This window comes from Betta splendens, chromosome 16 (genome assembly GCF_900634795.4).
Source record: "Betta splendens chromosome 16, fBetSpl5.4, whole genome shotgun sequence".
Taxonomy (NCBI): domain Eukaryota; kingdom Metazoa; phylum Chordata; class Actinopteri; order Anabantiformes; family Osphronemidae; genus Betta; species Betta splendens.
This window is the reverse complement of record NC_040896.2, coordinates 18,410,492-18,478,217: the sequence shown is the minus strand read 5'-3', so window position 1 is coordinate 18,478,217 and position 67,726 is coordinate 18,410,492. Positions and strand designations below refer to the sequence as shown.

The 67,726-nt window shown below is 42.0% G+C and overlaps 9 protein-coding genes across 14 annotated transcripts; 3 read left to right on the top strand and 6 right to left on the bottom strand.

Moving 5' to 3' along the window:
• Window positions 1-8,510: 8,510 nt before the first annotated feature.
• LOC114842599 (killer cell lectin-like receptor subfamily F member 1) lies at window positions 8,511-10,675 on the bottom strand. The gene is made up of 2 exons (XM_029128258.3): window positions 10,217-10,675; window positions 8,511-9,169 (listed from the first exon to the last, which is right to left on the bottom strand). Exons 1-2 carry the CDS (start codon window positions 10,248-10,250, stop codon window positions 8,829-8,831), a joined length of 375 nt encoding a protein of 124 aa, XP_028984091.1. The 5' UTR covers window positions 10,251-10,675; the 3' UTR covers window positions 8,511-8,828.
• Window positions 10,676-18,594: 7,919 nt separating this feature from the next.
• Window positions 18,595-20,991, bottom strand: LOC114842596 (macrophage mannose receptor 1-like). Its single transcript, XM_055503267.1, has 4 exons — window positions 20,834-20,991; window positions 20,118-20,403; window positions 19,895-20,040; window positions 18,595-19,676 (listed from the first exon to the last, which is right to left on the bottom strand). Exons 1-4 carry the CDS (start codon window positions 20,865-20,867, stop codon window positions 19,336-19,338), a joined length of 807 nt encoding a protein of 268 aa, XP_055359242.1. The 5' UTR covers window positions 20,868-20,991; the 3' UTR covers window positions 18,595-19,335.
• Window positions 20,992-26,014: 5,023 nt separating this feature from the next.
• On the bottom strand, window positions 26,015-38,443 carry LOC114842593 (zinc fingers and homeoboxes protein 1-like). 5 transcript variants are annotated; one of them, XM_055503363.1, is made up of 9 exons: window positions 37,460-38,094; window positions 36,036-36,363; window positions 35,492-35,940; window positions 35,138-35,341; window positions 34,739-34,954; window positions 34,440-34,598; window positions 33,179-34,363; window positions 31,927-32,142; window positions 26,015-26,152 (listed from the first exon to the last, which is right to left on the bottom strand). In XM_055503363.1, the coding sequence occupies exons 2-9, from the start codon at window positions 36,241-36,243 to the stop codon at window positions 26,147-26,149; spliced, it is 2,643 nt and encodes an 880-aa protein (XP_055359338.1). In that variant the 5' UTR covers window positions 36,244-36,363; window positions 37,460-38,094; the 3' UTR covers window positions 26,015-26,146. The 5 variants fall into 5 exon arrangements, with proteins under 5 accessions (XP_055359338.1, XP_040923598.1, XP_040923599.1 ...); XM_041067664.2 differs by lacking the exons at window positions 26,015-26,152; window positions 37,460-38,094 and adding an exon at window positions 38,300-38,443 and having other exon boundaries at window positions 28,673-32,142; XM_041067665.2 differs by lacking the exons at window positions 26,015-26,152; window positions 37,460-38,094 and adding an exon at window positions 38,136-38,223 and having other exon boundaries at window positions 28,673-32,142.
• Window positions 38,444-38,569: 126 nt separating this feature from the next.
• LOC114842592 (ATPase family AAA domain-containing protein 2-like) lies at window positions 38,570-50,179 on the bottom strand. Of its 2 annotated transcripts, XM_029128239.3 has the most exons (30): window positions 49,813-50,179; window positions 49,005-49,156; window positions 48,751-48,803; window positions 48,374-48,557; window positions 48,176-48,263; window positions 47,996-48,062; window positions 47,609-47,773; window positions 47,336-47,456; window positions 47,044-47,058; window positions 46,500-46,601; window positions 45,987-46,095; window positions 45,761-45,876; window positions 45,456-45,630; window positions 45,075-45,163; window positions 44,753-44,912; window positions 44,483-44,573; window positions 44,181-44,358; window positions 43,938-44,074; window positions 43,704-43,836; window positions 43,043-43,229; window positions 42,573-42,758; window positions 42,321-42,456; window positions 42,009-42,205; window positions 41,608-41,767; window positions 41,340-41,462; window positions 40,192-40,371; window positions 39,480-40,115; window positions 39,277-39,386; window positions 38,943-39,071; window positions 38,570-38,755 (listed from the first exon to the last, which is right to left on the bottom strand). In XM_029128239.3, exons 1-30 carry the CDS (start codon window positions 50,008-50,010, stop codon window positions 38,723-38,725), a joined length of 4,410 nt encoding a protein of 1,469 aa, XP_028984072.1. In that variant the 5' UTR covers window positions 50,011-50,179; the 3' UTR covers window positions 38,570-38,722. The 2 variants fall into 2 exon arrangements, with proteins under 2 accessions (XP_028984072.1, XP_028984073.1); XM_029128240.3 differs by lacking the exon at window positions 47,044-47,058.
• A 355-nt stretch (window positions 50,180-50,534) lies between these two features.
• Window positions 50,535-53,672, bottom strand: psma2a (proteasome 20S subunit alpha 2a). The gene is made up of 8 exons (XM_029128756.2): window positions 53,562-53,672; window positions 52,993-53,069; window positions 52,508-52,640; window positions 52,217-52,339; window positions 52,048-52,129; window positions 51,809-51,882; window positions 51,545-51,602; window positions 50,535-51,432 (listed from the first exon to the last, which is right to left on the bottom strand). Exons 1-8 carry the CDS (start codon window positions 53,600-53,602, stop codon window positions 51,316-51,318), a joined length of 705 nt encoding a protein of 234 aa, XP_028984589.1. The 5' UTR covers window positions 53,603-53,672; the 3' UTR covers window positions 50,535-51,315.
• Window positions 53,673-53,915: 243 nt separating this feature from the next.
• mrpl32 (mitochondrial ribosomal protein L32) lies at window positions 53,916-55,192 on the top strand. Its single transcript, XM_029128757.3, has 3 exons — window positions 53,916-54,105; window positions 54,283-54,473; window positions 54,635-55,192. Exons 1-3 carry the CDS (start codon window positions 54,009-54,011, stop codon window positions 54,884-54,886), a joined length of 540 nt encoding a protein of 179 aa, XP_028984590.1. The 5' UTR covers window positions 53,916-54,008; the 3' UTR covers window positions 54,887-55,192.
• Window positions 55,193-56,587: 1,395 nt separating this feature from the next.
• zmp:0000000930 (telethonin) lies at window positions 56,588-57,686 on the top strand. The gene is made up of 2 exons (XM_029128758.2): window positions 56,588-56,889; window positions 57,125-57,686. The coding sequence occupies exons 1-2, from the start codon at window positions 56,756-56,758 to the stop codon at window positions 57,477-57,479; spliced, it is 489 nt and encodes a 162-aa protein (XP_028984591.1). The 5' UTR covers window positions 56,588-56,755; the 3' UTR covers window positions 57,480-57,686.
• Window positions 57,687-57,894: 208 nt separating this feature from the next.
• Window positions 57,895-60,482, bottom strand: LOC114842826 (coiled-coil domain-containing protein 127-like). The gene is made up of 4 exons (XM_029128755.3): window positions 60,337-60,482; window positions 59,691-59,855; window positions 59,195-59,439; window positions 57,895-59,086 (listed from the first exon to the last, which is right to left on the bottom strand). The coding sequence occupies exons 2-4, from the start codon at window positions 59,818-59,820 to the stop codon at window positions 58,640-58,642; spliced, it is 822 nt and encodes a 273-aa protein (XP_028984588.1). The 5' UTR covers window positions 59,821-59,855; window positions 60,337-60,482; the 3' UTR covers window positions 57,895-58,639.
• A 127-nt stretch (window positions 60,483-60,609) lies between these two features.
• On the top strand, window positions 60,610-67,217 carry sdha (succinate dehydrogenase complex, subunit A, flavoprotein (Fp)). Its single transcript, XM_029128754.3, has 15 exons — window positions 60,610-60,747; window positions 61,202-61,285; window positions 61,517-61,678; window positions 61,793-61,936; window positions 62,170-62,334; window positions 62,429-62,577; window positions 62,717-62,841; window positions 64,231-64,399; window positions 64,507-64,702; window positions 64,793-64,964; window positions 65,147-65,265; window positions 65,342-65,453; window positions 65,552-65,682; window positions 65,863-65,976; window positions 66,056-67,217. Exons 1-15 carry the CDS (start codon window positions 60,685-60,687, stop codon window positions 66,140-66,142), a joined length of 1,992 nt encoding a protein of 663 aa, XP_028984587.1. The 5' UTR covers window positions 60,610-60,684; the 3' UTR covers window positions 66,143-67,217.
• The last annotated feature ends 509 nt before the right edge of the window (window positions 67,218-67,726 follow it).

Sequence of the window (67,726 nt, the reverse complement as noted above, 5' to 3'; positions counted from 1 at the left end):
ACCATCAAAATCCAGAACTGCCTGTAAAAACTGAGTAGTGGTAGAGTAGTAGTACTTTAGTAGTACTTTTTTTGGTTTGCAATACATACCTGCTCATAATCATGGCCTAGATCCTTGATTCTGCCACTGTTCCTCTCAAATGGAACCCTGTACAACTGCTTCATCTGAAGTGATGTTTCTGGTGGATGCGACTTATTGCTGAATGTATTTCCATCTGCAATTATGCGTTGTTGCAACTCACAAAGTCGAATTGTGTTATTTTGTCCTCCACTTCAGTAATGGCCAGCTCTTGTAGAGTGAAGAGACGCTACCTTCCACCTTGAGGAGGTCGTGAGTGTGTGTGTGTGTGTGTGTGTGTGTGTGTGTGTGTGTGTGTGTGTGTGTGTGTGTGTGTGTGTGTGTGTGTGTGTGTGTGTGTGTGTGTGTGTGTGTGTGTGTGTGAGTGACTACAGTCGCCAGATGAGCACTGCTTTTTGAACAGAGTGTTTTCTCAGTGATAACAGTTGATTTTGGTTTTGAACAAAGTGTTAAATGACAACATGTGTAGTGTTTTACAATGAGTGTTTTACAGAATTGAGACCAAAGTGCAAGCTTGAAAATGTGTTTAAGCTGTGGTTACACTGTGTTTACAGCATTTATTGGTCGCTTTGACGCCAAATGCCCTGACCCTGTCAAAAGAGTTGAAATACACAACAAAAATTATTTTGCCTTCAAACAATACAACTTGCCAAACCACTGATATCAGTGTGAATCAGTCCTTCACCGATCGTCACTGTAGCCTGTTGTTATTTGTTGTCTGTAGTTTATGTCAAACTTACCTTTTGAATTAGATCCAGATGAAGAAATGCTTTGATTTATTGAATCCTTGACATTCATTTTTCATATATTATTATAATATTCTAAATATTACAGAAAATACTGTACATGTAAACTGAAATAAATTCAAATCTATTGGAGGATGGGACACAGCCACTGTTGATACCCAGTCTCTGCTGTAGACCTCCTCCATCCATGCTGGTAAAGACCAACACAGGCCTGGTTCCATTTTTAAAGTCTAAAATCTGATAGAAAATTTAAGATATTTTTTTTATTTTTGTGGACAAGTGTCAAACAGTTGAGTTCATACTGGTCTTACTGGGAGAAGGGAGAAGAAAATGTGTCAATTGTGATGGAAATTTTATATTATCTGTTAATGCTGATCATTTTCATTATTAATGCCTTAATAAACATCTGATTGTTTCTGATTCATGTTCATATTCTTAATTGTTGATCATACACATACTTAAACATTCTATGCATTGTTCAAGTATATTGCTGCAAGCCTCTGAGCAAGAGGGGTCCTCAGTTATCTTTGAGCAGGAAGCCTAGTTCTGATCTGATCACTCTGTGAGACAGTGTCTGACTGTCTGACTGATGACTCCTCTTTTCTCACCTTCGCTCAAATTGCAAATTGTCCTGAAGTTTGAGCTCATGTGTGGAGGTTCACTGAAGTTTTCAGGGAACCTTGGTGTGCACTTTGTGTGAGCATCAACTTCTCTTCACCCAGGTGCCTTTCTTTTCTTTTACCTATTATTTTCCTTTCCTTTTTAATTTTTCTATATGCATATGCAGAAATACATGAACAAAGACAACTTTTTGAATTCTTCTTTTCAGTCGTCAGAAGCTCTCGTGGTATTTACACATTTGCTAAATGTGTGTGATACTCTGCTGGAATAGAGATGATGGAGCGGAAAATAGTTTTGTAAAACAGGTCAAAACAAGTAATGAGAACTGTAACTTCACCCTGTATTTAGTGCTATAGATTCACAACATATTATCAACTCCATCCATCCATCCATTTTCCAAGCCGCTTATTCCCTAATGCGGGGTCACGGGGGTGCTGGAGCCTAACCCAGCTGGCTATGGGCGAGAGGCAGGGTACACCCTGGACAGGTCGCCAGTCCATCGCACACCTACAGGCAATGGAGAGTGGCCAATCAACCTACGTCTTTGGACTGTTGGAGGAAGCCGGAGAACCCGGAGAGAACCCACGCAAGCACGGGGAGAATTGAGAATATTATATATATATATATATATATATATATATATATATATATATATATATATATACACACACTCTATTCTCACCCTCCGCGGGTGGTCTCATCCACTTTCCAAGCTCGGGTCCTCTACCAGAGGCCAGGGAGCTTGAGGGTTCTGCGCAGTATCCTTGCTGTTCCTAGGACTGCACTTTTCTGGACTGAGATTTCGGATGTTTTTCCAGGGATCTGTCGTAGCCACTCCTCCAGTTTGGGGGTCACAGCCCCTAGTGCTCCGATCACCACAGGCACCACTGTGGCCTTCACCTTCCAAGCCTTCTCCAGTTCTTCTCTGAGCCCTTGGTATTTCTCTAGTTTCTCATGTTCCTTTTTCCTGATGTTGCCATCGCTTGGTATTGCCACATCCACCACTACAGCTTTCCTCTGCTCTTTGTCCACCACCACAATGTCTGGTTGGTTCGCCATTACCATTCTGTCAGTCTGGATCTGGAAGTCCCACAGGATCTTGGCTCGCTCGTTCTCTACCACCTTGGGAGGTGTTTCCCACTTTGACCTTGGGGTTTCCAGTCCATACTCCGCGCAGATGTTCCTGTATACTATGCCAGCCACTTGGTTATGGCGTTCCATGTATGCTTTGCCTGCCACCATCTTACACCCTGCAGTTATGTGCTGGACCGTCTCTGGGGCCTCTTTGCACAGTCTACACCTTGGGTCTTGTCTGGTGTGGTAGATCTGGGCCTCTATGGCTCTGGTGCTCAGGGCCTGCTCCTGTGCAGCCAGGATGAGTGCCTCTGTGCTGTCCTTCAGCCCAGCCCTTTCAAGCCATTTGTAGGATTTGTTGAGATCAGCCACTTCAGTTATGTTCCGGTGGTACATCCCGTGCAAGGGCTTGTCCTCCCATGATGGTCCCTCTTCCAGCATCTCATCCTCTGTTCTCCACTGCCTGAGACATTCACTCAGCACGTCATCTGTCGGGGCCTTATCCTTGATGTACTTATGGATCTTGGATGTTTCATCCCGGATAGTGGCTCTCACGCTCACTAGTCCTCGGCCTCCTTCCTTGCGGCTAGCGTACAGTCTCAGGGTGCCGGATTTGGGGTGGAACCCTCCATGCATGGTGAGGAGCTTTCGTGTCTTAACATCTGTGGTCTGTATCTCTTCCTTTGGCCACCTTATTATTACCGCAGGGTATCTGATCACTGGCAGAGCGTAGCTGTTTATTGCCCGGGATTTGTTCTTGCCATTGAGCTGGCTTCTTAGGACTTGCCTTACTCGTTGGAGGTATTTGGCTGTTGCCGCATTCCTTGTTGCCTGTTCAAGGTTGCCGTTTGCCTGTGGTATTCCAAGGTACTTGTAATTGTCCTCAATGTCTGCTATTGTTCCTTCTGGGAGTGAGACCCCTTCTGTGTGGATTACCTTGCCTCTCTTTGTCACCATCCTCCCACATTTCTCGAGTCCGAATGACATCCCGATGTCCGAGCTGTAGATCCTGGTGGTGTGGATCAGCGAGTCGATGTCGCGCTCACTCTTGGCGTACAGCTTGATGTCATCCATGTAGAGGAGGTGACTTATGGTGGCCCCGTTCCGGAGTCGGTATCCATAGCCAGTCTTGTTTATTATTTCGCTGAGGGGGTTCAGACCTATGCAGAACAGCAGTGGGGACAGTGCATCTCCTTGGTATATGCCACATTTGATGGATACTTGGGCAAGTGGCTTCCCATTGGCTTCAAGGGTGGTTCTCCACAACCTCATCGAGTTTGCAATGAAGGCCCTTAGAGTTCTGTTGATGTTGTACAGCTCCAAGCATTCAGTGATCCATGTGTGTGGCATTGAGTCATAGGCTTTCTTGTAGTCGATCCAGGCTGTGCACAGGTTGGTGTGTCACATTCTGCAGTCTTGGGCGACTGTTCTGTCTACCAGGAGTTGGTGTTTGGCTCCTCTGGTATCCTTACCAATGCCCTTCTGTGCTTCGCTCATGTTTTGACTCATGTGCCCACTTATCTTAGCTGCGATGATGCCTGACATGAGCTTCCATGTTGTGGAGAGACAGGTTATTGGCCGGTAGTTGGATGGGACTGTACCCTTTGAGGGATCCTTCATTATCAGGATCGTTCGCCCTTCGGTCAGCCATTCAGGGTGAGTCCCATCCCTTAGCATCTGGTTCATTTGTGCTGCCAGGCGCTCATGGATTGCAGTGAGCTTCTTTAGCCAGTAGGCGTGGATCATGTCAGGGCCAGGTGCTGTCCAGTTTTTCATACCTGAGACTCTATGTTGGATGTCTGCCACTGTGATAGTCACTGGATTCTGTTCAGGGAGGTTGCTGTGGTCCTCCCTCAGATCCACCAGCCACTGTGCATCACTGTTGTGTGATGCCTCCCTTTCCCATATGCCTTTCCAGTACTGTTCAGTTTCCAGCCTTGGTGGGTCTGCTCTGTTGTTATTACCCTGCCATTGAGAGTACACTTTCGCAGGTTGTGTTGCAAACAGCCGGTTTATTCGTCTGGCTTCGTTATCTCTGGTGTATCTCTAAGCTACACCAGAGCTGGCCAAGGCTTGTAGCCTTTGCTTGGCAGTTTCGAGTGCTTCAGGTATGGTCATCTGGCTGTACCTCTTAGGCATTGGTCTTTTCATTGCACCTCTCTGGGCCTCTGTCATTTGGCTCACTTCCCTCCGAGCTGCCTTGATTTTTGCCTCCAACCTTCGTTTCCATGGTGGGTATTGTTTCTCATGGCTCCCATGGTTGCTCTTATAGCCAAGCACCTCTAGGATCACTGATGCTGAAGCGTATACCAGCTCATACCAGCTCATATATATATATATATATATATATATATATATATATATATATATATATATATATATATATATATATATATATATATATATATATATATATATATATATATATATACATATTATCTTAAAAAGCACAAAGACAAAGCAAAGACTGTGAGGAAAAATGAGTCAACCTCACTCACCTTGTAGCCTGTTTTCATTAGATTGTCAATTATTTATTTTACATTTTATCTCACCAACGTGTTAATGATCATGATTCATCCAGTATGTAGCGTCCACAAGTCCACAAGTCCACACTCATACATATTGGACAGGAGGTGATGTAAACTCTTGTATTAAAACATTGTGTTCTGGTGAGACACTGTTCCTCAACCATCCCTCAAGTGGAGAATAGAGATGCTTTACTCCTACAACAGCACTGTTGCTTAAAACAACAACACACGTATGGTTCCAGAACTCTGAGTGCACCATCAAAAGACAATGAAGACACTTTGACACTCATTTAAATCTTACCGGAACTCTCCTCTTTGATATCAGTAACCAGACTCCTAGACTGTCCCGGAACTCCTCAATTCTCACTCACAAGCTTTCATTTAATAGTACCTGTAGTTTGAATCTTTTTACATCAGTCCTTAATTTTATCATAATCATGTTTTGCATTCCATGGGTTGTGCTAAATTATTGTGTTTTGCAAAAAAAGCTATGAAGCTATGAAGAAATGCTATTTTATTTCATGATTGCAAAATTTAATAATATATTTCTGAAATTATTTTCTATAGGTTTTAAAGTGGCTACAGACATATCAGATTTATTCAATGCAGTAGAAAAGTGCATATTAATGATCAATGTTTATCAGGTGTAAACCATGTCTGCTGGAAGCAAAAGGCCTGATGATGATGTAAACCAGGCCTCCACATGTGATCCTGCTGTGGTGGAGTGGAGGTTTGTCCCACCTGCTGGTTGAGAGAGTAAATACGTGACCTTATACTCTTATAGTATTTGAGTCATCTTCCATCTCACACGGTTCCTGCTACATCACAGCCTTTCAGCCATTCAGGTCAACATTCATGTGGGTTTGATCCTAAAGTGTCCTCCCTGGACTGGACCCAGGCAGCACTGCCAGCCCCCCCTCCAGCCAAGTAGAACCACACGGACATGGTCTCAAGTTGACACCAAGAGCTGAGGAAACTCATCTCCATGCAAACGCTAAAATGTTTTCACCAGGTTCAACAGCCAAGCTGCATCTGATATCCATCAGTGTGTAACACTCCAATCATTAGGACCTTCTTCCAGTCAAACTTTCCCCGTCCTGGTCGTCCTCCCTCATCTTCTCTGGGATTAGGTCTTCTGACATCACCTGGAAGATTCAAGACAAAGGCTCTAACTGAGGCTCCCTCCACACAGCATGTACACACAAAACCAGGAGTGTGTCCTCACCTCAGTGACAGCCTGCAGAGTTGCTTCTTTGGGACTGAGTCGCTGTAACGCCTCATCTGTTGAATGTAGGGCAGTCACACACTGCACCTCGTCCTGATGAAACACATGCAAGCTTTCAGCCAGTCTGTGTTGTCCTCAGCCTCTCCATCATTCTGCTCTCCGGCTGATTTGGACCTCTCTGAGGAACAAGATCCCAGAAAGGTTCAGACTGTGCAGGCAAATCAAGTTGCCTGAATAATTTGCTTTTAGGAAATAAAATTATATGAAAAATTAAGCCGTGATTTTGTTGTTCTCGCTGTAGACACAGGTTTAACCAGTGCCAGGGGTTAAAAGGCAAAAGGCTACACAGCTGCTCCAGAGACGACATCTTTGATGCTGTGGCTCCAAAATGATCATAGATGCTCCTTTGCTGCAGTTGGGTATTTGCTTCCTGCCACATTGTCACATGGTCAAGGTAATCAGTAGGAGCTGGGTCTGGAGGGGTGGAAAACCAGCATGACAGCAGCCAGTGCTGGAATCGGTTTGAGACCCCTGCACTAACTCTTGCTCGTGTCCAGCCTGGCTCTTGCTCATGCTCCCCTTTAGCCATAGTCCTGCCGTTGTTTAGCTTCAATTAGTTACGGGAGATTTTAATTGCTCAGAGTTTTCCTATTTGCCTGGTTAATCTGCTTTGGTTTTTTGCCCTTTGGTTTTGGTGTTAATCTTTATCAATTTGTTTGGATGTCATGGTGTAGAAGTTCTTTTGTTCGTCCATTGTTTTAGCTTGGATTAAAGAGACTGTTTATCTTTATTGTGGTTCACTCTCGATGCCCTCGATGTCTTGCCTCGGAAAACGCAGTCATTTAAGGTGCTGCCAAATATTTCCATCCTGACGCCTGACAACGTTTAACGTTGTAAAGTGTAAAGTGACTGTCTGACATAATGTCCAGTAGCGATGGTTCAACGGCAGATGTTTGAAGCAGGGAAAAGCATCTTTACAGATTTACAAGGCGTAGTCTGTTTACTTGTGTTGTAGTGTCTAGGAGTAAATAAGGACTGAATAAGTCTGCTGTTAATTGCTACAATCTTTTGTTAATAAAATGTTGAACCTCAAAATTCTGTATTTGGATTCTTTTTGGGTTTAACAAGTTTCGCTTATAAAAAAAAAATCTCAATGTAAAAAATATTTTAAAAACTGTCAATATTTTGTGACATTAGAAAAGAAAGGGTTCAATCTCGCTGCCACAGTAGCAAAATGAACCCAAAGCCATTGCTTTTATCACCAGGCCAAGTAGATGACGCTGTCATTAATTGTAGATGTTTTTAAAAAGCCGTTATTGTCACATCCGGGCTTGTCACCCGCCCTTCACACTGAAAGGACTTCCTGTTTTAATTTGTATACTTCCTGTTTCTCTGTTCAGTCCCCGGATCACTCAGCACACCTGTTAGCAGTTTACTAATCAACACCGGTATATAGCATTCACCCCTCACAGACTCCAGTTGCCAGATTGTTGCGTGAGATCACCACTTTCCAGCGTTCCTAGTTTAGCCTTGTTGTGTTCCTAGTTCTGACCTCCGACTCTGAGCCTGCCTGATCCTTGTCTGCCTTGTTGTTGCTACTGCCTGTTGCCGACCATTGCCTGCCCGACCACGATTCAACGCCTGACGTTTGGTATTGTACTCACCTCTCGTATCTGACCTGTGTCTGCCCCTGACTACGCCTCTGCCTGATCCCGTTTAACCTGCTTGATCTCCTGTGTATGACCCTGCCTGGATTTGACTCTGCATATTGGAATAAACGTCACTCTTTAACACCAGAAAACCTCGTATTGTGCTGTGCATGTGGGTCCGTCATCTACGCCGCCCTGACAGTTATATTTAATGTAACAGCAAGACACAGTGGTCACAAGTTGATCTGGTTTCCACTGTTCACAAAGAGCATCCTTCCATATCTACGACATGAACAATGATCGATCTGTGTCAGATCAGATGCCGTAACTAAGAGCAACCAGTGTGGCATTCAGAAGTCGGTCACCAGTTAAATTAGAAACGAGTCAAACTTGATGCCCTTCCTGATGCAACCCCTCTGACTGAACGGAATAGAGAGAATAAATAGTTCTGTAAGTGGTATTATGATAATCATTTATTTTCCAGCTCTTTCAACTTTGTTGATCCCACAGATCCCAAAGAAATAGCAGGCAGCAAATGCAATTGGGATTAAAATAAACATTAAACATACAAATATAAATGTTTGCAAATGTGCACAGAATATACTGTAAATGTCAGACAAACATTTATGCAGTAAATAGAGCAGTAAATAGAAAAAATGTAATATAAAAATTGGATAATTTTTCCTAATCTCTGCTACTGTAGGATGAATCCAGGGTGGTGACGTCACAGAGAATCAGGGAGTGGTGGACAGATTTGTGGACTGGTTTGGACAGAACCACCTCCAAGTGAACATCAGCAAAACTAAGGAGCTGTGATAGACTTTAGAAAAGACTAAAAAAGACAAACAAAATCAATGTATTTGAACAGTCACACCATCGACACCAGTACAATAGACAGTGATGTCTCTTATATGATACACATGAAATTAAATGTTTCATTGTCAGGTTTGCTGTACCAGTACTGGTTGTCTTTATTTATGGCAACACTCATGTCACACTCATTTGCCCCTTTTTCATTTGGATCCCAGTTTTTGTACTGTAGAGGATGACCACCCACCCAGAACCAGAACCCTAAGGTGCAGGTGTAGTGAAGGCCCAGCCACACAAAGGGACTGGTGGAGTTCTGTAGCTCCAACTCAGCCCAGACCTGGGTCTCATTGTCATGGATATAAGCCAGGTCCATGTTGTGGTCTCTGCAGTAGATCAGTGAATCTAACCATGTCCTGTTCTCTGGAATCAGCATCAAACCTGTAACTTAAAGAAAAAATGTCCAAGTGAAACAAACTGAAACCTTTTCATTATTGTTTCCATTGTTCCAATAAAGGAATTTTAATGACAATATAAAACTGTGTTGTCTTGACCTTTAACAAACCCATTTACATGTGAGTTACTGGAACAATATTATTATATACTGAAGTACTGGTATAAATTAAATATGTACCTTTCCTTATTCCGTAGATCTGCACCTCACACAGAATAAGAATGTTTGTCTGTAAATATATGGTAACATAGCGTCCCCAAATTGATCCACCGTCACACTGAAAAGTGTTGTTTTGGTTCAGTGTGAAGTTTGTGATGGTTTTACACCTAAAAAAGAGTGTGTAAAAAAAGTGTTACTAAAATAGTAAAGATCAGTAAAGACGGAAGCAGATTCAAATGAACACAATGCTTAATTACACATTGCCAGTGGTGTTAGTCTTCTCAGATGAGTTCCCGATGACGATCTGAGCTCCCTCCATATAAATGTTACTTTGATTAATGTTGTAGATCATGATATTATAAATCTCATACAGGCCCAGCAGGTCAGCGCTCCACCAGTTGTTGTTGTTCCCATTTGTATCAGCACATTGTGTCCAGATCCCATCAACGGCTCTTTCAGAAGAGTAAGTAACAGAACCCCATGTATAGGTTGAAGACTGAGAAACTAGAAACATCCATTCATCCATTTTCTACCGTTTATCTCCATGCGGGGTCGCGGGTGGTGCTGCAATTGCCCCCAGCTGTCTATTCACACCTACGGGCAATTTAGAGTGACCAAAGAACCTAAGGCGTGTTTTTGGATCGAACACGGGGAGAACACACAAACTACACAAAGAAAGGCACCCGGTTCACCCCGGGAATCGAACCTTCTCACTATGAGGCGACAGTTCTACTCACTGCCCCACCGTGTTAGGAACAGAACATTTAATTCATTTGTTTACAGCCAGTTAACAACTAAGCCTTTATTACATTACTAAGGAGTCACATTTTGTATAATATTAATAAAAAGAAGAAAAGTCCCAGTGAGATACTTACTGATCAGAGACATGAACAAGAGACTCCACATCATCCTGACTGTTTCTCCTTCTGTTTAGGTCAAATGTTAAATTCACATCACACACATAAAGGTGAAGAATTCCACAGACATCTATGAGGAAGAATGAACGTACTGACTTCACTCACCTTGTCAACTGCTCTAAGGCTTATCTCAATATGACGCCCTCTGAAAGCAAGTACTGTGTGTTTGTGTCAATGTCATGTTCCTCATTTGTTGCAAAATGAAAAAAAAGAAAAACTCAAATCCAAACATCATCTCTGTGTTATTTGGTTGCCAAATCTGCTTCAGGCTGATTTTTATCATTAACTTGCAAATGTTTCTGCATCATGTGAATATTTGCTTAGTACACAAGAAATTATATCTCCACTTGTATTCTGTGTACAAAATGCTATTTTTGATATTAGATAGGTTCCTGTGTGATGTTTAATGCCTGATCTACAGACTTGCCACGAAATTCCTCAAGAACAACTAAGGGACTTCAGACACAACTTATCACCATGCTTTCCTTTGTGTGAATGTATAAAACTGAAATACAGATACTCACCTGCTTTACTTCTTTTAATCTGTGCACCATACATATATGCTAAGTCCACGAGCTAAAATAAGGTATCCTCATTATTGTATTGCATTTAAGTGTTACATTAGTTTAATTAGTAGTGTCTAGATTAAGCCATTTATAATTTGATTTTGCTTGCATTTATTATTCGTGTATGTTTAGTGTTTACTTGGTGTTACATAAGACAAGACCAGTCATCAAGTAATAACATTTTATTTGTTACAACGTTTTAAGGCACCACGTTTAATCATTCTGACCTCTCTTCTTATTTGAGTGCCAAAGTCATCGTTACATGTGTATTGTGTTATAATGTGATGGAACTTTGAGCTTGATGAAAAGAGGAAAGCTTAGTTATCCCAGATTTAGGAGCGATCCAATCAAATAGTTTGATTCCTGATCTGAAGAGGTGGAACTCTTCACCACTGGTTGAACTCATTTCTCCGCCCTGCAGTGACCACTGCCCCAGGGGTATTTAAACCAGTCACACCCTATAGGCGAAGCGGATTTCTCTCTATCTTCAAACTTCTTTCACCTTTTCTTTTTGCGTCGCATAACTTTTCTTTAATTTTGTTTTGTTCTTAAATTTTGTAAAATGACGTCAGACTTGGAAATACGAACGAGCAGCGAATTTTGTTACGTTAGAAAGTCATCAAGAAACTCCGCGAAACCGAAACTATAACAAACAGACCTTAATTGACTCGCTATTTTTGATCGAACTAATTAAATTAGATTTCAGCCATTTCCTTTTTGGGCTGGTTTAAGTAGCGCTGACGCTTTGCAACACCTTGGAGGTCCAGCCTGGCTGACTGTTACTCTGCTGAACCCGAGCCGTCATCACCGGGCAACGATTCCTGGTCCAGAGGCCGTGGCACCGGGACCAGAGAGGGCACTGCTCAACCCACCGGTAACGAGAGACGCTGCACAGCGGCTACAGCTCCAAACTAAGGCAAGACGAACGTCTCTAATCCTCTGAGAAGAATAGTGTTTCTCAAAGCGCTGAAATTGAACATTCCAAATTCATTAGTTGATACTTAGGTTTTTATAAGTTAGAGACAAATACTCTTTTCTAATGATCAAAGCCATCACACACTTAGGTCTTGACCGTTCCTTGTGCTTTCACTTATTGATTCATTCATCACTGATCATCTCATTCTGATTGTTTGCTCATTTTCTGTTCTGTTTATTTGAGTATTTCCATATTATGTTATTCATATATCCAGTAGTATTAGATTAATAAAACGTTAAAAGGAATCTGGTTTTGTGTGCATTGTTCTTCAGATTTAAACAGAGGTCACCGAACCGCAGGAATTCGCAACATTAGAGATTGATTTGGTTCTATCCCAAGAAAGTTGTTATTGTTGTTCATAACTAGTAACTCAATGAATTGACATCTGGCATTGACTAAATTGATACAAGCGTGGTTTCAGCTTTAAAACAACCTGGTGCCCCAACTTCGAGGTATATTAATGTTTATGCATTAATATCAAACTATTAATTTGAATCCGCTACACTGTTTTCATTAATTTATCAGCACTGATCAACACCAAAAGTAGAAAAGCGGCCAGTTCAACTTAGATCCAACATTTTATCTCACCCACGAGTCTCATGATCACGATTCATCCAGTCTCACTCACAAACTCATCCAAAGGTAATAGAGTAACAATACTATTTTATTTTTATAGTTTATATTTAATTATTATTTTATTTAGTTAGTATTTAATTATATCATAAATTTTGCATTTCATGGCTTGTGCTAAATTATTGTGTTGTACAAAAGAATGATCATCAGCAATGCAACTATTTGATTTTAACTTGACACACACACTTAACTGTGAAATTCATTAATATATATTTTTAAATTATTTTCTATAAGTTTCCATATCACATTTATTCAATGCAACAAAAGAGTGCATATTAATGATCAATGTTTATTAGGTGTCTGTCACTCCAAATTCTTTTTCATAGCTTTGTAAATCTGGCAAAGAAGAAGAATAAGTATTGCAGCTATTTCATTTCACCCCATTTGACTTTTTCAGTCAGTGTTCATGATTGACTAAGCATAAAATTCATCAATACATTTTTTGTATTATCTCTGTTTTCTAAAAATCGAATTTATGCAACAAAACCTTACACAAAAGCTCCATTTGAATCACCCTTTTATATCACCAGCAACACTGATGAACTGTATATATAATACTCAGTCTTTGTGTTTCCATTTTTAATTAACAAAAATACATGCAAACTAAAGCACAGGCAAATCTGGATGGGATGAGGATGAGACACAGCCACTGTTGCTACTCAGTCTTGTCACAACCTCAGTCAATTACTTCATTTATCCAAGTATCGCTGTGCATTTGGGTCCTTCCACCATTGCGCCATTGTGACAAGTCTCTGCTTTAGACCTCCTCCATCCATGCTGGTAAAGACCAACACAGACCTGGTTCCATTTTTAAAGCCTATAAGCTGATAGATAATTAAAGATTTTTTTGTGGACGAGTGTGAAACAGGGGCTATGGTGAGTTCTTACTGGTCTTATACTGGGAAAGAAAATGTGTCAATCAAATCAGAACAGGTTTACACATTTGCATGTGTGTGATGCTCTTCTGAAATAGAGATGATGGAGCAGAAACTAGTTTTGTAAAACAGGTCAAAACAACTAATAAAAACTGTAACTTTATCCTGTATTTATGTCATGTTTCACGTCATGTCCTGTTTTATTTTGTTGACTTCCTGTCCTCAGTTGTTCACTTACCGGTTCTCATTATCCACACCTGTCCGTAATTAGTATCACCCACCAGTATATAGCCTCCACCTTGCACAGACTCAAGCTGCCAGATTGTTAAGTTCCATACTTCTTTCCAGCGCTTCGTGTATAGTCTCTAGTGTATTGATCCTGATCGTCTTGACCGCCGTATCCTGCCTGAACCTTGTCTGTACCGTTGCCAGAGAAAGAACCTTGACTGAACAACTGACCGTGAGTTTTGCTTAGCCCTTGCCTGTACCGTCACCGAGATCTCCTGTGTACCGAACCTTGACTGCCTACTGGACTTGAGACTGCCTGCTCCCTGCTGTACCTCATTACCAAGCCTTGTGTATGATCTGGACCGTCTGACTCTGCTTTCCACAATAAACTCTGTATTAATCATCACCTTGCCTCTGTGCTGTGCATGTGGGTCCGACGCCTGCCCAAGTCTGACAATTTAGTGCAATAGATTCATATTATAAACTCCACAAACAAATCATCATGTCACATTTGTGACAAAGCAAAGACTGTGAGGAAAAATGAGTCAGCCTCACTCACCTTGTCGCCTGTTTTCATTAGATTATCATTAATTTATTCTACGTTTTATCTCACCAACGTGTTAATGATCATGATTCATCCAGTATTGTCACGGCGCGGTGTGCGCGAAGGTGGCAGACCCACATGCACAGCTTCAGGAGACTCTCAGGTTCAAACAGGTAGGAAGGAGCCAGAGTCCGGGTGTAAAAGACAAACATATATCATAAATTATTAGTCAGTCAAATGGGACATCAGATGTTTAGACTTGATGTACGACAGGGCATAAGAGATTAGTTGTTTGTGTGAGAATGTTCAGTATTGCACCTAACCAGCACATGACAACTGTGTTGGATAAGAAACAGCACAGGGCAAAATTTTTCCATTACAATATACATTAAACATGCATATAGAGTGTTTAATGTGAGCAAACGTGCACAGAATATAGATGATACACAAACATGAGCCAAAGCAGTGAATAGAAAATATGTAATATAAAAATTAATTTTTCCTAAACTCTGCTATTGTAGGATGAATCCAGGGTGGTGACGTCACACAGAATCAGGGAGTGGTGGACAGATTTGTGGACTGGTTTGGACAGAACCACCTCCAAGTGAACATCAGCAAAACTAAGGACCTGTAATAGACTTTAGAAAATCTGGGAGTCCTCTTCTCTCCACTCCTCTCACTATTAAAAAGGAAGAGGTGGAGGTGGTGAGCGAGTACAAATACCTGGGAGTGACTTGGACAATAAACTGGACTAAAAAGAACTCCTCAGCTGTGAACAAGAAGGCTCAGAGCAGGATGTACTTCCTAAGGAGGCTCAATCTCCCTTACATTCATAAGTGACCTCTAAGTGTGACAGCGATCAATGTGTGCAAAATTATTTCCCTCTCAGATTAATAAAGTTTTTTGAATCCTGACTCTTACATCTAAAAAAGACCATCTTTTCCTCTGCTTGGATTCTTTCCTCTGCTTGCTGGATGGGCGTAGTGGCCGAGTTCCTAACATCACCCTGGCTTCCGCAAGTGGCATTGTTTATGCACGAACGTCTGCCTCACCTTTTGGGTGAATAATGTTAAGCTACAGCTTTACTAACCTTGTAGTGGGACACTCAACACCAGAGCTGATAAACCCAACAAACTAAACCTGTCCATACTTCGCGCAGATGTTCCTGTATACTATGCCAGCCACTTGGTTATGGCGTTCCATGTATGCTTTCCCTGCCAGCATCTTACACCCTGCAGTTATGTGCTGGATCGTCTCAGGGGCCTCTTTGCACAGTCTACACCTTGGGTCTTGTCTGGTGTGGTAGATCTGGGCCTCTATGGCTCTGGTGCTCAGGGCTTGCTCCTGTGCAGCCAGTCAACCAGGAGTTGGTGTTTGGCTCCTCTGGTATCCTTACCAATGCCCTTCTGTGCTTCGCTCATGTATTGACCCATGTGCCCACTTATCTAAGCCACGATGATGCCTGACATGAGCTTCCATGTTGTGGAGGGACAGGTTATTGGCTGGTAGTTGGATGGGACTGTACCCTGCAGCCAGGATGAGTGCCTCTGTGCTGTCCTTCAGCCCGGCCCTTTCAAGCCATTGGTAGGATTTGTTAAGATAAGCCACTTTAGTTATGTTCTAATGGTACAACCCGTGTAAGGGCTTATCCTCCCATGATGGTCCCTCTTCCAGCATCTAATCCTCAGCACGTCATCTGTCGGGGCCTTATCCTTGACGTACTTATGGATCTTGGATGTTTCATCCTGGATAGTGGCTCTCACGCTCACTAGTCCTCGGCCTCCTTTCTTGCGGCTAGCGTATAGTCTCAGGGTGCTGGATTTGGGGTGGAACCCTCCATGCATGGTGAGGAGCTTTCGTGTCTTAACATCTGTGGTCTGTATCTCTTCCTTTGGCCACCTTATTATTCCTGCAGGGTATCTGATCACTGGCAGAGCGTAGTTGTTTATTGCCCGGGATTTGTTCTTGCCATTGAGCTGGCTTCTTAGGACTTGCCTTACTCGTTGGAGGTATTTGGCTGTTGCCGCATTCCTTGTTGCCTGTTCAAGGTTGCCGTTTGCCTGTGGTATTCCAAGGTACTTGTAACTGTCCTCAATGTCTGCTATTGTTCCTTCTGGGAGTGAGACCCCTTCTGTGTGGATTACCTTGCCTCTCTTTGTCACCATCCTCCCACATTTCTCGAGCCCGAATGACATCCCGATGTCCGAGCTGTAGATCCTGGTGGTGTGGATCAGCGAGTCGATGTCGCGCTCACTCTTGGCGTACAGCTTGATGTCATCCATGTAGAGGAGGTGACTTATGGTGGCCCCGTTCCGGAGTCGGTATCCATAGCCAGTCTTGTTTATTATTTCGCTGAGGGGGTTCAGACCTATGCAGAACAGCAGTGGGGACAGTGCATCTCCTTGGTATATGCCACAATTGATGGATACTTGGGCAAGTGGCTTCCCATTGGCTTCAAGGGTGGTTCTCCACAACCTCATCGAGTTTGCAATGAAGGCCCTTAGAGTTCTGTTGATGTTGTACAGCTCCAAGCATTCAGTGATCCATGTGTGTGGCATTGAGTCATAGGCTTTCTTGTAGTCGATCCAGGCTGTGCACAGGTTGGTGTGTCGCATTCTGCAGTCTTGGGCGACTGTTCTGTCAACCAGGAGTTGGTGTTTGGCTCCTCTGGTATCCTTACCAATGCCCTTCTGTGCTTTGCTCATGTATTGACCCATGTGCCCACTTATCTTAGCCGCGATGATGCCTGACATGAGCTTCCATGTTGTGGAGAGACAGGTTGGCTGGTAGTTGGATGGGACTGTACCCTTTGAGGGATCCTTCATTATCAGGATCGTTCGCCCTTCGGTTAGCCATTCAGGGTGAGTCCCATCCCTTAGCAGCTGGTTCATTTGTGCTGCCAGGCACTCATGGATTGCAGTGAGCTTCTTCAGCCAGTAGGTGTGGATCATGTCAGGGCCAGGTGCTGTCCAGTTTTTCATGCCTGAGACTCTTTGTTGGATGTCTGCCACTGTGATAGTCACTGGATTCTGTTCGATTGTTTACTTAACAAATTTGCTTGGTTTCATCTGCTGGTTGCACCCCTTACCCCCCGCATACACACCCTAAAGCAGAAACTTAACCTGTTCACCAACACAGCAACATCACACATATTTGGGATTAGCTAAATAAAACATTAAATAAACCATAAATCAAGAAGAGTATATATATTTTATATATACCCCTCTTGTTAAAGCAAAGCTGTCCATCACTGTGGTGGAAATTTTCCATAAGAAGCAGATGAGAGAGTTGTCCTTTTGTGCGATTTATTGAAATAATAAAGAATGAATTCTGTTCAGGGAGGTTGCTGTGATCTTCAATCAGATCCACCAGCCACTGTGCATCGCTGTCGTGTGATGCCTCCCTCTCCCATATACCCTTCCAGTACTGTTCAGTTTCCAGCCTTGGTGGGTCTGCTCTGTTGTTATTACCCTGCCATTGAGAGTACACTTTCGCAGGTTGTGTTGCGAACAGCCGGTTGATTCGTCTGGCTTCGTTGTCTCTGGTGTATCTCTTTAGGCGGCTGGCCAAGGCTTGTAGCCTTTGCTTGGCAGTTTCGAGTGCTTCAGGTATGGGCATCTGGCTGTACCTCTTGGGCATCGGCCTTTTCATTGCACCTCTCTGGGCCTCTGTCATTTGGCTCACTTCCCTCCGAGCTGCCTTGATTTTTGCCTCCAACCTTCGTTTCCATGGTGGGTATTGTTTCTCATGGCTCCCATGGTTGCTCTTATAGCCAAGCACCTCTAGGATCACTGATGCTGAAGCGTACATCAGCTCATTGGTTTCTGTGATTGTTGTGGTAGGGATCGCTCTCAATGCTGCATTCACATCTTCCATGAGACTTTCTGATGGTACTTCACTTAGCCGTTGTAGTTGGCTTCGGGGTTGCCTGTTCAATCTCGCCATGATCTTATCTTTGAGGTCAGTAGCTGCCTCGCTCAGCGTATCTGTGCTCATTGGGGCTTTGTAACCAATTTCCAGTTGAGGAGACGGTGAAATCTCCCCTCTGACCTGGCGTCCTGGCTCCCCCTTGCCGTAGCATTTGTGTTGTATCTCGTGAATCTCAAGTTGTGATAACAGTTGCCGTTTGTGGATGTTGGAACACAGAGCTACTAGTTAATTCGCAGTCAGCCTTGAATGTGGGTTTCTCCGTTCCCATTCGCCGCACATTCTTTGCATGTAACCCTCTGACTAGGGTTACTTGAGTAGGAGCATTCCAACCGATTGTTTACTTAACAGATTTGCTTAGTTTCATCTGCCGGTTGCACCCCTTACCCCCCGCATACACACCCTAAAGCAGAAACTTAACCTGTCCACCAACGCAGCAACATCACACATATTTGGGATTAGCTAAATAAAACATTAAATAAACCATAAATCAAGAAGAGTATATATATTTTATATATACCCCTCTCATTAAAGCAAAGCTGTCCATCACTGTGGTGGAAATTTTCCATAAGAAGCAGATGAGAGAGTTGTCCTTTTGTGTGATTTATTGAAATAATAAAGAAAATAAAAATAATGGGGAAAGCAAATAAAAAGCATGGATGTTGATCGTGCACATCAACAAACCAAAAACCAGCTCGGGAGATCAGTGCACACACCACGAAGGTGTGATGCAAAGAGCCCACGATCCTCAAGTTGCTTCTGCCTTTTAGCTTCTCTGTCCGACTAGGGTGGAATGTCTTTCTAACCCAATCAAATTACATGCACCATCTCCTTCCTGTCGCAGTGTGTGTGAAGATATTTACATTCTCACACCTGCATCGCTGACGGCCAACTATCTGTGAGAAAGGAGCACCAAGTCTCAACAGACAGAGACACAACTCCCCAACCTTGGGTTTGGGAGCTAGAGTTGAGAGTCTATCAGGCAGAGACAACCATTGAACAATCTAGGTGAAATGTCAAATGCATACAGTAAGACAAAACATAAGATATTAATTGCAGAACATAAGTCATAAATCGTATAATAACTGCATAGAAATAAGGAAGAGACATAGAAATAAGGAAGAGACATAGAAATAAGGAAGAGACCATTTTTCCCATAACAATCACAATATGACATTCAGTGTAAGATATGCTGCTTGTTAAACTGCTGGACAGAACAAAAAATAAATAAATAAATAAAAAAGACAATGTTAAAGGTAAACAAAATCAATATATCCGAACAGTCACCCCATCAACACCAGTGGAAAAATACAAGACAGTGATGTCTCTTATATGATACACATGAAATTAAACTCTTTACTGTCAGGTTTGCTGTACCAGTAATGGTTGTCTTTATTTATGGCAACACTCATGTCACACTCATTTGCTCTTTTTTCATTTGGATCCCAGTTTTTGTACTGTAGAGGATGATCACCCACCCAGAACCAGAACCCTAAGGTGCAGGTGTAGTGAAGGCCCAGCCACACAAAGGGACTGTTGGAGTTCTGTAGCTCCAACTCAGCCCAGACCTGGGTCTCATTGTCATGGATATAGGCCAGGTCCATGTTGTGGTCTCTGCAGTAGATCAGTGAATCTAACCATGTCCTGTTCTCACGTATCAGCATCAAATCTGCAAATGAAAGAAAAAATGTTCTAGTAAAACAAACTGAAACACTTTCATTATTTTTTCCATTGCTCCAATAAAGGAACAAGAATATTTTAATGTCTGACATCTCAATATAAAACTATGTTTTCTTGACCTTCAACCAACCTGTTACACCATTAACACGTGAGGTACTGGAACAATATTATTCTATACTGAAGTACTGGTATAAATTAAATATGTACCTTTCCTTATTCCGTAGATCTGCACCTCACACAGAATAAGAATGCGTGTCTGTAAATATATGGTAACATAGCGTCCCCACATTGATCCACCGTCACACTGAAAAGTGTTGTTTTGGTTCAATGTGAAGTTTGTGATGGTTTTACACCTACAAAAAAAGAGAACTGTGGGTAAAATACTGTACAGTAAAGCCTGATGATTTAAAGGAACATGACTGTTAATTACAGGTTGCTGGTGCTGATCCTCTTCTCAGATGAGTTCCCAATGACGATCTGAGCTCCCTCCATATTAATGTTACTTTGATCACTGTTGTAGATCATGATATTATAAATCTCATACAGGCGCAGCAGGTCAGCGCTCCACCAGTTGTTGTTCTTCGCATTTGTATCAGCACATTGTGTCCAGATCCCATCAACGGCTCTTTCAGAAGAGTAAGTACCAGAACCATCTTTCCAGGTTGAAGACTGAGACGTTTTCCCAACTCTTATCAGGTTCTGTGTGTTTGACACAACTGTAGAGGACAAGGAAAGTCATTCAAAGTACTGGTCCAGCCACAGGAGCAGAGACAGCATCATGAGACATTGACTGGAGTCATGTCACAGCTACTGGCAGCTTTGACACTGCTAGAAACATCCATCCACCCATTTTCTCCCGTTTAGTCCCATTTGGGGTCGCGGGTGGTGCTGCAGCCTATCCCAACACACGCAACACACACAGACAGACAACCATTCACACCTACGGGCAATTTAGAGTGACCAAAGGACCTAAGGCGTGTTTTTGGATACAAACATGTTAGGAACAGAACACTTCAATACTATACAACAACATTCAATTCATTTGTTTACAGCCAATTAACAACTAAGCATTTATTCATTACTGAGGGGTCACATTTTGTATAAGAATAATAAGAAGAAGAATAATAGTCCCAGTGAGATACTTACTGATCAGAGACATGAACAAGAGACTGCACATCATCCTGACTGTTTCTTCTTCTGTTTAGGTCAAATGTTAAATTCACATCACACACGTAGATGTGAAGAATTCCACAGGCATCTATAAGAAAGAATGAACGTACTGACTTCACTCACCTTGTCAGTTGCTCCAATTCCTATTTTGGTATGAAGTCATGAAGCCACTACCTTGTATGTTTGTTCCAAAACGAAAGAAATGCAAACCGTCTCTGTGTTATTTGGTTGCCAAATATGCTTCAGACTGATTTTTATCAATACTTTTTTTATGAATCAAATGCAAATGTTTCTGTATGACGTATATATTTGCTTTAGTAGAAGAGATATTTGTACTTCCACTGATCTGATTCGTCCAGTCTCAGTCACAAACTATTATTGAACTACAAAATATTAATAAGGGAGAGCACCAAAAGTTAGAGAGTAATAAGTCTGTTTTATTTTTATAGTTTGAAAATTTTTACATCAGTATTTTATTATATCATATAAGTTTTGAATTTCATGGCTTGTGCTAAATTATTATTTACATTGTCACAGTTGAGACTGACTTCCTGTTTTATTTTGAAAGAACTTTTGTTTCTGTTCATACCACATCAGTTTCCGCATGACTTCTGGTCCTCATTACACAAACCAGTCTGCTATCAGTAATCACCCACTTGTATTTAAGCACCATTAATCACCTGAATCAGTTGCCAGATTGTTGCGTGTACTCACCACTATCCAGCGTTATCTTACTTTTTGCACCTGATCTTGACCCTGTTTCCTGACCATCGTTTCCTGAATCCTGTCTGATCCTTGTCTGTCCTGTCGCCGTGTCTGCTTGGTAATGGTCTCGCTTGTCTTGTGACCTGAGCCTTCCTGCACCCAGTCTGTACTGTCACCGAGTCTTGCCGTGTATGACCCTGCCTGAACTGACCATGCCTGAACAAAAGAATAAACCTGTTTTCTTCTACCAAATCGGGTCTGGACCTGTGCATGTGGGTCCGTCATCTGTGAAACGCTGACATACATAGTACAAATAAAAAGCAGTACAGCTATTTCAACTTTCTAAACAAGTCTCCATGATTAACCAATTGTGAAATTCATCAATATATTTTTAATACTACTTTCTATAGGTTACAACATATATCAGACATATATAGGACTACAGCAGAAGTATAGCAAAGCATACAAACAGGAGACACATGAGCACAACAGGACAGCAGGTAAACTACTGTGACCACAATGTCAGCTTAGCTCTACTGCAAAAGGTTAACTGGGTACATGATGGCTGTGGACAATCACAACTAGGATTTTCTGATGTTTAACTTTCTCGTGTGGATTCATCAGTGGCGACTACAAATGACTTTGGTTTCCCACTAAACCCTCTCTGCCACTGTTCACCGTTAAAGAACTGTGATTTTATATTTTTGTACTAAAAGGTCACAGACAACACTGGCTGAACTCCAAAGAACATTCACAGAAACTGGTTATTGCATGCATTACTCAACAATAGGTTTGCCTTAACATGTTGAGCGTCTTCTTTGCTGTGGCCAGGCACTTGTCACACTGACAGGGTCTATGATTTAAGGTGAAGTAGCGTCACCAGCTTATAACAGCAACACCAGTGGGACAGAAAGAGGATCTGATGCTTCCTGTGGAGCAAATGGCAGAAGACAATCCAATTCAACACATCAAGGGTTCAATTTAAAGACTTAGAAATGAAGTTTCCACTGTCAGCTTCAGAGGGTTTAGGCAGCTCTTAGTATCAGAACAAAGCAGAGATCCATCATACAACACACTTAAACAGAACCTCCCTCCAACAGTTTCTCCTCATAATCATCTTGAGTCAAGAAATTCCGTTCAAACGAGGATACGAGCCGTGTAGGCGTGGTGTCCTTTGATGTTTAGAAAGAGAGGCGTTATCTGGTAGACGTTCCAGAGGGGGGGGGGTTGTGTTGTTATGGCATGCTGTACTTCGGCCTCTGGGTTGTTCCTGGGAGGTCATTAGGCATTTGATTATCAAATAGTGGGGGTTTCACTCGTACTGTTTGAATGCACAGAGCTCTGTGTAAAGTCTGTAAACACAAAGGGTAGACTCTATCAAAAGGTGACAAGCTACTGTATAGAGAAGACTTAAATAGAATAGTCTTTATTGTAAGAGGTACAACAAAAATTAAAAGTGCTCTCTAGTCAGTGCTAAAAAAAGAATAAATAAAGTATTAGATAATAAAAGGAGAAAACCATTAAAAATGAAAATAAAATAAGAATAAATATATCTAAAAAATAATAATCACGTTCACACATTCAGTAGGTAATACAGTCGATGAACATGAGTTATGTCTATTTCTGCATTCAGAAATTCACCAATGTTGATGGCCCTTTGGAGCGCACATACAGTATGTTAGTATATTTTCTATGGAGGCTCGGTAGAAGAACACCAGCAGTCTTTGTGATGTTATTCTTCCTGAGTATCCTCAGGAAGTCCAGTCTCTGCAGGACTTCTTCAGCAGCTCGTTTGTGCTCCAGGATGATCCCAATTCATGATTAATGTTGGTATTTCTGTCTTTTTTCTTCTGTAGCTATTGTGAGTTCTTGGTGTTGTTGAGGAGAAGGTTATTGGTCGAGCACTACGTTGACAGCTGCGTCACCTCCTGTGATGGACAGGGGTACAGTCGTGTGTAGAGGGAGCAGAGCAGGGGACTCAGCATACAGCCGGTACTGAGGCTTAGGATGTGGATGTGTGATGACCCATTCTGACCCTCTGCCAACCCTCTGGTCCTTCTTATACCATGTTGTTAGACCAGTTCAGTTTATTGTTTAGGTAAACACCCAGGTATTTGACAGTGTCCACAGTCTCAATGTCTGAGCCCTGGATGTTCACTGGTGTGTGTGGTGAAGGGGACCTTCTGAAATCAAGTACTAATTCCTTAGTTTTGCCGGTGTTTGGGATCAGGTGGTTATTCTCACACCTGTGTACTGACAGTGGTGGGAGTTGTATTTAAAGTCCAATGTTTACAGTGTGAACAGAAAAGGGGAGAACACCGTCCCCTGAGGTGCCTCTGTGCTACAGACGACCACATCAGACACACAGTCCTTCAGCCTCACAAACTGTGGCCTGTCTGTGAGGTAGTTGATGATCCAAGCAGCCAGATGTTGGTCCACACCTGCCACCTCCAGCTTCCTCCTCAGCAGTAATGGCTGGATCGCATTGAAAGCACTGGAGAAATCCAAAAACAGGAATCTCACAGTGCTCCCAGGAGACTCCAGGTGAGACAGGGCCCGATGCTGCAGGTAGATGATGGCGTCATCCACCCCGAACTGCAGCAGGTCCAGTGCTAAGCTCATCTGGGTGTGGAGGTGACTGTGGAGGCCTTCATCAGGTGGGAGGTTAAGGCGGTGGGTCTTAAGCGGTTCAGCTCCTCAAGGCGGGGTACCTTTGGAACCGGAACCAGGCAAGAAGTCCTCCAGAGTAGTGGAGTAGCCAAGCTGCGGCTCAGGTTAAATATGGAGAGGACCACCTCACTGAGCTGGTCTGCACAGTCCCTGAGGACCCTAAGGCTGATGTTATCAGGGCCTGTAGCCTTTCTGGCCTTTGTCCTCCTTAACTCCTTCCTGACCTGGTTCAGAGTGAGGCAGAGTGGGTGGTGGCTGATCTGGAGTTGTGGCTTGTTACACCATCTGTCGTTCACAAACACCACCAGTCCGCCTCCTTTCTACTTTCCACTGTGCGCCGCGCTCTGGTCCGCCCGCACCAGTGTTAATCTGTTCACAGAGATCACATAGTCCGGTGTGTGCTGGTTGAGCCATAGGTCTCTGGCCCACTGCCACACTGGCAGCACCTCTCGAGATTCGACCCCCCCATCCCAGTGTTTTTTTATTAATAAACTTTATTAAATATTTTCTTTTTACATCTCATGTGACATCTTTATTTTGTACACTTTTGCTCACATTAAAAATTGATATTTGTAGTCTGCTATTTCTTTTGAATGCTTAGGTGGAAATCAGTGATTTCCACACACATGGTACATATGGCTTGTACCTGTTTTCAAGGTGTGATGGTACTGTTTCTATGGCACTATAAGCAAACTGGTGTGGGTAACCTTTTTGGGGCAGGGCTTTTGTGATGTGATGTGGACCAGCTTTACAAAGCATTTCATTATCTCCGGGGTGAGTGACACACGTCTGTAGTCGTTGAGGCTGGAGATGTGAGATTTCTTGGGCAGGGGGACTATGGTGGAGGACTTCAGGCAGGGTGGGACAGTGGACTGTGACAGGGATTGGTTGAAGATCTTCGTGAGTCTGTCCGGCTCAGCAGGCAGACAGGACCCAAATGCCCAGCACATGGACAGGACTTAGGTAAGATGGGTCTTTAATGGAAACAGATCCAGACAGCAGACAAAAACATGGTCTGGTTAGAAAGGCAATGGGCAAAAACAGTTCATCCAGAACTCCAGTGAAGGTACAGGCAGGGACAAGGCAAAGGGCACAGTCAAGACACAGGCACAAAATCAAAACCAAGAGCTTACAGTACATGAAAGAATGGAGAACAGGGTAATGTGAACAAACATGGAAAGAACTGAGGTTTAAATACAAAACAAATGACTAATTGAAAACAGCTGGTAACTCAAATGACCTGATGTAAAGTTGGACAAAACTAAAACGGATAGGAAAATGAGCAGGAAGTAGCAAAATAAAACCAAAATGAGCAAGACATGGCAGGAACCATAACACCACAGCATTGGATCAGCTTTAAAGTATTAATCCACTCCTCACAGATCCTCATCCAGATGTTCAATGTCAATTCTAACAGCCAACCTGACAATTTTTTTCTCAATTCCACATTTGTAAGTCGATAACTTGTTTCCAGATAGAAACATTCCAATGTAGTTAATACGTTTTATTGACAGAATAAAGAGACTAAATAGTTCCTTACATAGTATTATGTAAGGAATCACTGATTTCCACCTAAGCATTCAAAAGAAAGAGAAGGCTACAAATATCAATGTTTAATGTGAGCAAACGTGTACAGAATACAGATGACGCACAAGATGTATAAAGAAAATATGTAATATAAAATATTTATTAAATAAATAATGTTAAAGGTATAGAGAGAAAACTATAAAATCAATAAATGATCATACACTTATACTGACAGTTATAATTGGTAAAGCCTTTCTTGTATGTGTGGGTAAGAGTGAAAATCTCCTGCAGCCTGGGTCTCACTGTCATGGATATAAGCCATGTCCATGGTGTGGTCTCTGCAGTAGATCAGTGAATCTAACCATGTCCTGTTCTCTGGTATCAGCATCAAACCTGCAAATGAAAGAAAAAATGTTCAAGTGAAATAAAACTGAAACATTTTCATTATCTTTTATATTGTTCCTGTCAAAAAATGAAAAAATATATATTTTAATGAAAAACATATCAATAGAAAACTGTGTTGTCTGACCTGTAACAAACCTGTTACACCATTAACACGTTAGGTACTGGAACAATATTATTATATACTGAAGTACTGGTCTAAATGAAATATGTACCTTTCTTTATGACATAGATTTTGGACCTCACATAGAATAAGAATGCATGTCTGTAAATATATGTTTCTCCTGTTTAGGTTTATATTAAATTCACAACATACATGTAGATTTGAAGAATTCCACAAGCATCTATGAGCAAGAATGAACGTATTGGCCTCACTCACCTTGACACTTGCTCCAAGGCTTATCACAATATGAAGACTCTCAAAGCCTATACTCTGTGTTTGTTCCAAAGAAAAATGCAAATCACATCTGTGTTTTTGTTTTTGGTATCATCACTGATTTTCTCATGAATAGCATGCAAATATCTCTGTATGACGTAAATATTTGCTTCCCACTCAGCTGTCCCAGCACACGCTGGAGGTCCTGGCCAAAGAAGCCAAAAGAACAAAAAGCAGAGATGCAATCCTGTGGTCCCCGAAACAGACCCCTCCTGGTCCCTGGCTAGACTTAAAAATTTGTTCCAAAAAAAAATGAACAGAACTGGTGACAAACGGAGGGATGGGGTTGGGGTTGGGGTTGAACACCTTCCCCAAGTCCACAAAGCACATGTGGACTGGTTGGGCAAGGGTGTAGAACTGGTCCAATGTTCAACGACCAGGTCGAAAACCCATTTTTCCTCCTGTATCCAAGGATTGACTTTCGGCCAAATTCTCCTCTTCAGTACCCTGGCATAGAGTTCCCTGGGGAGACTGAGTACGATACCCCTATAGTTGGAACACACTCTCCTGCCCCCCTTTTTGTAAATAGGGGCAACCCCCATTGTACCATGTTGCAGAGGCACGTCAACCAAGACAACAACAAAGCCGCAATATCCAGAGACTTTAGGTACTCAGGACGGATCTCATCCTCCCCTAATGCCCTGCCTCTGCTTCCTCGACAGAAGGCGTGTTGAAGGGACTGAAGAGATCCTGAAAGTACTGCTTTCAGCTTTACAGCTGCCCTGGTGAAGAACCGCTTCCCCCTCCTGAAGCATCAAACGGTTTGCCTGAGTCTCTTGTGAGGCCAAACGATAGTCCTCCTCCATGGCATCCCTGGGCTCCTCCCAGGTCAGGAGTTTTTGCCTCCACAACAGCCCAGGCAGCAGCACATTTGGCCCTTTGGTACCCATTGGCTGCCTCAGGAGTCCCACAGATCATCCAAACCTGATAGGACTCTTTCTTCAGCTTGATGGCATCTCTTACCCCTGGTGTCCAGGTGATCAGGTTCAGGTACCATCACGACAGGCACCAGAGACCTTGCATCCACAGTGCCGAACGGCCGCGTTGACAATGGAGGCAGAAAACATAGTCCAATTAGAATCGGTCTCTCCAGCCTCTCTTGGGATTCGGTTGAAACACTAGTGGGGGTATGAAGATCCCTCTGACAGAAGGTTCAGCTAGATATTCCCAACAGACCCTCAGCCAAGTCGTTCTGGCCTCCTTCTCTGCCAGCGGATCCCACTCACCACTAGGTGGAGATCAGTTGCCAGCTCAGCCCCCAGACACCCGAGTGTCTAAAACATATGGCCAAAGGTCAGATGACATGACTTCAAAGTCTATCATCAACCTCCGGCCTATGATGTCTTGGTGCCACGTACAGTGAAGAACACCCTTATTTGTTATGGCGTCACTGTCATTGCCCACATGGGCATTGAGATCACCCAGCAAAACATTGGACTCCCCAATGAAGGAGCGCTTTCCAAAACTTCCTCCAGGGAGGCCGGGCATCCCACACTGCTGTTCAGCCCATACTCGCAAATGACAGTAAGTGATCTATCCCTGACCTGAAGGCGCAGGGAAACAACCCTCTCATCTACAGCGAAAATACCAAAATATGGCTTCTAAGCTGGGCAGCTACAGTATGAGCAAGCCCCCGTCTCACTGTGGGCAAATCCAGAGTAGAAGAGAGTCCATCCTCTCTCAAGGAGCTGGGTTCCAGAGCCCAGGCTGTGTGTGGAGGTGAGCCCAACTGCTTCTAGCCAGTACTGCGCAACCTCCTGCACAGGCTCAGGATCCAGTAGCCAGATTGGTTGTCCAGGGATTGAGGTATCCGCTGCTCAATATTCTTTGCACAGGCCCGCTACGGATCCTCCTGCAGGTTGTGGGTCCACCTGCGGACGGTCCTACGTTGCTCCTTTGGGCTGTGCTTGGCTGGGTCCGGTAAGCTTTATTTATTCAATGCAATAAAAAAAAACGCATATTTATTGGCAAATTTTTATTAGGTATGACGTATGTCTTCTGGTAGCTAAAGGCCTGATAATGCAAGAGCTACAAATATTTGTTTATTGTATAGGTTTGTAAATTATGCCTCCAAATGTGATCCTACTGTCTTTCTATAAAATTAATGGCACCTACATGTGTTTGTAGACAGAATGTAAGAAGAAGGAATAAAACAAGTTCTGTTTTATACTCATTGGATGTTATTTCAAAAATGTTTCCTTGTTTAGTCCCACATAGTAGCTCAGGTTTGGTATAAGAGTGTAGTCGATATAATGAAACCACTGTTGATCCCAGTAAGCGACTAAAGCACACACTAGTTATGAAGCTTCTTTCCTGTAAGTTAATACTTGCCCATTTATTGAAGGAGAATATACAGTCAGATCATTGAATTCTTCCTACAGTATCTGTGTCTAAAAAACATTTGTAATGGACTATAAAAACTGAAAGACCACTGTCGTCATTCAGTAAAACTGCTGTGGAAATACACGTATGACTTGTTCTGCAAGAGAACAAAGAGCTGTTGAGTCTACACTTAAAGCAAAGCACACTTCTACCAAGCAGCCTGGGCCACCGTCAGCAGAAAGAAAACCAGAAGTCAGAAATCATTTGCATTCATACGTACAGTATTTTTTACCAAAAAGCTGCAGATTTATAGTAAAAACATTCAAGCGACTACTTCTATAAATACAGAAACTGAGTGAGGACTACAGCAGAAGTATAGCGAATGATACAAACAGGAGACACATGAGCACAACAGGACAGCAGGTAAACTACTGTGACCACAATGTCAGCTTAGCTCTACTGCAAAAGGTTAACTGGGTACATGATGGCTGTGGACAATCACAACTAGGATTTTCTGATGTTTAACTTTCTCGTGTGGATTCATCAGTGGCGACTACAAATGACTTTGGTTTCCCACTAAACCCTCTCTGCCACCGTTAAAGAACTGTGATTTTATATTTTTGTAATAAATAGCCACTTAGACAACACTGGCTGAACTCCAAAGAACATTCACAGAAACTCTACTCTATTGTACATATCATATAGGTCTGTACTGCTGTACAAGCAATCGACTGATGTTCCAACAGAGCTGTAATGATTCTGTTTTCTTAGATAGAAACATATAAAAACCATTGGAAACAGACTGAAACAACACACTTGTAAAAGATGGTGGGCTGGATACCGGAGGCAGGGTGAAGCCTAACCTGTGGGCAGCCATTGGGTTGAATGAGCACAGCTGTGGTGGTGACGTAGGTACAAAAAGTCCTGACTTTCCCCACAGAGAACAGATTGGGGAAGGCCTGCCCAAGCCGACAGTAACAGGAGTTAAAACATGTTTCAAGGTTTACTGACAGAAACATATTAAAACTAAATCAGGGTTAAAAGTAACTAAGCAGCTTTGCACAAGCTCAGCTTCCCCTGGGCCGAGTACGCCAACCCAAAATATCATATGTACAAAATGAGCAGTTGTCCATCTTGGTTATTGCATGCATTACTAAACAATAGGTTTGCTTAACATGTTGAACGTCTTCTTTGCCAGCAACACCAGTGGGACAGAAAGAGGTTCTGATGCTTCCTGTGGAGCAAATGTGCCAGCATGAGGTGGAACAAGTGCTTGGTGGCAGAAGACAATGCAATTCAACAAATCAAGGGTTCAATTTAGGGACTTAGAAATGAAGTTTCCACTGTCAGCTTCAGAGGGTTTAGGCAGCTCTTAGTATCAGCACAAAGCAGAGATCCATCATGCAACACACTTAAACAGAACCTCCCTCCAACAGTTTCTCATTTAAGTCCCATATTTATCTCCTCATAATCATCTTCTGAGTCAAGAGTTGGTGAAATTCTGTTCAAACGAGGATACGAGCCATGTAGGCACATAGGTTTATTTGCAAAGCTTCATCGATCTCTCCTCTAACAGCAAAGAATGGTAGCGTGGTGTCCTTTGAGTGTAGGCAATAAAGCATAAGGACAACGTTTAGAAAGTGTTATTTGGTTGACGTTCCACTACAGAGCGAAGGTGAAGCTTTTTCACATTACAAAACTGAACATTATATATAACACAGATGTTTTCAAAAGGAGAAATTATTCAACCTGGGCTCAAATTGTGCAGTCTAGTAAATGATACTGGTGACCGATTGTTCTATTCAATTTCTGAGCCATAAAAACATACAACACATTTTAGAAAAGTGGATGAACTGCTAAGATTCCTCCATTTGAAAACTCACTAAAGATAAAAAAGGCAAAAACACTGATAAGTCCATAGTCATACAAAACACGTTTGGTCTCTCAGAGCCATTTCATGGTACGATAAGAGATTAAGGTGCCTAATCAGGATTCAATCCACCATTAACACAAGTGGACAAAGTGCAATTACTAAAATGTTTAGTTCAGGTGCTTCATGTTTTTTTCTTTTCAGTGCAGGCTGGAGTCAAATTATTGTCTGAAATAATGTTGAACAGCGTTCCTCAAAGTACAGGTCAACACTTCATAAAAGGCAAGGTGTCGGTGATTTGGTGGCCATTGCAGTCTTGTTAGGGAGAGATCAGCAGTGGGACATGCCACAGCCAAATGCTTTTGTTTTTAATATTCTGTCAGAGGATCCTGACCTCTGCCTCACAGCGGCTCTTATCACGATTGGTGACTGAACATTCAGCTTTGGCACAAGAGCCTCGTTCTGTCTGAATGCACAGAGCTCAGTTTAAAAAGTCTGTAATAACACAGGGTAGTCTCTATCAAAAGGTGAAAAACCCTTTAAAAACACAATTAGCGATGCATATCAAACACACGGTGGCGACGAGCCACTATAAAGGGAAGACTTGAGTCGACATCGTGGGTTTTTGTAAGAGCATCACGACACTGGATCAGCTTTAAGGTATTAGGCCACTCCTCACAGATCCTCATCCAGATGTTCAATGTCAGGAAACAACCTGTGAGTTCCTTCCTAAATTCCACATTTCTATCAGTTGGTGTTCTTCAGAGAACATATCGATGACTGTGTTTGTGTGTTTTTGGGGAAACTGAGCACCAGTTTCAAATTATTGTGTTACTGTTGATGTTAGATGGGATGCCACTGAAGACTGGCAGGGTTTGGTAACCACTGCTAAACCATTCTAGTCTACTCTGTTACACATTACAAATATTGAGTGTAAACTAAAGCTATAGTCCATTAGAGTTATTTCTTGTTGCAAACGTGTTCACATGCAAACGAGCGGCCAACACCAGGTTCAGATGAGTGTCCCGCTGCTCTGATCCTCCCAGTAACACAGTAGTGGTTCAGTGTGCTTCTCAACAACCACTAGTCTTCAGAAATGGACAAGGATTTTCTGACGCTACGTGACGGTTCCCAAACCTCACTGTCATCTGTGTCTACGCCATCATCCTCCTCATCTTCGTCGTCGTCCTCTTCATCCCCCGCCCCCGTTTGCTCCTCGGGAACCATTTTTCGCCGCCTTGCCCCTCCTTCGTCTTCTCCCCCGTTTCCATCGGTCCTGCCTGCAGTCGGCTCCTGGAAGGGGTCCAACCCGACGTCCAAGCGCCGCTGGACCTCAGCAAACCACTCCCTTACCTGTTCAAGGACAGAGCAGTATGTAACTAATGACAACAACTGTAGATTTGTGATGAGATTCACAATTTTACATCAAACAATTGCAGTTGTATATGTTGTAGTATAAAACTAACACAACTAAACCTACTCCAGTTAAGTTGTGTGGCCATTTGTAGGTTTCTTGAAAATATATTATGAGTAGGGAAATATATTTTTTGAGTGTGTTGTATTTTGGTGGATGTGACTATGTAGCAGTGTAATAACAATAACAATAACAATAAATATTATATATTTTATATATTATATATTTTATTATATATGTTATATTTTAAGCAAACCAGAAAAAGCAGCCAGGACAGAACGGTTGAATGAGCAGTGAGTGTTTTACTGTAGTTTGCACTGTGAAGTTTGAGTAAAGTTACGAGCTGCTGATTGTCGCATCTTGGACTGTTGGGCTTAGCGCTGGCTTACGTAGCTAACGTTAGCCTTTGCATTAGCTTTGAGTAGTTTTAATAATACTACTTCATTTTGTATACAATATTGGCTTCAATGCTTCCGATTTCTCTTAGATGAAGTTGCGGATTTTACTGCTAATGGGGGGAACTTGCCACTAACAGCAGATGAAGAAAAGAATAGGGTTTTGGCTAAAAGAAGAATCTGGGGCTTTCTAACAACTGTCTGCTTTGATTCTAAATAAAAGGCTGCTAAACAACTTGTAAACACTGCCTTTACTCAAACTCACTGTTAAAATATAACCTTTTGTTAAAAACGTAAAGAAACGTCTGAACGAATGTCTGTAAACCGGAGGAGTAACACGCAGTGACTTAGGTAGGACCAATCGCTGCAGCTCTGGAGATTCATTAGGAGTGCAGTGCATTCTGGGTGTTGACCATTTTTAACCACAACACATATTACTGCTGCTTCCCTGTTCTCTTTAGACATAGATCATCAATAGTAACGTTTCTGCACATTTTGACTAATAAAACGTCCAATTTTTATAACACAACTTGCTTTTCAGAGGTGAAGTATATCTTTATATAATAAATGTCACCATTACCTGTTCGTAGCTCATGTTGGTCTTGGTGACGAGCTCATCCAGGTCTTGCTCATTGAGGAAGCGGTGCCTCAGGTAGTACTCCTTCAGAATCTCCCTCGCACTCTTGAATTTCTTGGGTGGAGGAGACCTGTCCATGTCTGCGCAGGAGGCGGCGGACCTTCTTGGCTGCTTCCTGGTGCGAGACCGGCCCCAACCACGATTTCGGCTGCGTCTTTTTCTCCCGCTTCCCGTTTTACTGCCTCCTCCAACGCTGGCCCCCTCGTTGTTGCCACTTTGGTACTGAAAGAACCACTTCAGGTTTCCGTTTTTCCAGGAATAGCGAGAGTCCCCGAACCAGCTGACGATGTAGGACCGGGGAAGGCCACTCTCCTCTGCCAGTTGGTCATACTCCTCTGGCGTGGGCCACTGGGTCCGCACAAAGGCACTTTTCAGAGCATGGAGTTGCCCTGGAGACTTTTTACATTTATCCCTCAAGTCTTTGCTGCTGCTCGTGGTGGGCAGCTGCTTGCTTCGACCCCCTGGAGGAGTTCGACTAGAGGAAGAAGGAGAAGCACCTGTTCCTCCTTCGATGTCTTCAGTCTGCATCTTCCCTCCCTCTGAAGATTCTGGCGAGGTGTTACTGACGCCGGGCGCTTTGCGTCTCTCTGTGAACCAGGCATCAATTTCCCTCCTCGTCAGTTTAGTCTCTGTCCTCAGGCGGCTCAGTTCTTCATCCGTCGGGGTGCTGCTCTTCTCAAAACTCTCCTCCAGCACCACCAGCTGTTCGGGCGTCTTCTCCTTAAACTTCTGCAGGGTGAAGTCTGGGAATGGGTTCCATGTCTTGGCCCGTGGCTCCTTCTCCTTCACAGGAGGAGTGCGGGGGGGGTGGGGAGATGCCGGCGTCTCGTCGCTTGAGTCAATGACAATGGTGGTGCTCATACTGCTACCGCAGGAGACCCCTGCTCGACTCGCTCCATCATTGAAAACGATGACGTGGCTGTTCTTGGAGTTGCGCTGGTTGTACCGAGTGTCGCTGAACCATTTCTTGATCTCACCTTTTGTTAGGTTGGTGATTTTCATCAGTCGGGCGATTTCAGCATCAGTGACAAAGTGGTTTTTTAGGTAGCTGGCTTTCAACTCTGCCAGCTGCTCTTTGGACTTCTTAGGCCGCATGCTGAACGTGTCAGCGCTGAGGGCAGAGTTCTCCTTAAAGAGAGAGGACAGATGTATATTAGACAAGACCACTGGCAGCAATGCGAGCACAAGTATAGTGAAGTCCCACCTGTGGAGAAAGAGAGGGGGGTTGGACAGTTGTCGCCCGCTTCAGCTCACTGCTTGTTGGCTGGCAGGCAACTCTGCTGGAGCTCTGAGACTGGCTGGGCAGCCCTGCCACTGTCAGAGTGATGGGGCTGGTCACCGGAAGGTTCGTCCCTGGGCCAACCTGAAGTTGGTAAATACAATCACTGCACTGAAAGGGCCATCTTAAGCCATCTAAATAAGTAATGCAAGATGCAGGTTTAATTCAAATCTAAGTACTATGAGGTAATTGTCAGTTTAAGGTGGTTTTCTATGTTTTCCTACCTGTGTGAACACCAAGCCAGGCTGACCCACTATCTGGCATGTCTGCAGAATGGACTGCAAGCCATTGGCAGCAGCTGAGAGTTGGTGGGTAGGTATTACAGTGATGGTCTGAGGAACGGTGTGCACTGTGCCATTGAACTGCTTCCTCCTGGCCTCCTCCACTTCCTCTGGGGTCCAGCTGACGCCATGCTTCAGCCTCTGAGCTGAGAACCAGACCTGGATGCAGAAGAGATGCATTTGACCACCATCAACAAAATAAACCAAAACGCCATTACTTCGTTTGTAATGTTTTAAAATTCTAAATTAAGATAACTAACTACAAACACAAGGCTCTACTTGCAGCATTTTGGAGTTATGGCAAACTCAATGTACTCAAGGCATCAGTTGTCTTGCTGGTACCTTGATCTGCTCCTCTGTGAACTGTGTCTGTGCTGCCAGGCTGCTGATCTCCGCCATAGAGGGATAAGGAAACTTCTTGTATGTGCTGCCTAAAAGTGGATTGGTGTCCATCGCAGCACTGTAGGATGGGATGCTGCTGAGGGGAATGAGTAGCTGAGGCTGAGCTGCTGCTGCACTCTGCTGGGCCTGGAAGGCGGACAGCACCTTGAATGAAGGAAAAACATGAAGTTAGATTGGGAACGAATGGCAAAGATGTGACACTCATCCAGCCAGACTATCTGTAAGAACACACTTCTTACAGATAGTTGTAACAAAAATGAGTTTACCCGCCCTTATATTATCATGACTCCGTACCTGTGCCAAGCCAGCAGGTAGAACGGTGGGGTTCAAAATGGAGGATTTCCTCTGCTGCTCTGCGGGTGTGCTGACCAGCAAGCCTGCTCCTCCAAGCTTCATGGAGTCATGCAGCAGCATTTCCACTGGGGTCATGGGCCCCAGAGGAGCTTCAATGGGCTCCTGCTCTGCCCCGACGTCTCCCTCACCACCTCCTCCAAAACCTTCCGACGTCTCGTCTGCTGATTTTAGTGACACAGCAATCCTCTTGGGTTCAGATTTGGTCTTCATCCTCATGATAGGGGTCTTGCTGAGAGAGATGGCAGTGACAGACCCAGGATCTGTTCCCACTTCCTCCGATGTGTCACAGTGTTCTTCCTGTGTTGGCTGGTTACTGTCCGGATCCTCAGGAGGGTTTGTAGAGGTGTGTCTTAGTGAGAGGCTTTCTTCTACAGAGACAATGGGCTCATCTATATTCACGACATAAACATAATTCCAGATTTAAAGTAATTGTGAATAATCTGATGTATAGTCAGACAACAATTTGAAATCAGTCCTTTAGTACCTGTATCAGGTGGAGTAGGGACAACTACAACAGCCTGACCCAGCTCATCTGCAACAGGTTCCTCCTCAGCTCCATCTTTTGCCTTCCCTTCCTCCTCATCCACCTTTTCCTCATTTGTTCCCCCTGCTTTCTCCTCCACCTCCTCCTGCTCCACCACGTCAGAGGGCAGTACCATGCAAGGTGTGGTTGATTTCCGGCGGCTTGACATACTCAAAGCACGTGTACTTCTGCTCAGGGTAAAGACGATATGTGACACAAGTGTCAAGGCTCACATGCCTACGGTGGTGCCTGAGGCGCTCACATGCTAGAGTCCTTCAATGACTTGTTTCTGGTGAAGAGAAGAAAACAAGTTCAAACTAACCTTTTCAACTGAACATGTTTATAATTTGCAAGAAATAAATCAATTTTAACCATCTGTCATTGGTTTTAATATATCCTATTAGCAAATAACCAACGTATCTGTTGACAGTAGTACCTGTGGTGTTTTTATTTATTTAATTTGCAGCAACATGATCCATACAGCTAAAACAATGTTGAAGATTTGAGAATTATGTAGTTGAACAATTAACCCTTTACTGGGTCCATGCTCTCAGATGTAAGGATCATTATTTAATGAAAGTCCTCGATACTTTAAAGTTCTAGCAGATAAAACTAACTCTTAACATGTCACAGGTCTGAGAGATCACTTAATATGTACTTTACATATTTGGAAGTTAGCTCTCCAGACTGGAATAACCAGGCATGTCTGTATTGTGGCCCTGGGGACCCCATACTCTCCAGAAAGGCTTCAGCCTCCTGCGCGTTCAGTTCATTCCTACTGATTCTTGCTGGGTCCGAACAATTAAAGCACATAAGCATAATATGGTCACGCTGAGAGGTCCAACTATGCAATGCAGTTATATTCATCATTTAACAGAATAATAATAATGTGGCTAAATCAATAACTACTGGTTGAATAGAATGACCACTAACATGGGCTTATGTCCTACATCACATAGTAACACTGCAGCAGAGTGGGTTAAAGAGGCCTAGCACCCTTTGTATGAACATTTATTAATATTGCCTCAGTTACACTCGGTGTCTTCTCCATCACTGTGTGACACAGGTGCTACAGCAACGCTGGGACTCGGTGTGCGTGCGTGTGTAATAGATCACACAGTGTGAATAACACTAACACCACTGCATTGTGCGCTGCTACACGATGGGTGTGTTTGGACTAACCAGCAGAAGCGTCGTCTGGAGGTGTGGGCTAGCTAATTGTTCACTACTGGAATAATATTCCAGCGACAAGCGCTCCGGCAGCGGGGCAAAGTCAAAGTCAACTAGCTGAGCAGCACGTAGTTAGCTTGGACGCGAGGCGGCCGAGCGGGCCGGCGTCAGCCGGGCCAGTCATCGGTATCGATCACGTCTGGAGGGAAACTTACTGGAACTACTCAAACGTGCACCGTGTTGCTAACGCAACCAGGCGGACGAGGCGAGGAGTGATTTCCTGGGTCCCGCGGAGCTGCCTCCTTCGGGTTCCCTCCGGGGGGGGGGGTGTATCAGTCGCCGGTGACCCCTTTCCTCCGGCTAAGCACTCAGCCCTTGCCCGTTCCGCAGACAACCGCGCCGCATTAGCGACATTCGGGACTCGCTGGTCCAGTGGAGGCGGGCGGACGAGCGGTGGCACGGACCGGTCTAGCGGCTACGGCTCCAGCCTGCAGATGCTGAAGCACCGGACATCTCTCTCCGTCAGGCTCAGGTTATTTCACGTCCCCGGCGCGTCTCAATAAACTTAACTACACGAACCAACGCTCCGTACGCGTATTCATAACCGCGCTAACGTGCTTCGTGTTGACGCGACGCTGGGTTAAATCTGATATTTTTTAACGGCTGATTTTTTTTAATGATCACACGGCGTCATCATTCAATCTGATACGTCCTGACGTCATTCCTCGGCGACTCTCGGCGCTGTAAAAATTCAGGAAACTTAGCAAAATCCGTTGAACATTTCATACCTAAAAACACACGTTGAGGTGGATTTAGCAACGCACGGTCCAGGAATATATTAGAAGTTGGAGACAACTTAAAGTGTGGCGTGAAGTCTCTTGTTTTTCTTACCGGCTCGCTGCCAAATTGTCCTTACGTGACCTTTCGGGCCAGGCTGAAAAGCTACTTGAGGACAACATTGACACAGCAAAGGCTCCTTTATACAGACAGCTTATGCTGCTGTGCCGGTTACTCTAAACTACTCTGCAAACGCCTCGTCACATTTTACTACTTACGAGAATGTAGTGCCTCCGTTAGCAGCAGATTTAGCACCTCGGCAGTACGAGCCATTTGGTAAATCAATATTGCATCTGATCTCTGGGCTTTCACTTTCAACAGAGGCTTTCTTACGCCGTCATACCTTCCACCAAGATATCACCTACTGGTGCCGTAAGGTTAATCCCACACAACAAATGCTGCCTTATTTCTATAGGAGACAACTGAATGACGTTTGTACTGTTGTTTGTACTGTTGGCACCTAAAAATCATGAAGCCCACAAAAAATGCAAGAGGTACACTATTTATTAGAAAATAACAAAAAAGGTCATACAAAGTCTCGACTAATACACAAATCACTGCATGTCGATTGTTATGAAAATAGAACCAGTGTTTGAATATTAATAGAGCTGATAGTATATTTAACAAAAATGACAGAATAATCAGTGGAAGTCCTCGATCTCTTGTTCCATCTCCTGGTGAAATAAAAAAAATGCAGAGTTGACTAGAAAGTACTGTCACATTGTGGAATGAATTATGCTTCATATGAAATAAAAATTAAGCAATAAATACAGAAATATGACTTTATTTTACTTTGTTACCTGTGCTCACTGACCTGCCACCACTCATGTCTAACACATCTGCATACTATCAGATACTAACCTGTAGTAGAATGGTTTTGTCATAGTCTTGTCTGTGTCTATAGATGCTCTGGCAGAGCAAAGCGTAGAGCTTTTCCAGCTTAAACACCTCATAGCCATCAGTCTTGCTCACTATTCTTTCCAACAGTTCCTGTGGACATAGAACAAAATAAGCAGTTAGGATTTCACCTGATAAACTGAACATGCTTTAGTAGATGAAGAAAACATACAGGATACAGATACAGGACTTGCAAAGATGAAACTTAATTTGATCACCACTGTTTATGGCTAGGGCTGAAGGAATGTGATAAGGCCATTAAAAAAAACAGAATACATAGACAAGCAGTTTCCCACACCTTTAATCTGTCTCTGTCCACCACAAGAGAAGGGGTTTCCTGGTCCAAGATCATTTGTTGCTGCAGCACAGTATGCTTCAGGGTCCGAGTCATGCGCCTCACACTATGCTCTGACACAAAACATGTGCACAACATTTTATTATAAAGTTGGGTAGAATTAGTGCCACAGCCAAACTGAGTTTGAGACACTGCTAGAATCCAACCTGTGTTCATCTCCTCCTCTGCTCTGGCAGCTGCAGCAGTACCAGTAGTTGAGGTTTCAGTTGCTTCCACCTCCATAGGTTCAGCATGGTTTTTTGCTGCTGCTTCCTGTGATGTGGCTGCCTTCTTTCCACTGCTTGACACACTTATAGGTTGACCTTTCTCTGTCTCAGTTTCTGACACAGTTTGGCTAGTTTCACCACTATCCACCATGTTGGACTGGTCCTGGGTATGTCCCTCTGTTTCTGTGTGGCTGACTTTAGTGTTTACTGAAATGGTTTCACTTCCTGCCATTATCAGGGCTTTGCTTTCCTCTGACGGTTGTAAGTGACGCTTGACATTCTGTTTCTCTTTCCTACCCTCGTCATCCTTATGCTTCTTGGCAGTGGGCCCATAATTATCATCCTGAGCTGCTGAAGGGCCTACTTTAACATCAACCATCATTGGATCTCCCTGTCCTCCAGCTCCTTCAGTATGCTGTGCTTCTGCTTCCTTCTCAGGTTCCTCTTCATCATCTCCATCTTCCTCATCTTCATCAGATCCTATTTGCGAGTCATCTCTTGATACATGAGGAGATGACTTCTTCTTTGCATATAACCCAGTAGACCAGCGACTCCTTCGCCTTTTCTTCTTTTGGGCTACAAATAAAGTGTATTAGTTAGAAAAATGTAATTCATACCACTTGTTTTTGTTATTGTATACAATAGTTTTTACCTGAATTTTTTGGTGTTGTAATAGTACCAGCATTTGTATTGTCCATAACTGCAACTGTAACGCTGGTCAGTTCACTTTGTTGGATCATGTTGGTGATCTTGGCTTCAGCAGGAGATCCTGGTTGTTTGGGAAGGACATGGTAGAAAGATGGAGCAAACCGGGCTGGGGCAGTGGAGCAGCCTGGGTCGTCAAAAAATAAAACGAGATAAACAAAAAATAACTAAATTATTCCTCTATGTTCACATGCATTGCTAAACCCTGAGCCATCTGCTCAGTTTTTGCCATAGGTCTAAGTATTGTAAATGTTTATTGACAGTTTACATGCACAACATTATGGAATAACTGTATTCCTGATTAACTGGAAATCAACTTTACAATAAAACTGATTTCACAAATCAGATTGCTGGAAATCCACACATACATGAAGCACTTGAGTAAACTTCTCTTCTACATAGTTTCAGAAGAACTTTTTTATAGGTTTTAACTTTATAGCGACAAATGTGACTTCAAAGTCACAAAGCAACATTTTCTGTATGAGTCTTGGTTTAAGAAGGAGAAAGCATGTAATGATCTATTCTTTCATTCAGCTACTACTCACCATGGACAGCAGTAGAGTGTCTGCAGGCAAGTACAGCAAATAGTAAAAAGCTGATTAGAAACCTAGTTCTATTTACACATGCCCGATAATTCAGCATTCCCTGTGGAAAAGGTACCTGGGGAAATCAGGTTTCTTTAACCACTTACCTGTAGAATCCAGGATTACCATTTACATAAAATTTAAGAAATTTGTAACCTGGTCACTTAAGAACATGTAAGTGCATCGCTCATTTGCAACTGTTTAGTGTTTTACATGTTGATTAAAGAGAAAAACACAATTACTCACGTGAAGATCTGAACTCTGCTTCTTGAACAGTCTTGATTTGAATTACAACTGAATAACTAAGGGTAAATACTAAAAATGTACATTATGAAATTAACTATAACATAAACACAAACACTAAGGAATACACTTAAAAAGGTTTGTTATAGTGAGCCACTGAATGCCAATGTTAAAACAAGTCATCCTTGAGGCCAGGACAAGTTAATGATATGATGTTTGCCTTACAGTAACACCCCACCACCCATGTCCACACACAGAAAGCATTCACCTCTTTTGTTGCGCGATGCTTTGATGTCTTCGCATATCTTCTCAAAATCTTCATCTAGTTCATCTCTAATGATGGCATGGACTGCATCCTTCAGTGCACATGCTCTGTGGCGGATCTGGCGGTCTTGAAGGAAAGCACATAACAAGCCATGGCCGTTTCACTAATTATTATTGGGAAAAGTATTATAGATACAGCATTAATGTTCGGTAAAGTAATTAAACATTTAAGTCATAATATTTGTCTAAATTCTGGTGTTTGTGTTCTGTACCTGACGGGTCCCTGTCTGGGTTGTATTCAAGAGCATTTTGCCAGATGAGATCTACATCTTCGAGGAATTCTTTCACTGTCCCATACTTATGCATATCAATCTTAGAGAGAACTGTTGACAGGTCCATGGGCTTCTTGATCACCTCAGTGTAATCTGGAACCTGAAAGGAGATTTTTGTGAGTGCATGTACAAACTGCTTTCCAGGGTTAAACCCAAGTCATGCATTTTTTTATGTTATGATTTGAAACATACATGACTTTGGCACTACCTAGTGGTACTATTAAAACGTTTAGTAATCAGTCACCTCACTACTTAGTTGTGATAAAACAAAAATAATTAAAAGCTAAACAGTCCCAGCGCAGTGACACCATCTGTAACAGTCCTACGAAAAATAAAGCTACCTCCTCTATATCCACCGGTTTTGTAAATGCCTTAAATCGTTTATCTTGGGACAGGCGGTTGGTGACATCACGAAGGAACAGACGGAGCTCCCTGAGGGTATCTTCCTCCTGCTCCTCCAGTTTTTGTGTTTCTTCTTCTGTCAGCTGCCGTGGAGGAGGTGGAGTGGCGATTGGGAGCACCTCCAAAGCATGGCGCACTGAGAAGAGAGAGAAAGCTTAAGTCTAAGTTTAGAGAACGTCCTTGTCACTCACAACCCACAAAAGGTACAAAGAATTGTATCTATTGTATCTACGGTATCATGCGTTTCTCACCAGCCTTGGTTTTTGACACAGGGCTCCTCACAGCTTGGTTAAGAATCAAATCCTCAAAAAAGTTTCTTCTTTCTCTGCTGGTGGGGACTAGAAGATGAAAAACCTCCCCATACTCCAACCGAAACAATCCCTGAACCTGCCAAATGGAAGAACAGAGTACATCTCTGTGATGAATGCACATTACATTTACTCAACAACTGTGCATCATTATCAGATGCGTCATCACCATAGGTAATAGTCATCTTTCTATACCTCAGTACTGAGTTCTTCATAGCAGACATTGCATGTTGCTAGCAGCAGTATAGGTGAGAAGGCAGGGATGGAGGTGAGCAGGCTCAGAAAAGTCGCTCTTAAGGCAGGGCCCACTGTTTCCCACCACTGTCCAATGTGAGGTATGTACAGGATACTGGGAGAGGTTCGTTTGGCTTCAACAAAAATCTGCAGAATGTAAATAAGATACAAATGTGACTATATAGTACGCATATTTATTTTCCAATGAGGATTAGTAAAACAGAGGCTGACAAAGGTAAAATACATAAAAAAATAAAAGATACATATGTATGACTACGCCCTAAGAATGCTGTATGAATGTATGTGCCATTCATTTAACTAAATGTCAAAGTGCCAAAAAATTAAATAAATAATAATAATAAATAACTCCACCCCTAGACACTGTATAAATTCTCATGCTACTAAAATTCTACATGAAAATGTCATTTTACCTGAGCACAGGTCTCTTCTGGTGCTGTTGCACTAGTTCCAAACAACACAGCCATGTCCAGCGTGTACACAGTAAATTTCTCCAGGGCATGGAGGACGGCAGGTGCCAGGTGTGAGCTCTGACCTGAGCCTGGTCTGCCCTCCAACAGGAGCCTGGGGCGATAGGACGTTGGCCAGCTCAGGACACTCCTTCACAAATGAGAAGAGGAAATGTTACCCGAATGATTTTCACTGGGACAGCAGATGCAAAGCCACAGTCGTGTTTTCCCATTTATTGAGCCTTTACTGATGTTTCACAGAGAAATTATAGTTTCTCTAAAACATTTCACAGAAAACCAACAGGCCTTTGGAATAAAGGTTACCCAGTGTTTCCCCTACCATTATATTAGGGGGGTGCCCCGCCCCCCCAATGACCCCACTCGCCCTCTTTAAGATCATCTTTCTTAAATAACAGTTTTTTTTAATTTTTATTAAACTAAATAGCCTTATGTTATTTATACGATAGCATGTAATTGTACAGTTGTTAAGTTATTGTACAGTAGTTGTTCAGACGTTATAATATATTGTTATACTGTTGTAAAAAAATAAATAAAAATAAAAACATAAACACTATGATCGCCCGCCCCAAAGCCATGATCCTAGGGGAAACACTGGTTACACTACCTGTTGAGGTTGAGAAGACCATTAGCAGCAGGCGTTTTGAGTTGAGTGTGATGGGCCTCTCTGTTTGCACAGACCTCAAAGTCCTCATCATCACTGAACATAATGTCATCTTCAAACTCACCACAGACTGCATCTGGAATTTAAAGTAAAAAAACATCACACAATTGACTGAAATGAGCTGTGGAAGGTCACACTAAATAGAACACAAGAACTAAGGAACTAAATAGTGTGTACCTGCTTTTCTCTTTCTTGTTAAGCCCTGCTCAGCATGTGGGAACACTTTGCAAACTTTGTGAAGGATGTTTTGTAGTGTGGAGCTCAGGAGAGGACGAATGGCAGGTATCAGGGCCTTCGCCGGTGAAACAATCGCTCTATGGATCCAAATCATCAGTACGTAAATTAGACCTAGAAGCTGACAGGTGTTGTAATAACATTCTTCTAACTAATTGTTTTAAAAATAAAAACAATTGGTAATACCTCTGAGCAGCTGGTACCATCTTGGACATAGCAGATATAAAGTCTTTGTTTGTTATGGAGATGGAGTTGACATCGAGTACAAGTTTCTGTGATGAGGAGTAGATTTGCGGGTAGCGCCGTCGTAGTGCACATAGAGCTGCCTCTGAGCACACTGCCTTAATGTCTGCTCCACAATAACCTGCAGTTAATAAGGGCTTAGTGTTAAAGGCTACTACACAAAAAACACAATGTAAATGGCTTTCCTACAACCCCACACAGTATCAGCCAATGTGTTTGTTTACTGTTCTGTGCTGCATGCATACCAACACATTTGTCTGCCACTTCCTCCAGAAATGTGTCAGATGGAGAGGGACTCCACTGTCTGGTGTGAATCTTCAGAATGTCTTTTCTAGCCTGCAGCACAGACACAAACTCATCAAACATTTTCAGTCCAGATTTTAATATTTCAACTCCAGAAGTCCAGAATCATTCTTCTCAGACTTGTAGCTCGTCCTTGATAAAGTAGAAATTGCAGTTTTTCCACATATATACGCCTGCATGGTTTTATGACCTCTGCATCTGAAGCTTCTCACCTCTCTGTCTGGCAGACCAAAGAGAAACTCTCTGTCAAAGCGTCCTGGTCTTCTCAGAGCCGGGTCAATGGAGTCCAGTCTGTTTGTAGCTCCTATCACGACAATCTCTCCTCGACTGTCTAATCCATCCATAAGTGCTAGAAGTGTTGACACAATGGAACTACAGAAAAAGTGAAGGGAAATGTTACTTTTTATAACCCCAGTAAACTGATTTTATTGAAATGTGATTCTTGACATGTTAAACTTGGCCATGATTTTTTATATCTTAGGACTATAAACTTCAAATCATGTTTTAATGATTAAAGTTAGGAACGTGATTCACCTGTGGATCTGGTCCTGTCGACTGGACCTGACTGGTGCCAAACCATCAATTTCATCAAAGAAGATGATGGATGGACGCATTTGATATGCCTAGATAACAGAAATTCAACAACAGAAGTAGGGCTTAATATTCAGATGTTGTTCATAGTAATGCCTCAAAATAAGTGCATAAAGTAAACAAAAAGACCAATCATCGAGAAAAACAGAGACATCAACAGAAATCCCTAATTGGAAATGGTTTATTTTTTAACAACCATTGTTCAGCTAAGGTGTTGCCACTCACACCTACATCGACTAAACTCTGTCAGGCATGACAGGTGATGGCATCACATGTCTATTTGACTTCTTTCTGGATGATAAGTAAATGAGTAGGTAAACTAACCTGGTCGAACAACAGGCGTAGCTGTCTCTCTGATTCTCCCACCCACTTACTGAGGCAGTCAGCGCCTTTCCTCATAAAGAACGACACCTTTCTTTCACCCTGACTGCACTCGTTGGCCAGTGCTCTTGCTACAAGGGTTTTCCCTGTCCCCGGAGGGCCATAAAATAGACATCCCCTAAAAAACAGAGCAAATGTGCCAAGTAAGTTATGTTTTAATTAGACATTAATTTACATTACAATTACATTTAATTAGACATTTCCCAGCTCTCTCTCTCTCTCACACACACACACACACACAAATTTACCTGGGTGGCTGTATCTTGAACCTCTCAAAAACCTCTGGGTACAGTAGAGGGAAGACCACCATCTCCTTCAATGCTGAAATGTGTTTGCTCAGACCGCCAATGCTGTCAAAGCGTACCTGAGTCCCAAAAAGGAAATTAGGATTACACATATTACCACTAAAAAAGTGGCAGTATAGAAACCTTAATTTACCTAGATGCTCCAACCAAACTACCTACTACTACTTACAGTCCTGTCTATTTGCATTGGGTCCACATCTGCAAGGCTGGCACCAATCTTCATTCTGTCTTTATGGATACCCAGCAGGTCTTCTTTCACAATGTTCAAAGGTAAACACCTACAGGAAAAACATGAAAATAAACATTGCCGGGGGGCAAATTTACATAAATGGAATAAGAAACTGATGAAGAAAAATAAAGCTTCTGTCGCCTCACAGCAAGAAGGTTTGCACGTTCTCTTTTGCACGTGTTTGCGTGGGTTCTCTCCGGGTTCTCCGGCTTCCTCCCACAGTCCAAAGACGTGCATTAGGTTGATTGGACTCTCTCCATTGCCCGTAGGTGTGTGTGTGTGTGTGAATGGTTGTCTGTCTATGTGTTGCCCTGCGATGGACTGGCGACCCGTCCAGGGTGTACCCTGCCTCTCGCCCATAGTCTGCTGGGTTAGGCTCCAGCACCCCCGTGACCCCGCATTAGGGAATAAGCGGTTTAGAAAATGGATGGATGGATGAATCACAGCTCTCACCTGTTGATTGATCTACTCCTGTTTTTAGTCCTCCGTCTCTGGAACGTCTCATCATCTGAAGAAGAGGAGGTGGACTCACTGCTGTGGATGGCATGTCTTCTTCTGAAAGGTCATAAGATGAAAAAATTGTATTCAACAACATGGACATATGTTGCTCTCTGCAACAAGGAATTCATACTTGTACTGTAGGTGAAAATATTTAGGATTAAAAAAATAGCTTAATTATGTACAAAAGTTCCAAAAACAAACACACACAACCCCATTACCAGTATAAAATACATTTACACAAATCTGTAAAACCACAGTGATATGTGACAGGAAAAAAACTATATGATGTGTCATTTGCAACAATGCAGAGGTGATTCACCCACCAACTTCAAAGATGAAACATATATGCGTACATGTGACTTGTGATTCTCACCAAGAACTACAAATACTGTAAATGTGCCACACCTACCAACAGCTACACTGAATACAGACATCAGCCCAAAAACAACTAACACACAATATCTTCTATACACCAACAAATTAGTGAGGCTCTTACCTGTCAGAAATACTCCTGAGGGTGGGAGGAATTAAAAGAAAAAAAAAATTCTGGCATATATTTTATATACAGTAGTCTATGTCATGTTCCTACAAGCTATAATTAAATATTCCAGTGTTACTGTTACATTGTAAATGTGTAATACACATTAAGGTGCAGTTATGTGTGACATCAGTCGCAGTGTTGATTTTTCATCAGATGAAGTTAGTTAGCTCGTTATGAACATTCACCTTCAATTGTTGTCTTTCTATAGTATTATATTATTGGGTGCTGGCTGAACTGTCATACTAACCGACTGGTCCTTCTCCTGTTATAGGGGCTCCTTGGGGCTGCAGAGCTGAACCTAAACCTGTGTCTGGTAGGAGACGAGTGGTCCTTGAAGTACATGCTGCGCTTCCTGGGCTCTCTGGGTTCTGACAAAGCATTACCACGATTATTAAATGTTGACAACAAAAATTTCAAATTGGTGTTAAAGAAAGGATGACTATCATATGTAATGTGTTACAGTTTTGGCAATCAAAAATTCAGTCAATGATGTAATCAAGAGCTTGAACAGAAACAGTACCATCTTGTGCAGCCTGGTAGCGAACCACAGTCTTTCGCTGTCTGAAGTCATAACGTCTCTGGTTTTCTTCTTCTTCATCCTCGCCCTCCTCCTCCTCGTCATCATCCTCTTCCTCATCTTCGTCTTCTCCATCTTCTCCTTCATCATGAACATCCTCTTCCATCTCTAAAAACAGTCATTGTATATAAAATGACAAAACATTGCTAACAAATGTAGATTCAATTTTTGCTAATTTATTGCACCATTATTGTTGTTTTAAGATATAAAGGAGCCTATAAAATGTGATTAAACAATAATTAATTAAAGTAAGATGTAGCATCCTGTCTTTAATACTCAATGAATTGTCTGCGTACCTTAATGGATATAATGGTAACCTAATCATCCCACCTTTGTTCTGAACTTTGGTGTCTTTATTCTCCACATTTGACCTCAGACACCTTGTGTATACACCCATCTGGCCAGAGAAAATACACCAAACGCTCAAAAACGGGTCTGCGTTTGTTTTTTTAAGTTTAGCTTGAACATTAAAAGAAAAAAAAAAATCAGTGTTTTCATTTGTGTTATTACCTCTTCATTAGTGTCTCTGTCTCTGCTCCGCAGTCTGCGTCTCATCTTCTGCATATCATCCATCTTCTGGAGAACAGCTTCAGCAGTACTTAGGTTCAATTGGAGAAAGATTATCACTAACCTTATAGTTCTAAAGAAAAACAGTTTTAATTCTAAATGAGCATGTGAATATTCTTGAGTGAATGTTGCTAAACTCACTTAGTGATGAGGCGGTCGTAGAGCACCGACTGCTTGCGGGAATCCAGTTTATATCTGGTAATTCGAGAACTACGTCGCACAGATCGGTCCTCCTCGTCATCCTCTTCTTCTTCCACTCTACGGTTCTGTAGGCTAAAGCGGCTCCTCTTTGGAGTAGAAGATGCCTCCACTTCTTCTGGAACGTCTAGTTTGCCAATAAGTATCAAATAATGTTGCATTTCAGTGTTTAATCATTAAACATATCTCTTCTACTCTGCACATCTGCATTATATTTATACAGTAGAATATTTAGGACATCTCACTTTGTTTTTTTACTAACATTAATATATGGAATGGGATTATAAATCTTTACTGACAGAAGCTTTAGTACACTGTACCTGCTTGTTTACCACTAGGTCCCTTGTCGTCTCTTTGTAGCCTGGAAGATTTTCTAAATGAGAAAATAAAGTAGGTTTTACATTTTGGGAATAGCAATAAATACAACTTTTACTCAAAATATTTTTGTTTGTTGTACAATAAAGATTTAGAAATACAATCATGTTTCCTTAAACCCCCACATTTATTAGCTGACTTTAGACATGGTTAGAATCAAGTATTTCTACTGATAAACAAACTGTTACAACTGTATTACCTTGTGCAGCATCCTCCAACACAGTCTTCAATGCCTGGGGGGCTAGTTTTTGGTTCCATGCAAGAAAATGAGACCTCTAGTTTACCTCTCCGTCCTCTGCTTCTCAGAGAATGAACAAGTCCATTCCCCTCCTCATTCATATCAGCATGACCCTGGAACAGTCACATCGTAGTTTTATCATTTACTGATGACACAAGTGTCTGTTTTGGAACAATCAAGTTAACCATAGACTGGGATTATTACAGTACCTGCTCATAATTGACATTTTCATTAACTAAGCCTTCTTTATTCAGTATGTACTGATGTCTACAATGTTTTATAATCAATACAAAACACCTAAGTTCACATGACTGTCAAAACCTGACTTTAATTTGTTCACTAGTCTGTTCATCAATAGTACCCCTGGAATGAAGTAACACACAAATCAGCAACCTGAGTTGAACAACTGACTGAATGAATAACTGAGTAAAAAAACTTAATACATCTTCCAAGGATAAACACTAGACCACTCAACACTAACACTAATCAAAACATTTAAGTAAGTACTCTAGCTCAACTGACGAATTTATAAATGGAGAACAAGAACTGACAAATGTCAAAGAGAGATGCGCGTTTGAATACTGTTCATTGTGACAGATCAGTGAATCTGTCACTAAATAACTAATGCTAAGTAGCGGGCTGACAGGGGCGCTAGCTAGCTTAGCACACTAGCAAAACTAGCAGTGACGTTCTGCTACTTAGCAGGTACTTTATACGCGTAACAAACGATTCCATTGCCACGATCAGCTGTGTAAGGTAATTTCCTTACGTTCACCGTCTTGTTGTCGGGGCTGCTGAAGCTGTCATCCATCGCCCGGGAGGACCGAGTGATCCGGGCGGACTTTCTCTGCGACGCGGGAACCAGTGACAGAAACTCGGCGCTTGTATCCAACTCCATTGACCTCCTCTTCGGAGTTGCTGCCACCGGCTGAGCGCTGCCACCGCCGCTGCTGCGTAGTATCACCATTTTGGCTCCAATCAAACCTTATTCCAGCTCAATCGACCTATAATTATACCATATGCTGGTCTAAACGTTAAACGCTCGCGGCGCCGCCAACATAACGCAGATAACGGTAGTTACCCGCCAGCTGACACGAGCGAGCTCTCACTAAACCCTTGATTTCTGGCGCCACAGACGTCATCAGATTATGAGGTAAGCGGTGCTCGGCGCTGCCGCCACGAAAAGTAGACCTGCTAGAAAACATGTAAACATGAGGTCGCGGCCGGCCTACCTCTGTCGTAACTGTATGTTTTGATAAAGACGTTTGTTGTTGTCACATCGGACCCACTAGTTTGTACGTTTACACACCAAACACACAATGAAAATTTAAAAAGTGTTCCGGTGCACGAGCGCGCAATACTCCTAAAACCTGCGCGCCTTTTCGCGCCCATAAAAACAAACCACGCACTGCATAAAGGCATAAACACTTTACACACTTATGGGCTGTTTGGCTACTCGGATGTTATTTTCAAATTAATTGAACACACAGGTTCACAATCAACCAGCATATTTTATTTGAATAAGTGACAGATTACAGAGGAGAAAGTACAAACTCTAGAATTGTTCCTAGCCTGAAAAACGTATGTTTAAAACTGCTGTACAGGCAACTGCGTCCTGAATGTAAAACCCCACAGCTTTCCACTGAGTCCTCATTACATGCTCCCTCTGTGGTTTGAGACACAGATGAAGTGCAGCATAGATATAACTGTTCAGAATCACTCTCAGATGAGACCAATGTATGCTTTTATCTATAACAACCTTTAATTTTGTTTATAGTCAAGCACAGTTATTTAAATACATGCTGATGCTTATGTGTTTCATTTCACCAAAAGCACTGACTTTGCAGTTGTAATCAGAAAGAAAACTTGAGGATTCAGTGGAAAAGGCAAGATTTGACTCTTCAGCCCCACATTTCACATGCACAGTAGCCAACTGCCACATTTCACAGTGCCAGTGTGTGTGTTTGACAAAGAAGTCAAATAGACATGTGATGCCATCACCTGTCATGCCTGAGTGGCAACACCTTAGCTGAACAATGGTTGCTTAAAAATAAACCATTTCCAATTAGGTTGTAGGAGAGATCAAATTAATGTTTTTCAATATAGTCACGTTACAGGATGTGGCCACCCATGTTTGCATAAACAACCAAGCATTAGATAATGTAGACAGTTTGTGGATTCCAAAAACGTGTAATGATACTGTTGGCTACTGTGCGGTTATGTCTTGGTCTTGAAATGTGGCCAGTGAGCACCATCACCAGGCTGGGTCTGTTCACGCAATTGCTGCCAGGTAGTCTTTCACCTCTGCTGGGGTGAGTCTTTTGAAGCCAGCCTCATTGCAGATCCCCACCTCAATGTTCTCCTCCGTCATCTGACCTTCAAAACTCTCCTGAGAGACACAAGTATAGTATGAAAGACTGGTGGTAAAAACTTCTTAGATTGTTAGAAACAATATCAATGAAGATTCTAAAGCCTTTGGTATTTTCAAAACAAAAATATACCTTCAATGTCAAGATCGCAGTGTGGATGGCATCTTCAAGTTCCAAATCATTGTTATACCTGGAAAACAAGAGCTCAAACTATCAAGGTGGGCTGTGCAGCATTGCATCAGTTTTGAAAGAAGACTCAACTACTTCAAGTATGTGCATTACCTGCACAATAAGCATGTAGTAATACAGCAGGGATCTGACTCTGAACCTATACATTTGCTAGGTGCAGGAAATTTTTTACTATTCAAAGAAATTACTTTACAGCCAAAGTCTCACCTCTTTTCAAGGAATGTTTTTCCATTAACATAATTCTTTCCCATTGCTGTAGCTTTCCATGCAAAATATGCACCCTGTCAATCAAGAGGAAGAACATGTTATTGTATCAAGTCTGAGTCTATAAACAAGTCTAACAGATTTAACAGATTTAAATGAAAAATCTTATAACAGCATAATAAATAGATATTAACCATAAGTATTTAAATTATACATAGTATGAAATAATGATAACAACATACAGAGGGGTCTGACTGGAACAGGTAGGGATGGTCCTCATCCCAACCAGCTATCAGCAACGACACACCAAATGGACGCACACCACTGCATGATATTAAAATGATAATTATTTCTCTGAAATCCAAAGATAATGTTTGTCAGTATGTGTTTACTTATGTATCTGGTACCCACCCAGACTGTGTGTACTCCTGCATTACAGAGGCCACTCTCTGGACAAGCTGGCCTGTGGGGATTGGCTCCTGGTAGACTAGGAAATATTGCTGTGCCAACTTCCTGGCTCGTCGCACTAAAACCCTGCATCAAGGACACAAGACATTATGGTGCATGTTCATAAAGTCTTGTACACATTGTTTTCTGGTAAGTGCATATAAAATCTGCCTAAAAATCATATAGAATGACTTATTGTCTAAATGCAGAAAACTACTGCTATGTAGTTTTTTTTCCACAACACACAGTTCCCACCTGTAGTCGGGCCCCATGCCGCTGTAGACCATGCCTATGTGTTTAGTGATGGGCTCCACTTTATGGACACTCTGCTCATCATACAGAATGGACTTTTGTTTCTTCTCTGTTGCCAGGACAACGCCATTGGAAGCTTAAACGGGAACATAACAATTAACAACTTGACATCTTTAGTGTTTTATCCAATAGCTCTTTTCACCTAATTAGCATCAATAAGAAATATCCTGTTATAACCTGTGATGATGCTGAGAACAGTTTATGTTGCTGTTCACTACACTTGCTGACTCATTTGGACAAAAGACACACCCTTCAAACATTATAAAAATACAACAAAAATAAAAGTGTAGCATGGTATTGTTTTGCCAAGCCATTTGACTTTGGCTTAAAATATAATGATTAAAAACAGTTTTCTATTGTTTTTTTTCAACAGCAGAACATATCCAATGCCCGCTCTTGAACGAGCTTAAACTTCTAGGTGCCCATACCTTTGATGCCAACTGAGGGGGCTCCGGCCGCGACAGCTGCCAGGGCATACTCAATCTGGACCAGTTTCCCTGAAGGGCTACAAGAAGAAACGTGGTGTGCCATTACTATGCTGTGATGAATAACCAATCCTAAATTACACTATAGAAGCTTAAACTTCAAACAGCAAACATGGCGTACAACACTAAAGGCAGGCGAAACTGAAAGCAAAAGCCAAATCAACCGAATCGTTTGAGCTAATTTGCGTTAGCTCGTATATTTGCCCTAAAACTAATCTGTGTTGCTACCCAACGACTTTAACAATTTTGTATATATTATATTTATATTTGAAACAAAGACTCTCTGACTACAGTAATGCTAAACTAGCGCTAAAGCTAACATTAGCCAATTCATTACAATCGCTTATCCGGCAATGACAGTGCACCAACCACCACGGCTCCAAAAACACCTTTTCTATATCACAAAGTAAACTATGCGTATAGTTAATCCAGCGGTCACCTAACAACAACCGTAAGCGCAGTCATGTTTAGATCCATTTGTTTATTTTAAATTGTATTTTAACAAAGTTTACCTAAATGTGGTGAGAGAAAAACTGTAGCCTCGTTCCGCCATCTTGACCGTCTTCTTCTACTCTGAGTTTGGTGGCGCATGTACTTCCGCTGTACAGTGCGGTTACTGCCCCCTATGAAGAACGTAAAAAAACACGATTTTTTTGAGATCCTGTAAAAGTTTTATTTTTCCTAGTAATTAGTATTCGTAATAACTACAGTATGGTAAAACGTATTTAAATGTGTTTTACTGAGTTGAAGACAACATTTCGTATAACGACTAAGATATAAAACACGCCCAGATGTGACAGTATGACAACTGGCCGCTAGAAGGCAGCAAACAAAGACGTTTGTTCTTACTAGTCAAAACAAACAGAAGAATAAGAATAGGCTGTCGCTGCTTGATGACGTATTGCGCTTCGGTGACCGTGAGTCGTTTGACATGTTGAGAGGAACGTGCTGGTAACACAATGATGAACTTAGCCACATTAGTGCACAGCCTCAGATGCTCCCTGCTCCACATTGAAAGCAGACTTCTGCAGGTGGCGGGACTGGAGTCACACCTGGGTGAGTTTTGTAATTAGTTCCAGCTCCGGTAGCTCACCGCACTGGTCAGGGCAACGTACACGTTCTACAAATTAAAGGGAATTTAAACGTAAAGCCACTACCAAACGTAGTAGATGGTGGTAGATTTGAGTTAACCTTTAATAATGATATAGGTAAACAGTGATTTTCCTGTTACAGGTCCTGCGCTTGCAGTGAATGGCCCCAGCATCCTGCCCCAGGGCCACCAGGAGGAGCCACTAGAACCAGCAGAGGAGCAGCCTTCTGAGCTTCTGGACGGTATCCTGTGGATGGCAGCACCTAAGAAAAGACGAACTATAGAGGTTAACCGCACCAGGAGGAGGTCTGACAGCAAACTTATCAAAGTCAAGGTATGTTGAAGAGATCAACTCAAAATACTAACTCCTGTGATTAAAATGACGTTTTTAGCAACAGTTTGGGGATATTAACTAGCCTATTTATATTGGGGTAGTCTTATTAACTTTGTAAACACACCTCCCTTACAATGTCTTTTTCTGTCTCCCTGTTTTAGACAAACATTGAGCCATGTCCAGAGTGCGGCCACTTGAAACAGAAACACATCCTGTGTGGTTTCTGTTATGCCAAGGTGTGCAGGGAGACTGGCCTGATTCGTCAGCAGATTCAAGCAATGGAAGGAGGCCCACTGAGGGCCCCATCTGTGGAGACAGTGGTGTTGTATGAGAATGAGACACCAGGTCAGCAGGACAAAGACAAGAGGATAGTGGAGAGGCCTAGAAAGAGGCCTGCGTGGTTCAGCTACTGATTGCAGTTCACTGAGATATTAAGGCTCCTTTATTTACATACCTTTGGTGTGAGACAGATCTGGTCATTTACACTATGATTTTCTAGACTAAGTGGACAGCTTATGCTGTACAAAATGTTTTCCAAAACATCAAGGAGGTAGATATAACAATAAATGGATGTTTATTTCAGCAGAGCTTGTAGAGGGAAGGCATTTTCTTTAACATACTATGTTTGTACAAATTGTCTTTTCTGTAACAGATTGTCAGACTTCAAGTAAAGTCTGAATGTATTTGAATGTTTAAGAATAAATTCATTATTAACAAGATTCATTATCTACTTTTATCACATTATGTACAAAGCAATATGTTCGTTGAAAACATTTCAGCTGTGTGAATGTTTTATCAAGGTGCATTATAAAACAACGTGGAGCGTGAACATTTAGTCTAGACCCTATATCTGATCATTTTCTTACACTTCTAAGTGAGCTCATACTTGTGAATGTTGTACGTTTATGAACCTGGTGATATTTGGAGGCGCACAAGTGCGATCAGATGTCTTGGGATTTATTGTAATCTTGTAATCTATTGTAATCCTGCTCTGAAATAATTATATTCATATTCAGTGTTTCAACACTACATTAAATGATTTAGCTCTGTAATGGGATACTGCTGATGATACATTATTATACAAACATATAACAAGAAGCTTGTGGTTATTTATGACTGAGTCTTGATGTTGCTGTAGTTGTATTAGTGGTGAATGTGCATCTAACTGAAGTTACGTTGCTGTTGTTGCTGGGAGCAGTCCAGCATACCTTCCACTGCCTCAGTCAGACCAGCACCCCACTGCTGATTCAGTTTCATACTTCAGTTTGTTGTGGGGTTGCTGTTCTCATTGGAAACCAAGTAAGACTTGTTAATTCTATTACAAAGCTTCAAATACCCCCAATTTACTTCATGTGGATATATGTTTACATTGTTTTACAGTACATAATTTTTTTTGCATATCTTATCAGGTTGATGTTTAAACTTATCAGACAGTTGAAACTTATTTTCTGTGTAATGCTGCGGCTGCAATTAACCTCAGTTTATCTATTTTAGAAAGCAGGATTATAAAGAAAACTCAAGTCAGTCACAAACATTTTTGCAGCATGAAACTGGAAGAGGCATGGATGGAGCTTTGGATTAAAGAGTTGAGTTATTACTGTCAGTGATCTGATTGCCTTCAGCTGTTTCCTTCCTGTGACACGTGGTCTATGTGAGAGACATCTGAGGAGTGGGAGGATGTTTACTTTGACCATCTCATTCGAACATATTCATAGTAATTTCATATTTATGTCAACATGCTCACACTTTAATACTTAAATGTCCCTAAAATATTTAAAAATAGATGTACTCAGGAGTAAGTTTCAGTCTATGTTGCAGTAGTAAGATTGTAAGATTGTATTTACATCTCTGGTGATGATCAGATAACGTTACAGATAATGAAGTCTGTTTTCCTTTGCTACGGAAATGAAATCAGTGGGGGTTCAAACTCAACTTTGATTCGGGTTCATGCATCTGAATACCATGTCATGATATACCCTGCAGCTCCTTTTCAAAAGAAAACCAAGCTTCAGGATGCCTTAACTTGTGAAATTCACTTCGTTCACTACAATATGATGCAGAAGAGTAAAAATAGAAACAAGACTGGATATTTAAGACACTGTCTAGCACACACACACGTCTCAGGCTACATGATGCAGAACGGGACACACGCATGATTTAACAGCTTGTCTATTTTTCCTGTGACTTTTTTCCATCAGGTGGGACTGGGTTGACAGCAGACGCTCGCCTCGGCACAGAAACACAATCGTACTCCTACGATAGACTCCTAACAGAACCACGCCATGCACTGTGTGAGCAGAGGAGGCTGCTACCTGGTGAACTCCTTCTGTGACATCCAGGAGGAAAACCACTGGAAGAGAGAGAGCTACCAAGCATATTGGCTGGGGCTGGTCATTGAAACGAGACCACAATACAAGTAGGTTGATGACATCACATTAGAATTGTTTTAGCAATATCTGTGCAGCTTACCTTTGTATTCCTATGTTGTTTTGAATAGATTCTTGTGATGCAGTATGTCACATGCCATATAAAACTACTGATGCACTACCTGGATTAATATCAACTGTTCCCTGTAATCTGTTGAATGAAATGAAATGCATCTGTTAAAGGAAACACCTGCAGAATAATAGTGATAAATCGGTGTGTTCCAGGCTGACACTGTCAGAGACCGACAGTGTTCGTAGGGAGAGTTATAAGCAGCAACAGGTGGCCCACTTCATGGTCGAGAGGAATCCCAGCCAGACTTTAAGGCTGGGCACCTACAACAGATTCATGATCGAACACCACCTGCCCTTATTTAACACCACCAAGGATGACGCCCCATCCGACCTTATGAGGTCACAACAAAATCCAGTGACACTAGAATGGCTGATTAATGGGGAGGGTGAACAGAGAGCACCTGCCGTAACTCAGGACCTCAACAAGCCCGTCAGAATGAACTTCAGAGCTTCTAGCCTGATGTCCTCTCCAAGGGAAATCTCTCATTGGGTGCAGAGGAGAGAGTGAAGCAAGATGGTGGATTTCAACTAAGACAATAAAACATAGGTATCATTAATAAAATGTGTTTATATACATTGTATATTAACTCTGCATTTTAAAATATATACCTGATGTTTTTATGTAACTTATGCGAATGTGTTTGAATGATTGATAAAATGAAGAACATACTCTATCTTAGCTTCTAACCTATGTTAAATAAATACATTACACTTTTGTCATTGTCAATGTTTTAAACACTGAAATGCAATTTTACACAAAATCAGTAGAATGGTTAGGAGAGGCCTCAAATTCACTATTGTGTCAAATGATCATTCTGCACAATCCAGAGGCAACATTGGTAAGACATTGTAAAAGGAGTGAAGTGATATACGAATATCATCAGAGTCGCTGATGCTCTATGGAGAAAAGACAAACATGAAAATTAGCAGTAAAAACTAAAGATTATATTTGGAGGATTGCACAGAAAGGTTCATGTTATTATACATAAAGTCATAGTTCCACCAACACCAACTTAAGGTCAAAACATAACAATGCAGGGAGATTTGAGTAACGTTACAAGGTTTGCAAATGTTTTCATTACACATATAAAGCCTGAGCATTACTGTGTGCTCTGATGCCCCATTTAGATTAATGTGCACAGTTTTATCTCCCTGCATTAAAGAAACAGTCATGCTGTTCTACCATGACAGTACCAAAGAAAGGAAAGCGTTCAACATTACCTTCCCATGAAAATAATTTAAACAAACTGCATTGATACTGCTGTTACTGTGCGCGTGTTTAGCAGTAGGAAAGAATGTTCGTTTTTACTACTAACCTCCTGAAAATACACTGCATTTAAGTAATGTGTAAGTAACAAGTCATGGCACAAGGGAAATTAAACTAGCACACCCGTTTCAAAGTGAAGTTGTGTCAGCTTTGAAACCTGTGTAATACATATTTACCTTTATATATCTTTTATCAGTTAAAGCTAAGGACTTTTATTTAGGACTTGTGAAATAATATGTAGTCATATTTAATTTCAGCACGCGAAACCCTCTGAGATTACTGTTTTTTTAATTCCATACTTATCAAGTAACAACTAAATGTGTATTTGCCATTCCTGAGACACATGTTTTGAACATTCTTTAGAGTTAAAAAAAAAACACCAGCATATTTTTTTAAATTTGTCACTTTGTGTGAGGCTGGATTTTGCCTCCTAATATGGCTTCCTCGGCTCTCCTATGTTTCTGGACAGTGACCTGCAGCTGCCAATATTTGAGGTACACCCACATGAGGCTTCCGTTCTTCCTCTTGTCCATGTTTAGCAGGTCTGCACAGTGCTTATCCCTCTTAAAAATATCCTTCAAGTCAGACTCTAGATTCAGTTCTTTCTCGATTGGGTCTTTTACCACTTTTAGCAATATGTTCTTCTCCATTTCCAGCCGCTGATCTCGACGTTGGATGAGGGAACAGTAGGCGTTCTGGCGTTCCACAAGAAGACTCTCTAATTCCTTCAGAGTGGTGGTGGCTCGCTGGTACCAGTTGTCCTCTTGTTCTAGGGCACGATGCAGCACAGCACCTGCAGCACCAGACTTTACTAGTCTTTGCCTTTCCTCTTCCAAGGCCTCTCGTTCCTTGAAAAAGGAGAAAGATTTCTGGGTTATAAAAAAAGAATCACAGGATAGTGAAGAAATGTGTGCAATAGAGGACAACATCAAAGTGGGAGTAAGTTGCAGTTTTACCCGTTGAAGTGTTTTCCGTTCCTCCATGAGCTGCTGGCTCTGTGAAATGAGGGCCTGTTTGTAGCCTTTGACCCGCTGTCTCTCTTTTTCCAGCTCCAGCTCTAGCATGGCTGCTGCCCTGCGTCTCTCTGTCAGTGTCTCCTGGTACTGGGCCTCCATTTCACTTTTTATTGTAGAAACATCCTTGTCATACTGGGTTTTGACATTCTGGATCTCCCTTTGAGACTCCCTGGTCCAGATCCAGCCTTAAGAGAAGTGAAAGATAAAATGAGTAGATATTTAGGCTATACTGCTGTAATAATCACATGCATTTTTTATAACATAATGACATTGTCCACTGAAAAAGTGATCAAACATTTAAAAGACTACTACTACTACTACTACTCAGACGTACCATGTCATGCAAACCCTGGCAGTTTCTTGATTTAACAGCCTGAATGCTGTTTTTCTTTATTTGACCTTTCAGTCACACTGCCAAACCCTTTATGTAACTTACGAAATGCAGCAAGTCCCAGCATCGGGACGAGAAGTGCGTAGTTCCATTGGTTGCCATCACCGGCCCCCACACCTCTTCCTCTTGGGTCTGGTTGGATGTTCCATCTGGGTGGGTCATTCAAGTTGTTCATGGAGGCTGTCACACACAGCCAAATCCAATGGAATCCTTGGAATATGTATAGTGATAAATATTCAGGTTTAGTAACATAGAGTGCTTTTGACTTAATGTTAAGAACTGAAATCATAGAAGCAATAAACTGGGAGCATTAAAACATAAATACGTGACAATAACATTAACTAATTCCAATAAAGCACAAAAATCGGTTCATGTTGATTGAATAATGCGTTAAAAGGAAAAAAAATATTTGGAGAGCATATGTGGAATTTGGAGATGATGTTGCACACAAACAACATACAAGACATTGGCTTCCTAGCATTTAGCAAAACACTGCGCCAGCCTGCAGCTGCAACGCCTCCCGAAGTTTGACAGCGCAAACACGGCTAGCGAGCTAACATGCTAGCTAACGACAAACTTGAACACTCATGCTCGCTGCAGCATTTTATACAAAACCACGCGTTGCATATAGCTACGTAGGTTTGATAACCAGCAAGTGTACATATTAAAAATATGCAATGCAATGCCTCACCTTGAAGGAAGATTCTAGGTCACGTAAACATTTGTTCCTGCACAGCCAGACTGTACAGTTGGTACGGAACAGCAGTCCATTCACAGCGACAGAGGGTAATTTATGTCTGGTATTGAATACAAAAACCTCATAACTATTAATATTCATGTATGTTTATACTTTATTTTATTAGGTGTATCTGGTACATTCTTTTATATTTTAAACCTTTTAAATAATGCATTTAGGGGAAAGATAATTTGATTTATTGATACCCCCCCCCCAGACCGTGACGGACCGTGGTTTCGTCCGGTGCAACAGAATAACTGGTCCCCCACTATGTGCCTGAAAGGGTCTCCTTAGAGCGACAACATGGCGAGTGTTCGCATTGCGTCTAGGTTGCTCTCTAAGAGTATTTTGTCCAAAACTAAAGCAGTGAGTAGCAACATGCGTTCATACATCTGTCCGTGTTTGAATTGTGTATTATGGTCGCCTTTATGTTAGTTTTACTACGCACTCAGCGTTTGCTAAATACCGGCACATTTCAACTTGCGTAAGCTCTGTTATGTAGCTTTTCAATGTGACACCGTGAAGTAACGCTGTTTTGTGAGTGTAGCAAATAATATATATAAAATCTTATATAGTTCCTTTATTTATGTTTCCATTATAGACTGGAATTGACATTTCAGTAGATTTTTATAAGCGTGAAACCATAGGTTATTAATGTCATGATCGTGTGTCACTAAACTACAAACGGTTTTTGATTTTGTTCTTGATTGAGTCTTGTTGTTTAATTGTTATGGTTGTGGATACATACATCTTTTCCATGTAAATAAACCCAACCAAATATGCTGGGTTATATAAACCACGCTGCCCTTTTTTATATCAGGTCCCTGTTGCTGCAGTTTATGGTTCAAGGAATTTCCATTTCTCCGCCTATGGAAAGAAGAAAAATGCCAAAGCGTCAGATGATGTAAGTTATCTGCTCTTTTAAGTGTTTTGTTTAATTGTTACTATGTATAATATTTATTATTACTAAAACAGTAATCATGGTAGTTCATACAGTGATCATCTGTATTTGGTTCCCCGCTGTGGGTGTCTATGCATTACTTGCTTTAACAATGTTCTAGATAATTAGCTTCCATGAGATGCAAGTTGCTCTGTTTGAAGTTTTAAAGTAGGTGTTCTTTGCCACTGTTTTCAGATCTCTACCCAGTACCCAGTTGTTGATCATGAGTTTGATGCGGTGGTGGTAGGAGCTGGCGGTGCAGGACTGAGAGCAGCATTTGGCCTCTCTGAGGCTGGCTTTAACACAGCATGTGTCACAAAGCTCTTCCCCACCAGATCTCACACTGTTGCTGCACAGGTATAACAGAGTATCCTAACTGTTCATACCAGATTTTCACTGCCTATTCAAGGCTTTTAGTTCTGGTTTCTTCTTTATTTTTTACCTATTTGTTAATTGTAATTTGTTATATAGGGAGGAATAAATGCAGCTCTGGGGAACATGGAGCAGGATGATTGGAGATGGCATTTCTATGACACAGTGAAGGGATCCGACTGGCTCGGAGATCAGGATGCTATTCATTACATGACGGAGCAGGCCCCTGCTGCTGTAGTGGAGGTACAGTATCACACTGATATGTGCTGTGGCTACATGAACTGATGTTTTGTACTCTAGGAGAAACATAATGTAACAGAGTGAATGGATGTGTGAACTTAATACTGTTTGTTAAAGAGATCTGCACTACTGAAAACTACTTAATCTTAAATTACATAATTAAAATATAGCTTTCTCCCAGTCAGAGAAAATTTGCATAAGCAAATTTGTAACCCATGTTGTTCTCTCATTCCCAGCTGGAGAACTTTGGTATGCCATTCAGTCGTACTGATGATGGAAAGATCTACCAAAGAGCCTTTGGAGGTCAGAGTCTCAAGTATGGAAAAGGAGGCCAGGCTCATCGCTGCTGCTGTGTCGCAGACAGGACAGGACACTCGTTACTTCATACGCTTTATGGACGAGTAAGCCCACTCATTCATGGTACCTTTTTTTTTCAGTCAGTCTATACATGTATGACTGTGGATCATATAACTTGCTCTTCTTTTTCCTGTCTAGTCCCTTCGTTATGACACCAGTTATTTCGTGGAGTACTTTGCTTTGGACCTGCTGATGGAAAATGGAGAGTGTAAAGGAGTTATTGCTCTCTGCATGGAAGATGGATCTATTCACCGCTTCAGAGCCCAGAACACTGTCATTGCTACTGGGTATGCATCACATTAATAGCAGCAAATAAACAAAATCACCACTCACCTTACAAATTACTACAGTAATTATTAGAAACAAAGTGTAAACACTTACCAGATGTGCATTTGTAAATAATATTGGTTTCAATTTATTTTCCAGGGGTTATGGAAGAACCTTCTTCAGCTGCACCTCTGCTCACACTAGTACAGGAGATGGGACTGCAATGGTGACCAGAGCAGGCCTGCCCTGCCAGGATTTGGAGTTTGTACAATTTCATCCCACAGGTGGGGGAAAAACACTTAATATCTTTATAACCCAAAGTTACTAAATAGAGCTGCTACTAAAACAATAAAGATGCAGAGAACAATCAGTCTTATTAGGAACCATTTTGAATACATAAAAAGTCTAGGTTATTTATGAATTCCTTTTAATGACCGTTCAAAGTCTATTATTCTATATTAAGTCTACCATTACTCTAGCGGTAATGGTATTACAGTGGTGGCTTTTCACATTACCTTTAGGTGTGGTATTAATTGAGTTCTGTTATTTTAGACAAATCCTGTTTGTCCCATTGACTCTGCTGTTTCTATTACTCAAACCACTTAAGTGTTAAATACGGCTCTGCCATGAACACACATTTCACATAAATAGAAACAGCAATCACTTGCAAGACATTAAGTGGTCGTGTACCTATTTGTTCATGCTGGAATTTTGACTCCAGATTCCTGTTGTATAAAATGGCCCAGTGATGAGTCCTGTGGAGGTCACCAACTTCAATGCAAGGGAACTGTTTTATTTTAGTCAGCTGCAACATTAAACCCACCTGATGGTTATGAGTCCATGTGTTTGATGTTGTGCCCATGTTATTGCTAAGTTGGTCAAGTGCCTGGTTACATAAACAGTGTTTCCCCTAGGATCATGGATTTTTTTTGGGGGGGGGGGGGGGGGGGGGGGGGGGGGGGGTTAAAACACTCACGCACTACATAGTGTTTATGTTTTTTTAAATTAAAGTATAACAATATATTATAATGTCTGAACAATTACTGTACAATACCAACTGTACACTGAACTAAACACTAACGATCAGATTTATTTTTAAAAATTAAAAAAAAAAAGGTTGGCAAAATAAGCAAAAAAGCACAAACAATTGCCCTGTGACAGCCAAGCTGGGTCAAACCTGTCATTGGGTGATGGCTAGACCTTTGCTGCTTGTTGTTAGGGGTAACTGCAGTATACATTACAAGTTAAAATATTTAGATTAGTAAGACAGTAGCTCGAATGAGCTCACAACTGATCACTGATTTTAGTGATATAAAATATATCATTGCTCTTCTGGTGGTAAAGTGGCAGTTAAATGCACTTATCATTGCTTGGTCCATAAAACACAGTGTTAAAGCGTTGGCACCAGCAATAAAGTTTTTAATTATGTTGGAAGTTTGCTTTGTTCTTCGTGAATGGAATTTTGGTTCAAATGGTTGTAATCCAATCATAGTTAGGCTTCCTGAGAATCAATTTAGAAAAGTAACTGCTGTTTAGTAGTTTGCTGTATATTTTCTTGTGCACCGTTTTCAACTTGAGCAACCAGGATCCTGCTTGATAGTAAAAACCAAAGCAATAATGTGACCAAAACTAAGTGATTAGGGCCTTCCCTTTTAACATGCAAATCCTTCCAGGGATCTATGGAGCGGGGTGTTTGATCACAGAGGGCTGCCGTGGTGAGGGAGGGATTCTGATCAACAGCGAAGGAGAGCGCTTCATGGAGCGCTACGCACCTAACGCCAAAGACTTGGCCTCCAGAGATGTTGTGTCCCGCTCCATGACCATAGAGATAAGAGAGGGCAGGTAAAGGCTGCATGTTCATCTATGTGTCAGTATCCGGTGTAATGTTCTGGACCTACCTTCACTAAGCTGAAACAGCTGAATAAGCCTGTTTATTCACATTCTCTCAGGGGCGTCGGTCCAGAGAAGGACCACGTGTTCTTGCAGCTTCACCATCTGCCCCCTCAGCAGCTGGCCAGTAGGCTGCCTGGTATCTCTGAGACCGCCATGATCTTTGCTGGGGTCGATGTCACTAAAGAGCCCATCCCAGTCCTGCCCACTGTTCATTACAACATGGGTGGAATACCCACAAACTACAAGGGGCAGGTAGAAAATGTGTTCACACACATGCACATCCTCACATTCATCCTTCTGCAGCACTAGTGTAAAAGGCACTTCTTTCCTTTTATCCATCAGGTGATCACTCACGAAGGCGGCGAAGACAAAGTGGTTCCTGGACTCTATGCCTGCGGTGAGTCCGCCTGTGCCAGCGTCCACGGCGCCAACAGGCTGGGCGCCAACTCCCTGCTGGATCTGGTCGTTTTTGGAAGAGCCTGTGCGCTCACAATCGCAGAGCAACACAAACCTGGTGAAGACTCCCATTTACTTTTTTTATTTCATGGTTAATGTAAAACACATAATTAATGTTTATTAGTTTTTTCCCCCCAATAATTAGGAAGACCAGTTCCTTATCAACAGTCTTCTACCTTACAATCTTAGAAGCGAAGTGAGAAGTTTGACGTGTTCTAACGTTGTCGTTCATTGTTGTAGGAGAAAAACTGTCCCCTCTGAAGCCCAGTGCAGGAGAGGAGTCTGTGGCCAACCTGGACAGGCTGAGGTTTGCCAATGGAAGCCTGAGAACCTCTGAGATCAGGCTCAACATGCAGAAGGTACGCAAAACAATCAGTCTTTAAGCCTTTTACTTGAGTTAAAGCAAACAGCCCTTCATCCTGCCTCCTCCTACAGACCATGCAGGCTCATGCAGCAGTGTTCCGTACCGGCCCCGTTCTGAAGGAGGGATGTGACAAGATTGATGCCATTTACCAGACTCTGGATGATGTCAAGACCTTTGACAGAGGTTCACTAACACCACGTTCCTTTGTCTTTGTTTCTGTCTTGTATTGTATCATTACATTGTTTATCTTCCGCCACTTATCTTTTCCTCCCTTTCACCAGGCATTGTGTGGAACACTGACCTGGTGGAAACACTGGAGCTGCAGAATCTAATGCTAAACGCTGTCCAGACCATCAATGGTGCAGAGCAGAGGAAGGAGAGCAGAGGAGCCCACGCCAGAGAAGATTTTAAGGTCCGTTCTGACTGTTCTTTCAGTATATTTTCCTTTTGCTTCTACTTCATTCAAGTGTTCCCCTTTTCTCTTTATGTTTCCTTTTTTTTACCTTAGATGAGTCTTTTAATTACTTTTAATTACTATTCCTGTCTTTTGAGCCTTTGCCCTCCAACATAGTTTCTTTGATTTGTGTTCCAGGATCGTGTTGATGAGTATGACTACTCTAAGCCCCTGCAGGGTCAGGAGAAAAAACCCTTTGATCAGCACTGGAGAAAACACACTCTGTCTTTTGTTGACCCCAAAACTGGAAAGGTATTCATTTTTAGTTTTTGATGTTTATAGCTGTTGATTATTGATTAATATCTAATGTACCATTGTTTTCCAATCACAGGTGACCCTGAAGTACCGCCCAGTTATTGATAACTCCCTGGATGAACAGGACTGTGCTCGTGTCCCTCCTGCCATTCGTTCTTACTAAGATCTCCGTTCCTCTACTTTCCCTCCTCCACAGCAACATTTTTCAAATAGTTCAGAAAACTAATATTTCTGTAATAGTAATGATGAAACAAATTTTGCTTTTGGTTGCACAATTACATGCATTTAGAATAGCTTGAGGATACTTATGGTTCATTTCATCCTTAAATTCTTTTAATTGTGACTCATTGCATTTGAATCTGACTGAACATAAATACTGAAAGTCACGTCGTTGTATGCAGTAACTACTACGTGTCAGTGGATTTGCGGTTGGCTGTGTTTGTATACATGCGTGTGGAAGAGTATGAGCTAAATTTAGCACATGCAGGATGGGAGTGTACTATGGGAAACACTATTTCTGGGAGCTAACGTACGTCAAGGTTACCACAAAACATTAAGCCAAGAATATTTGGCTCATTTCCCCAAACCTTTGAGGAAATGTGCTTGGTTGAAATGAACCACAAATATCCTAATATGCAGATTGTCTTGAATCTATTTGTGCCACCTTGTTTTTATCTTCCATGCGTGTGTTGCCTTGTTTTTAATATACTTGCAGTGTGGGTGTCAACATGGTCGCATGGGCTCACACGCTGTGTGATCTGGTTGCTGTATGTCATAAGGCACTAGAAGTGGCATAATCCTGTGACAACGGGACATTTTAGCATCCATAAGATCTAAAATGATAGTAGAGCTCTTTGTTTCCTGTGCCACCTTTGATTACGCTACAGTCTCCTCTCCTACGCTGTGCAGTGTATTAGATGCTTATTTAAATACAACTTTGGAAGATGAAGGAAGGGATTGTAATTTCAAACACATGTCACCATCAAGAGTCGGAGCAAGTAATAAATCTGTAAATATTTCAAATGTACAATAAACAATTGCAAGCTACCGTAAATTGTATCAACTTGTTAAATGATTATGTTGTCTTTCTGCAGCTTCAGTTTCAGGTAGGGTTTATATTGTTTGAATTTTTAAAGCATCTATCTCATGTTCACTATATTTTCAGCTTATTGGACCTACAGTAATCAAGCTGATGTCTAATTATCCATGTTAATTCAATAAAGCAGCTTTACAAATTACTGTTTAGCAACATTCTGGTGTTTCAGTTTTTGGAACAGCAGCTTCTTTTATTTTCCATTCATTTTCTCTGAATATGAAGTATAACATAACTGTCAGTGAAGTACAGCTCATTAAGAAATTCTAAAGCTGAAAAAGTACCCAGTTCTGTCAAGGGTTCAATCACATCACGTACTGTGATTTTTGTCATTTGTATTTATTTTGATATACTGTTTAATAAACCATAGACCAGAAACAATGACTCTTAGTTTGTCTAATTGACAAAAACATCAACTAAAGGTAGATGATTAACTGCCTAAACTAACGGTGAGATCAGCTGGAATCAAAAGCGATAAACTGCCGTCACATCAAGTAAAAACAGTTTCTCCTCAGCTAATTTCACTGTTTGTCAGTTTTATGTCAATGTGTCTCATGCAGTGCTGTCCGAGGGATGAAGAGTCACTCACATTCAACAGTAGATCATTTTCTTTTCTAGATACAGTATCATGGGTTTAAAAATCTGAATTCCTTA

Coding starts and splice junctions, on each gene's coding strand:
- zmp:0000000930 (XM_029128758.2), top strand. CDS start 56,756: ATGCACTGTGTGAGCAGAGGAGGCTGCTACCTGGTGAACTCCTTCTGT. Junction 56,890..57,124: donor GAAACGAGACCACAATACAA/GTAGGTTGATGA, acceptor GGTGTGTTCCAG/GCTGACACTGTCAGAGACCG.
- LOC114842592 (XM_029128239.3), bottom strand. CDS start 50,010: ATGGTGATACTACGCAGCAGCGGCGGTGGCAGCGCTCAGCCGGTGGCA. Junction 46,096..46,499: donor AGGAGTAGATCAATCAACAG/GTGAGAGCTGTG, acceptor TTTTTCCTGTAG/GTGTTTACCTTTGAACATTG. Junction 43,230..43,703: donor GGTCTTCTCAACCTCAACAG/GTAGTGTAACCA, acceptor TCATTTGTGAAG/GAGTGTCCTGAGCTGGCCAA.
- LOC114842596 (XM_055503267.1), bottom strand. CDS start 20,867: ATGATGTGCAGTCTCTTGTTCATGTCTCTGATCA. Junction 20,404..20,833: donor CTTGTTCATGTCTCTGATCA/GTAAGTATCTCA, acceptor TGTCCTCTACAG/TTGTGTCAAACACACAGAAC. Junction 20,041..20,117: donor AGGATCAGCACCAGCAACCT/GTAATTAACAGT, acceptor CTTTTTTTGTAG/GTGTAAAACCATCACAAACT.
- sdha (XM_029128754.3), top strand. CDS start 60,685: ATGGCGAGTGTTCGCATTGCGTCTAGGTTGCTCTCTAAGAGTATTTTG. Junction 64,703..64,792: donor CCACAAACTACAAGGGGCAG/GTAGAAAATGTG, acceptor TTTATCCATCAG/GTGATCACTCACGAAGGCGG. Junction 65,977..66,055: donor TTGACCCCAAAACTGGAAAG/GTATTCATTTTT, acceptor TTCCAATCACAG/GTGACCCTGAAGTACCGCCC.
- LOC114842599 (XM_029128258.3), bottom strand. CDS start 10,250: ATGATGTGGAGTCTCTTGTTCATGTCTCTGATCA. Junction 9,170..10,216: donor CTTGTTCATGTCTCTGATCA/GTAAGTATCTCA, acceptor TTTAAGTTACAG/GTTTGATGCTGATTCCAGAG.
- LOC114842593 (XM_041067664.2), bottom strand. CDS start 36,243: ATGTCAAGCCGCCGGAAATCAACCACACCTTGCATGGTACTGCCCTCT. Junction 35,941..36,035: donor CCCTACTCCACCTGATACAG/GTACTAAAGGAC, acceptor TCGTGAATATAG/ATGAGCCCATTGTCTCTGTA. Junction 34,599..34,738: donor CTGGCTTGGTGTTCACACAG/GTAGGAAAACAT, acceptor TACCAACTTCAG/GTTGGCCCAGGGACGAACCT.
- psma2a (XM_029128756.2), bottom strand. CDS start 53,602: ATGGCGGAACGAGGCTACAGTTTTTCTCTCACCACATTTAG. Junction 52,130..52,216: donor CAGGAGTACACACAGTCTGG/GTGGGTACCAGA, acceptor AATATCATGCAG/TGGTGTGCGTCCATTTGGTG. Junction 51,883..52,047: donor TGTTCCAGTCAGACCCCTCT/GTATGTTGTTAT, acceptor CTTGATTGACAG/GGTGCATATTTTGCATGGAA.
- mrpl32 (XM_029128757.3), top strand. CDS start 54,009: ATGATGAACTTAGCCACATTAGTGCACAGCCTCAGATGCTCCCTGCTC. Junction 54,106..54,282: donor GGGACTGGAGTCACACCTGG/GTGAGTTTTGTA, acceptor TTCCTGTTACAG/GTCCTGCGCTTGCAGTGAAT. Junction 54,474..54,634: donor GCAAACTTATCAAAGTCAAG/GTATGTTGAAGA, acceptor TCCCTGTTTTAG/ACAAACATTGAGCCATGTCC.
- LOC114842826 (XM_029128755.3), bottom strand. CDS start 59,820: ATGAACAACTTGAATGACCCACCCAGATGGAACATCCAACCAGACCCA. Junction 59,440..59,690: donor GCTGGGACTTGCTGCATTTC/GTAAGTTACATA, acceptor ACTTCTCTTAAG/GCTGGATCTGGACCAGGGAG. Junction 59,087..59,194: donor AACGGAAAACACTTCAACGG/GTAAAACTGCAA, acceptor TCCTTTTTCAAG/GAACGAGAGGCCTTGGAAGA.